General features: G+C 54.9%; 1 protein-coding gene across 30 annotated transcripts; it reads left to right on the top strand.

The window, feature by feature from the left end:
* The first annotated feature begins 965 nt into the window (after positions 1-965).
* Positions 966-56,629, top strand: MAST3 (microtubule associated serine/threonine kinase 3). 30 transcript variants are annotated; one of them, XM_063600012.1, is made up of 29 exons: positions 1,020-1,074; positions 10,866-10,897; positions 13,927-14,016; positions 25,365-25,453; positions 25,530-25,602; positions 25,787-25,807; positions 26,353-26,431; positions 26,897-27,054; positions 27,260-27,335; positions 27,619-27,828; positions 27,945-28,046; positions 28,322-28,454; positions 32,093-32,151; positions 32,559-32,644; positions 34,182-34,390; positions 35,584-35,722; positions 38,240-38,372; positions 38,478-38,643; positions 39,407-39,508; positions 40,890-41,012; positions 42,665-42,774; positions 45,231-45,364; positions 48,696-48,940; positions 49,399-49,626; positions 49,937-50,163; positions 50,676-50,798; positions 51,811-51,974; positions 52,369-52,550; positions 54,122-56,629. In XM_063600012.1, the coding sequence occupies exons 1-29, from the start codon at positions 1,036-1,038 to the stop codon at positions 54,655-54,657; spliced, it is 4,068 nt and encodes a 1,355-aa protein (XP_063456082.1). In that variant the 5' UTR covers positions 1,020-1,035; the 3' UTR covers positions 54,658-56,629. The 30 variants fall into 30 exon arrangements, with proteins under 30 accessions (XP_034802254.3, XP_057156758.1, XP_034802255.3 ...); XM_063600013.1 differs by having other exon boundaries at positions 1,021-1,074; positions 25,533-25,602; XM_034946363.4 differs by lacking the exon at positions 13,927-14,016 and having other exon boundaries at positions 966-1,074.
* Positions 56,630-57,381: the final 752 nt, after the last annotated feature.

Genomic DNA, 57,381 nt, shown 5'->3' on the forward strand with positions numbered 1-57,381 from the left:
CAGGAGGCAGGGGTTGCCGAGATCATGCCACTGCATTCTAGTCTGGGCAACAGAGAGACTCGTCTCATAAATTTAAAAAAAAAAAAAAATTTTGGTGTTTTGGCCATATGCGGTGGCTGACACCTGTAATCCCAACACTTTGGGAGGCCTAGGCAGAAGGATCATTTGAGGCCAGGAGTTCAAGACCAGCCTGGGCAACATAGTGAGATCCCCGTCTCTAAAAATAAAATAAAAAATAAAAGTTTTGATGTTTTGTTCATCATAAATGTTTTCATTAATTTTATGTTTTTAAAATATTATTTCTCTTGATGGCTGAGTTTTTTGAGGCCCCCTTAAATTTTGCACAGGGGTGAGATCCTCACTCGCCTCACCCTAGAAACCGTTCTGCTGTGTGTACTGCGCACATTTTTTGTTGTTGTTTTGTTTTTGTTTTTGAGACAGAGTCTCGCTCTGTCGCCCAGTCTGGAGTGCAGCGGCGCTATCCCAGCTCACTGTAACCTCCGCCTCTTGGATTCAAGCGATTCTCCTGCCTCAGTCTTCTGAGTAGCTGGGATTACAGGCGCGCGTCACCACCCCCAAGTAATTTTTTGTTTGTTTTGTTTTGTTTTGTTTTGTTTGTTTAGTAGAGACAGGGTTTCACCATGTTGGCCAGGGTGATCTCGAACTCCTGACCTCAAGTGATCTGCCCACCTCGGCCTCCCAAAGTGCTGGGATACAGGCGTGAGCCACTGCGCCCGGCCAATGCGCTGGGCACATTGATTAACCTATCTTAGCCTCAGTTTCTTCATCTGCAAAATGGGGCTGAACGATGCTCCCTTACTTCTGAGAGGATTCCTGCAAAATATTTACTTCTGCGCTCCGCTGGAGGGGCGGGGCCAGCTCGCCCAGTGGGGGCGGGGTCCTGTGGTCGGGCTCCCCGGGAGGGGCGGGGCCAGGCCTTGTCAGCTGACCGGCCTGGCCAATGGCACCTGGCGGCGGGGCCTGGCAGGCCGGGGCGGGGCCGGGGGCGGGCCTGGCGGCGCGGACTCCCGGGCCATGGACGAGTCGAGCCTCCTGCGGCGCCGCGGGCTCCAGGTGAGGCCCCTGCGCGGGCGGGCGGGAGGCAGAGGGCGCGGCCAAGTGGACGCGGCCTGAAAGGTGCCGGGGGGGGGGGCGGGGCCTTCACGGGCTGTAGGGAAACTGAGGCAGAGGGTGGGGAACGCTCAGATCGCTTCTTTTTGACCACCCGCTTCTCAAAGTGCTTTTTCTCATGGTGGGAAGGGGGAAGGTGCCCCCTTGGACATCTAGGGAAACTGAGGCTCCAAGCGATGGCGTGGGAGGAAGAGGCTGAGGGCTCTGCCCCTCCCCACCAGCTGTTCTAATAATAATGCTAGCAACAGCAGCCAGAGAGCTCACCATATGTTCATGGTTGTTTTAGTCCTATTACTAGCGATGTATTAATATTAGTTCATATGTATTAATACCTCCTTGGGTCGTCGCTGCACCACTGTACACCCTCAGCTCAGCCCTACGACGACCTGGGGAGGTTGGGGCTGTCAGGCGCCCATTTGTCAGAATAAGGAAACTGAGGCTCTAGTCCCGGAAAGCCACTCTCCAGAGGTCGCCTAGCTGGGATTCGATCCTGCGCCCTCAACCAGCTCTCTTACGGCACAAGGCGCTGCCAACCAGCAGTGTGACCTGGGGGGAGGGCACCCTTGCTTCTCTGGGCCTCAGTTTTCCAATGAGCCATAGGGTCCTCCTTTTACCGAGTTTATGTTTAGGAGGCTGTGTCATCAGGAGGTAGGGACACAGGCGTCGGGGACAGCAGAAGCCTAAGTTTGAAGCCACACAGGGGCTACATGACCCCGGGCAGCCACCCTTTGACTTCTCTGGGCCTCAGTTTCCCCATTATAAGAAAAGAAAAACAGGAATTAAGGTTTGGCCATTTTCCTCTGGGACTTAGACCACACCCTTAAGAAGCCACCAAGTTTTCAGGTAGGGAACCTGGGATTCAGCACTTACCCAACGAACATTTATGGAGCGCCTGCTGTGTGCCTGGCTCTGGAGAGGCAGCAGAGTGTTCTGCAACCTCTGGAGCTGCCCTCCTAGAAACCCCAAGCTGTTGGGGGAGGTAGACGCCAGAGCAGCGGTGACCCCACGGAGTGATCAGTTGTGATAAGGGACTCACAGCAAGTGAAGGAGGCGCCTGACCCAGGCATTGCTGGGAGCCCTGGGGTAGAGGAGGCAGCCAAGGGTGGCGAGGCATTGCAGCGGGGGGCGGTATTTAGGGAAATGAAAGAGGTTGACAGAAGCTGGAACCTAGGGAGGACTGAGCAGGTGGGGTGGGGGTCGGGGACTGAGGTTAGCTCCGGGTGGGTTGAGGGGGTGAGAGGAATGGGGCCGGCGGGTCTCCAACCTGGAGCCGCACCGGTAGCTGCGGGACTGCGAACTCAGCAGGTGATGGGAAGCCAGGTCGGGAGTGGTCAGGGAAGGCACGGGCTGAGCTGCAGATCAGAGACACCCGGTCTCTGGCCGCGCGGGGGTGGGGCAGAACTGGAAGCGCTGAGGCCAGAGGCAAGAGTGGGGGACTTGGGCGGAAAGGAGGGGGCGGGGCGGGATTGGCGAGCAGCGTGGTGTTGGTGGGGGGGCAGCCCCGCCTCCAGCCCCAGTTAGATGCCAACCCGCCCGCAGCCTCTTAAAATAGAGAAACCGCCTCCGGGTAGGCGAATGGGGGTGCTGCTGACGTCAAGAAGTGGGGCCTGTTCCATGGTGGGGGGGTCAAACATTTCCTGATGGTAAGTTCTATGTTACAAAAGGGGAAACTGAGGTTCAGAGAAGCATAGCCACTGTCGGGGTTTCACAAAGTATAGGTGACAGAGTCAGACAGGATTTGAACCCAAGCAGTTCCGGCTTCCTCTCCAAACCAACCCAGCACAGGCGTCCCTCCACGAAGGTGGAGGGATGAGCACGGATTCCCCGACTGAATGAGGGCATTCCGGGCAGAGGCCACAGCACGTGCAAAGGCCCAGAGGCATGTAGCCTTTCTTACCTGTTTATCTGGGGAAACAAGAACTTGAACCTATTTCTTAGTACTAGAGGCTGATGGCCAGGACTTAATGCTTCCAGGGCCTTCAGTGCTGATTTTGAAGAGGTTAGACTTTCCCCCTAGGGTGATGGGGAGCTATGGAAGGTGCTGGAGCAGGAGAGGACATGCCCATATTGAGGGGCAGGGAAGACTCCTCTGGAGGGCTAGGAGCAGGAGTGGGGGAATCAAAAAGGGCAGGAAGCCAGGAAGGAGCATGGAATGAAAGTCTAAGTGTATCAGGTGTGGTGGCTCATGACTGTAGTCCCAGCTACTCAAGGAGGCTGAGGCAGAAAGATCTCTTTTTTTTTTTTTTTTTTTTTTTGAGAAAGAATCATGCTCTGTTACCCAGGCTGGAGTCCAGTGGCGCAATCTCGGCTCACTGCAACCTCCACCTCCCGGTTTCAAGTAATTCTCCCTGCCTCAGCCTCCCGAGTAGCTGGGATTACAGGCACATGTCACCACGCCCGGCTAATTTTTGTATTTTTAGTAGAGACGGGGTTTCGCCATGTTGGCCAGGCTGGTATCAAACTCCTGACCTCAGGTGATCCGCCCACCTCGGCCTCCCAAAGTGCTAGAATTACAGGCGTGAGCCACCGCGCCCAGCCAAGAAGGATCTCTTGAGCCCAGGAGTTTGAGGCTATAGTGAGCCATGATCACGAGACCCTATCTCAAAAATAAAAATAAAGGTCCAAGTGGAAGAAGATTAAAATAATAATAAAATAATAGTAAAGTGGGAATAACCGTTCATATTAACAGCCTAAGCCCTCTCATGCATTCAATTCTCCCAACAGCCCGAGTGGTCAGTGCTATTATTAGTTCCACTTTTCAAAGGAAGAAACTGAGGCCCAAAGAGGGAAGTACCCACCAGGAAGCCAGAGAAATTCTAACCAATCTGGCACCTGAAGGTGTTGTCTTCATCAGCCCCAGTTTGGGGTCTCTTTTGACTGGAAATCTTGTTAATGGTCCAGGAGCACCCCAGCCAATCAGGGGGTAGATCGCTGATGCGAGCCAATCAGATTTCCTGGAGGCCAAAGGCCAAAGAGTCCATTCACAAACGGGTGCTGACCGGCCAATCCAGACGCATAGCCCAGGGCGTCCTCTCCGGTGGTGACAATGTGAGGCGTGCTGTTGGCTGTGTGCAGGAAAGGTCTGAAAAAGGATCCGGCCTGGCCCGCGGGCGGCCAGTTTGCGACAGCCCTGGGTCAAGGGAGGAGGTGGAGACCTTCCCAATTTGGGTTAAACTCAGCCTCACGCATAACGTGTGCAGGCATCAGGTAACGTGAGCTGTTATTACTACTACTACTATTATCTTATTACATTTATCATCTCCTACTTGGACCTTTGCTTTACACATGACCGAATTTCAAAACACCAGGTCCCACAAACAGAGCATCCCCCGGCAGAGAAGGGCTAGAGCCTGTATCTGGACTTTTGTCTCTGCCGCTACTGGGGTGGCTCCTCTAGGTTCAGCCCTCCAAGGTGATCCTGCTTTCTCATGGACAGCTTCCACTTATTTTCCTCCTCCTCCCCCTCCTCCTCCTCCTCCTCCTCCTCCTCCTTCTCCTTCTCCTCCTCCTCCTCCTCCTCCTCCTCCTGGAAGCCCTGGGGCTGGTGCCATGTGGTCCATGCTGACTTCTCTCCCATTTAATTCCAGGGGCATCGAACTTCCAACCGGGCTTGGTGCCCAGCAGGCTGAGTCTCACCTCCCTTTGCACGTGCTGTTTGCTGGGCATGGACTGGTGTTTTCCATGTGCCTGCAGGCTTTGTTTGACACCCCCTACTCCAGGAAGCCCCTTAGCTCTCCTCTCTGTGTGCCTCCAATCCCTCTTCTCCCTTCGAGTCTCTCTTTTTTTAGACAGGATCTTGCCCTGTCGCCCAGGCTGGAGTGCGGTGGCCCAGGCTGGAGTGCAGTGGCGCCATCTTGGCTCACTGCAGGCTCCGTCACCTGGATACAAGCGATTCTCACAGCCTCAGCCTCCTGAGTAGCTGGATTACAGACGAGCGCCACCACACCCGACTAATTTAATTTTTATATTTTTTAGTAGAGATGGTGTTTCACCATGTTGGCCAGAAATGGCCTCAAACTCTTTTTTTTTTTTTTTTTTTTTTTTGAGACAGAGTCTTGCTCTGTCGCCCAGGCTGGAGTGCAGTGGTGTGATCTCCGCTCACTGCAAGCTCCACCTCCCAGGTTCACGCCATTCTCCTGCCTCAGCCTCCCGAGTAGCCGGGACTACAGGCTCCTGCCACCACACCCGGCTAATTTTTTGTATTTTTAGTAGAGACGGGCTTTCACCGTGTTAGCCAGGATGGTCTCCATCTGCTGACTTCGTGATCCTCCCGCCTTGGCCTCCCAAAGTGCTGGGATTACAGGTGTTAGCCACTGCGCCTGGCCTTTTTTTTTTGAAACGGAGTTTCACTCTTTCGCCCTCCTTTCTCCCAGGCTGGAGTGCGATGGCACAATCTCGGCTCACCGCAACCTCTGCCCCCGAGTTCAAGCGATTCTCCTGCCTCAGCCTCCCAAGTAGCTGGGATTACAGGCGTGCGCCACTACATCCTGCTAATTTTGTATTTTTAGTAGAGACGGGGTTTCTCCATGTTGGTCAGGCTGGTCTCCAACTCCTGACCTCAGGTGATCTGCCTGCCTCAGCCTCCCAAAGTCCTGGGATTACAGGCATGAGCCACTGCACCCGGCCACCTTTTTTTTTTTTTTTTTTGAGATGGAGTCTCATTCTGTCACCCAGGCTAGAGTACAATGGTGTGGTCTCGGCTCACTGCAACCTCCGCCTCCCGGGTTCAAGGGATTCTCCTGCCTCAGCCTACCGAGTAGCTGGGACTACAGGAGCCTGCCACCACATCCAGCTAATTTTTGTATTTTTAGTAGAGACGGGGTTTCACTATGTTGGCCAGGCTGATCTTGAACTCCTGACCTCGTGATCCGCCCACCTTGGCCTCCCAGCGTGCTGGGATTACAGGCGTGAGCCACCGCACCTGGCTCAAACTCTTGATCTTAAGTGATCCTCCCGCCTCAGCCTCCCAAAGTGCTGGGATTACAGGCGTGAGCCACAGCACCCAGCTGCTTCGGGTCTCTCTTAATCCCTCCAGTATGGGGGTGCTCCTGCTGTGCTATGTCTTCTCCAAAATGGGATTTCCTCAAGGTGGGGCTAAAGCTTGTGGGGGAGGCAGCATCCCCCAGCCTGGTCAAGCGCAGACGGGTATACCATAAATATTACCTTTAAAGGGCAGTTTCAGGGGGTCGGGGCCTCCCCAACCTCCACTCCTCTGGGTGGGAACCACTCCCAGGGGAACAGCAGGCACAGAGGGAGCTGTGGGTGGAAAGCAGATGGTGCGGGGACCGAAGGGTCCGGGAGTGGTGCCAGGAGAGTTCTGTGTGGTCCAGCTTCCCCGGGAGCCTTTGCAGGGAGCTGCCGATTTTGCCTCACCTCTCTCTGCCACTTTAAAAAAACATCTTCAGGCCAGGCACAGTGGCTCATGCCTGTAATCCAGCGTTTTGGGAGGCCGAGACGGGAGGACCGCTTGAGGTCAGGAGGTCAAGACCAGCCGGACCAACATGGTGAACTCCTGTCTCTACTAAAAATACAAAATCAGCCAAGCGTGGTGGTGGGCGCCTGTAATCCCAGCTACTTGGGAGGCTGAGGCAGAAGAATCGCTTGAACCCAGGAGGTGGAGGTTGCAGTGAGACAAGATCGCACCATTGCCCTCCAGCCTGGGCGACAGAGCAAGACTCCATCTGAAAAAAAACAAACAAATGAAATATTCACATCTTTTTGTCTTTTGGAAGCAGCTTTCAACTGGTGGTTATTATTCACGTCTTGATCATTGTCTTGACTCCCATCCATCCAAGTCTCCCCCAGCACCAGGCCCTGAGCTTGCTACTCATTGATTCCTCCAGGGACCCTATGTCACTGGGCCATTTTCCAAATGAGAAAACTGAGGCACAGAGGGGTTAAGTCACTTGTCGGGTCACACAGTGCAGGAGTGGGGGAGCCAGACTGGGAACCTAGGACTGTCAGAGTTTTGGAAGGAAATGCCTGGATGGGGTGCAAGTGGGACCCCCCACCAGGGTTCAAATCCCTCCCTGTTTCACGTGGGGTAGTGGAGGAAGTGGTATAAGATCCCACAACTGGCTGGGTGCAGTGGCTCATGCCTGTAATCCCAGCACTTTGGGAGGCCAAGGCAGGTGGATCACTTGAGACCAGGAGTTCAAGACCAGCCTGGGCAACATGGTGAAACCTCATCTCTACAAAAAATACAAAAATTAGCCGGGTGTGGTGGCACATGCCCACAATCCCAGCTACTCGGGAGGTGGAGGTTGCAGTGAGCCAAGATTGCACAACTGCATTCCAGTCTGGGCGACATAGCCAGACGCTGTCTCAAAAAAAAAAAAAAAAAAAAAAAATTCCCACAACTATTGGAAGGGGAAGAAGGAGACCCTAATGGCCACGGTGATGGTGGTGATGGTTCCATCACCATGACTGCTTGAACTAAACGCCGTGAGTTGTCTGTCCTCAGACATATTCAAGCAGTCAGGGAGACCTTCGAGGGGTAGATTATTCTCCTCCCATCGTGACAGCTTGGTTTTCTGAGCGCAGAGCAGCTGAAGTCACGCCTGGGGTGACGCCACACCCCCGCGACCCTTCCCCACCTCTCCCGGGAGACCTTGCCCTCCCAGCTGGGTCATCCGGCAGCCCAGCAGCTTCCGGCCCCCTCCAATTGGCTGTAGGGGCCGATGGCGTCACTGGTTGCTATGGCGAACACCCAGATCACGACGTGGGCAGCCTGGAGCCCACCAAAGTAAAAATAGTCGTGTGTCCCCAACGTGGCCGCCCTGATGTGTGTGGAGGGAGGGTGTCCTGAGACCCAGTTTCCTGCCTCTCACTCCACTAAGAGACGTGGGCAGCCGGCTTTCCTCTGCACCTAAGTTTCCCTGCCAGTAAAACAGCCCCTGCCCGCGGTTCGTAGGAGGTGGCTCAGTAAATGCAAGGACATTTACCAGGTATTATGACAGCTTCCATGGTCCCTTGCTGAGCTCAACAATAGTACAACAGCACACAACAGCAGCAATAGTAATGGCTGATCATGATTAACCCAGAACCCTCCTCACGTCATCTCCAGTTACATATGGGGAAACTGAGGCACGGGGCATACAAATAATTTGCATGGCCAGGAAGAAACAGAGAATTGAACTGGACCCAGGTCTGGGTGTCCCCAGATTCTAAACTTGTGCCACATGGCATTTTGAGAATTTAAAAACCCTCGTGATTGACCAGGTGCGAGGGCTTACACTGTAATCCCAGCCCTTTGGGAGGCTAAGGTGGATGGATCACTTGAGGTCAGGAGTTCGAGACCAGCCTGGGCAACATAGTGAAACCTCGTCTCTGCTAAATATACAAAAATTAGCCAGGCATGCTGGCACACACCTGTAACCCCAGTTACTTGGGAGGCTGAGTCAGGAGAATCGCTTGAACCCGAGAGGCAGAGGTTTCAGTGAGCCAAGACTGCACCACTGCACTCCAGCCTGGCGATACAGTGAGACTCCATCTAAACAAACAAACAAACCAAAAACTGTTTTTTTGGCCGGGCATGGTGGCTTATGCCTGTAATCCCAGCATTTTGTAATCCCAGCATTTTGGGAGGCCAAAGTGGGTGGATCATCTGAGGTCAGGAGTTCAAGACTAGCCTGGGCAACATGGCAAAACCCTGTCTCTTCTAAAAAAAAAGAAAAGAAAAGAAAAGAAAAAAAAAGTCCCAGCTACTCGGGAGATTGAGGCAGGAGAATCGCTTGAACCTGGGAGACAGAGGTTGCAGCGAGCCGAGATTGCGTCATTGCACTCCAGCCTGGGCAAGAAGAGCAAAAGTCTGTCTCAAAAAAACAAAAACAACAACAACAAAAAACCCTCTTGGGCAGCCCATGTCTGAGGATGGACTGTGAGGTCACAGTGGAACACAAGCTCAGGGCTTTCTATCCTTCATGCGGTGAGGGCACCCAGAGTTGGTGCAGGTCAGTTTGCTGAGCTCTAAAAGGGTCTTCAAAAGGGAGTCACCCGTCAGCCGTCCTCCCCACGCCCCCACTGGTACCCAGGGCCCAAACTTGCATAGGCTTTTCAGCGAGTGAGGAGAGAATGGCGTTCAGACCTAGACCCAGGAGGAGAGGGACATCTGAGACGGGACAGGGAGAGGACAACTCAGGAATCTCTGTTTTCTCAACAGATTATCAGTTTTTAGCCACTACTGACATACTTCTTCATAAATACAACTAATTTGTAATTTTAAATAAAATTATTATTAATTTTTTTAGACTTAGAGTGTTGCTCTGTCACCCAGACTAGAGTGCAATGGTATTATCATAGTTCACTGCAACCTCCAACTCCTGGGGTCAAGCAATCCTCCCACCTCAGTCTCCTGAGTAGCTGGGATTACAGGCGTGCAACACCACACCTGGCTAATTTTTTTTTTCTTTTTTTGAGACGGAATCTCGCATTGTTGCCAGGCTAGAGTGTAATGGCACCATCTCAGCTCACTGCAAGCTCCGCCTCCCAGGTTCAAGCGATCCTCCCGAGTAGCTGGGACTACAGGTGTGCGATACCACGCCCAGCTGATTTTTGTATTTTTAGTAGAGACAGGGTTTCACCATGTTGGCCAGGATGGTCTCGATCTCTTGACCTCGTGATCTGCCCGCCTTGGCCTCCCAAAGTACTGGGATTACAGGCATGAGCCACCGCACTTGGCCCTTCTTATTTATTTATTTATTTATTTATTTATTTATTTATTTATTTATTTTTGAGATGGAGTTTCACTCTTGTCGCCCAGGCTGGAGTGCAATGGTGCGACCTCGGCTCACTGCAACCTCCGCCTCCCGGGTTCAAGCGATTCTCCTGCCTTAGTCTCCCAAGTAGCTGGAATTACAGGCACCCACCACCACGCCTGGCTAATTTTGTATTTTTAGTAGAGATGGGGTTTCACCATGTTGGCCAGGCTGGTCTTGAACTCCCGACCTCAGGTGATCCGCCCACCTCAGCCTCCCAAAGCTCTGGGATTACAGGTATGAGCCACTGCGCCTGACCGGCCCGGCCCTTTTTTTGAGACAGGGCTCAAGCAATCCTCCCACCTCAGCCCCCCAAGTAGCTAGGAGTACAGGCTTGAGCCGCCATGCCCAGCAATTTTTTTTTCTTTTTTTCTTTTTTTTTTTTTTTGTAGAGACGGGGTTTCACTCTGTTGCCCAGGCTAGTTTCAAACACCTGAACTCAAGTGATCCATCCGCCTTGGCCTCCCAAAGTGCCAGAATTACAGGCGTGAGCCACCGCACCCGGCCTACTCTGGCTAATTTTTTAAAAAAGTTTTGTAGAGATGGAGTCTTGCTATGTTGCCCAGTCTGGCTTAAACTTCTGGGCTCAAACAACCCTCCTGCTTTGGCCTCCCAAAGTACTGAGATCACAGGTGTGAGCCACCGTGCCCAGCCTAAAATATTTTTTAATGCAGGTATGGTAGGAGCCGGGTGGGGAATTAGACTGTGAATCTGGAGGGCCTCCAGGAAGAAAGGATGTTGAGTTCAGACCTGGAGTATGAGCTGTAGTTAATTAGGGCCAGAAGGGAGGGAAGGCTGTTCTGAGAGAGCGCACAGATAGCGCAAAGGCCTTGAGGCAGGGCTGAGCCAGTGTGTAGAGTGAGCGGGAAAGATGCATTGGTTGGGGCAGGGGATTGGGGATTGTGGGGGTGCATCAACGGCCAGGGGTTCTGCGGGCTAGTCTCTCTGAGAATGATCCCCATTTCTGTCTCATTGCAGAAGGAGCTGAGCCTGCCACGCCGAGGACGTGGGTGAGTTCACCTGGGGCTGGCGGGCTGGGTGGGCCCCAGTGGTCTTGGAAGTGGATATTTCAGCAACAGCCACTGAATTGTGAATGTATTTAATAATTACAGCAACACATCTCATGTTCATTCTTGCCCTCGTGTTTGCAAAGTGCTTCACAAGCACCTGGCCTCTCGCCACAAACATGGGAGGCCATGCCAGTTTGCAAATGAGGAAGCTGAGGTGCAAAGGGGTTTCATCACCAGCTAAGGACACTCAGCTGGGAAGGAGAGAAACTTGTCTGGAATCCAGAGTCCAGATGTTGAATTTCAGCTGAAGTGTATTAGAACTGGCTTGAATGCCTCTCATGACGGGGAGCTCACTTCCTTTTGGGGAACACCAGCAGAAAATCATCTCTCATCTAGGCATGGTGGCTCCCGCCTGTAATCCCAGCACTTTGGAAGGCTGAGGCAGGCAGATCACTTGAGGCCAGAAGTTCGAGACCAGCCTGGCCAACATGGTGAAACCCCGTCTCTACTAAAAATACAAAAAAATTAACCAGGCGTGGTGGTGCACGCTTGTAATCCCAGGTACTCAGGAGGCTGAGGCAGGAGATTTGCTTGAAGTGAGGTGAAGGTTGCAGTGAACCAGGCTCCCACCACCAGACTTCAGTCTGGGCAACAGAGCGAGACTCTGTCTAAAAAAAAAAGAAAAGAAAAAATCATCTCTCTCGGGATCACATCAGTGTTCCTGTAGGTTGGGTTTTTTTTTGTTTTGCTTTGTTTTCTTTTTGAGACGGGGTCTCTCTCTCTGTCACCCACATAGTACAGTGCAGTAGTGTCATCTTGGCTCACTGCAACCACTGCCTCCCAGGTTCAAGAGAGTCTCCTGCCTCAGCCTCCAGAGTAGCTGAGACTACAGATGCGAGCCTCCACACCTGACTTGTATGTTTAGTAGAGACAGGGTCTCACTATGTTGCCCAGGCTGGTCTCAAACTCCTGGACTCAAGCGATCTGCCTGCCTCAACCTCCCAAAGTGCTGGGATTACAGGCATGAGCCACCATGCCCAGTCTAGGTTACCATTTTTTATCCCCAAATCTTAGAGAACATTATTGTTCAATGCTTTCATTCATTTACAGATGAAAGAAACCAAAGGCCGGGGTGGGGAGGGGTTTTCCTTGAGCTAGTGGTCTGGAAGTGTGTGACTGTGGACACCCCATCTTTGGGAGCTGCTTTTGCCTGAGTTGGGGGTGGGAATCACTCAATGAACATTTTTTTGAGCACCTGCTGTACACTGGGCCCTGCTGAAGCAGAGGGGATACAGACAATTCAATCTCAGAGCAATGGTTGAAGTTTTGTATGCAGGAGAGAGCTCAACCAGAGAAAGAGACAGAGGTGCTGGGGGTGGCTTTATCCTGAAGATCTGGGGCCTCTTGGAGGAAGTGACCTTTGAGCTTAGATCTGGAAGAAGAGGAGGAGCTGGCAGCGGGGAAGTCTGGGGAGAATGGCATTCCAAGCAGCAGGAACAGCGTGGGCAAAGTTTCTGGGGTGCCAGTATGCTTGGCGTTAGAAGAACAGCATGAAGACAAGGGTAGCTGAGTGGAGTGAGTGGAGATGAGGTGGCAGGACAGGAGAAGGAGGAGGTCCTGGGAATGGGGTCAGAGTGGCCCCCAAGCCCAGGCCATCTGCTTCTGTTCCAGTGGGGATGATACAGTTGGTGGGGAGGTGCTTGAAGGCCCCAGTGGTTGGGGGTTGCTGGGGGACTCGGACATTGCCCCGAGAGCCGGCACTGTTTTCAGCCTTGGCCCAAGCTGTGTGCAGAGTGTTGGACCGTGAATCAGTGAGGACTGCCGAGGGCAAAGTCCTGGACCTTGGGGTAGGACAGAGCCAAAGACTCCACAAGGGATGTCCACTCCCTGCCACCTTCCCTGTGCCCCACTGGGTCCACCGGGGCCTCAAGAGGGCCAGAGTGAGACACAGACACCCCCAGACCGTGGGGTTTGCGCTGAGAGGGAGGAAGGACAGAGCTGGCGGCGCCTGGTGCTGGTGGGGGTGCAGGTACAGCTTGGCGGAGGAGGGGCTGGTGGGGTTGGGATCGTATATGGGTGAGGGGGCGACCTTCCTGGCAGAGGAAACAGCTGGAAGCCAGGGACTGGAGGTGTGGTCAGAGCCTCTAGTGTGCGCGGGGATGCGGAGACCCGAGCGGGTTAGGACCTCAGTGCTGAGCAGCTGGCCGGGATGCGGGGTTGGGGAGTTGGGGCGGACTGCGCTCAGATCCCGGCTCCCAGAGAGCCCCAGGGCCGGGGCGAGGGCAGAGGCCGGGCCGGGGCGGGGAGAGGCGGGGTCAGGCCATGGAGCAATCGCGCGGACCGCGGAGCCAGTGACCGCCCTTCCCTTCCGGGGCGCAGCTCGGGGGCTCCCGAGCCGGCGGCCTCGGCGTCCCTGCGGCAGACAGGGCGGCACCCGCGGCTCCCCTTTCCCGCTGCGCGACCCTCGCTGCCGGGCCGGGCCTGCGCGCAGGTGCGGAGCTGCGATCCCCGCCCCGAGGCGGAGCCAGCCCGGCCCCCAGCGGCCCAGCCCCCGCGTCTAGTCTGCCGCACCAGCCAGGCGTCTGTCCCTGCGTCCGTGTGTCCGTCCGTCGGTCCGATCGCGCCACGATCAGGGCTTCCGGGGGCCAACAAGGGGGCGTCGGTACCCCGCCGCACAGAGGCGGCCTCTGCCTCGGCATGAAGTCCCGCAGGGACAAGCTGCACATCCCGGCGCTGACCCTCGAGTGAGTGTTGGGTAGGGCGGGGGTATGCGGGGTGCAGGGAGGACAGGATGACAACTACCCTCCCCCCACGTCTCTGTTCGTGTCGCCCAGAAACGCACCGCCGCCTCCGGGGAGCCCTCCTGGGCCATCGGTCTGGCCCCGCCCTCACGTCCTGAGCTGAACCCAGAATCCCCGGTCTTGGGCCCCTACTCCCTGAGGGAACCGCAGCCGCCATCCGGAGATCCGGATTCGGCCACACGAAGGGGCGGCCGCCAGGTTCACCGTCCCCGGCCTCTTTCTTTGCAGTCTGTCTCCGAGCAGCCAGAGCCCGTCCCTGCTGGGTCCCAGCAGCCCCTGCAGCCCCTGTAGCCCCTCCTTGGGCCTGCACCCCTGGAGGTAAGTGACAGCGCGTGTGGGCGGGGCGCAGACATCGCCCTGGCACCCCAGAGCCTTGGAAACCCTCCAGACTCATCGGTCTCCTCAAGATACTGTAGGTTGGTGACATCACCTCTCTGGGCCTCAGTTTACCCCTCCACATAATGGCACTGTGATACGTTCTAAGGGCTTAATGGGAAAATTCCATTTTTAGCCAGGCCAGCATCTGACAGGTGGCCAAGGAAAGGGAAGAACTTAAGCTGTTGCCCAAGGACTTCCCCAAGACAGGTGCCGGATTCCCAAGCTGCTCAGGGCACTCTCTGCTGAATTGGCCTGGACTCCTGGGTGGTGACCTCAGGGAGAAAGCTCCTCCCTCTAAACACACACGCACACCCAAGGCTGAGAGGCCACCAACGAGAGCCCTGTGAATTGAGCTTAACCGAAGTGGCACCAGGAGAAAAGAACCAGGGTGACTGAGCGCTCCCTAACCCCTTCCTGATCCCTACTTCCCAGTTAAGAAAACTGAGGCTCAGAGAGGAGATGCCAGTTTTCCTGATTCAGTCCATCCCCTGGGGGCCAAGCATCAGGGACAGCTTTGCTACCAGGTCTGTTGAGGGTTCTACTGGCCAGTTGGTTGACTCTGTGACTGGCCAGGTTTCAGGACAGGAAGGAGTTTTGTGAGCTCCTCTCATGGTTTGGGCAAAAGTTTAGGGAGGGACAGATGTGAGGTCAATGGTGTCTGTTACAGTTACGTGGCCCATCAACCATTTACACTTTAGTATGAATGAGCTGCTTAACTCTTTCCACAGATTTTTTTTTTTTTTTTTTTGAGGCAGAGTCTTGTTCTGTCCCCTAGGCTAGAGTGCAGTGGTGCAATCTCAGCTTACTGCAACCTCCACCTCCTGGGTTCAAGCAATTCTCCTTTTGTAGCCTCCCAAGTAGCAGGGACTTTAGGCACCTACCACCACATCCAGCTAATTTTTGTATTTTAGTAGAGATGGGGTTTCACCATGTTGGCCAGGCTGGTCGCAAACCCCTCTGCCTCAGCCTCCCCAAGTGCTGGGATTACAGGCATAAGCCACATGCCGGGCCATCCACAGACCTTTTAATGGGGAGAAGAGAGAACAATATAGAGCCCACATTTGGGTGCTGGGCAACAGGGAGGTACCTTCCTTCAGACGCCAAGCACTTATGAGACACCTACTGAGATCCAGGTGCTAAAGGCATTGCTATAAAGAAAACATAGTCCCTCCATCAATGGCTTCTCAGTCAGCTTGGGGAATTCAGTGATAAAACGAATGGATAAACAAGATGTATTCAGACAGGGACCTCTTGGGGAGGTGATGTTTGAGCCAAGGCCTGGGCACAGCTAAAGGAAAATTGGCACCAGGCAGTGGGTACTGCATGTGCAAAGGTCCTGTGGCAGGACTGAGGTGGTGGGTTTTTTGTTTTTGTTTTTTGAGACAGTCTCACTTTGTCACCCAGGTTGGACTGCAGTGGCATGATCTCGGCTCACTGCAACCTCTGCCTCCCAGGTTCAAGTGATTCTCCTGTTTCAGGCTCCAAGTAGCGGAGACTACAGGCGTGCCACCACGCCCGGCTAATTTTTTGTTTGTTTGTTTGTTTGTTTGAGAAGGGATCTTGCTCTGTTGCCCAGGCTGGAGTCCAGTGGTACCATCTTGGCTCACTGCAACCTCCGCCTCCTAGGTTCAGGTGATTCTCCTGCCTCAGCCTCCCAAGTAGCTGGGATTACAGGCACACACCAACACTCCCGGCTAATTTTTGTATTTTCAGTAAAGATGGGGTTTCACCATGTTGGCTAGGCTGGTCTCGAACTCCTGACCTCAAGTGATTCTCCCGCCTTGGCCTCTCAAAGTGCTGGGATTACAGGCATGAACCACCGAGCCTGGCCTAATGTTTGTATTTTTAGTAGAGGTGGGGTTTCATTATGTTGGCCAGGCTGGTCTTGAACTCCTGACCTCAGGTGATCCACCCGCCTTGGCTTCCCAAAGTGCTAGGATTATAGGCGTGAGCCACTGTGCCCCGCCTGAGATTTTTTTTAAGCCTCTGTGTCTGCCTTGGGGGGAGAAAGTTCTGCTGGGGCCAGGAATGGAGGTGGCCAGAGAGAAGGAGGTGGCTAGGACAACATCCAGGAACAAGTCGAGGCATCCATTGAGAATCAGAGACTGCCATCACCCCCATTTAGTGAAGAAAACAGGGGCATAGGACCTCAGAATGTGTTATCAGGAGCATCCTAGGAAGGTTTCGGGCCAGATCTGACTCTGTCTAAATCCTTGGCTTCCACCCCAGGTGAGGACATGATGAAGGGAGGGACCCGTGTGTTGGAGGCCGCTGAGCAGATTTGACCAGTTTTAACTGGGAGGGGAGGGAGGAAGTATCTGGGACTGAGAAAGGCCATAAGGCTGCCTCACTCACCACCAGGGGGCAGCAGAGCCACATTGCCTTGGGCCTGGCAGGGGAATGGGTCCCTGCCTGCCATGTTCCAAGCATCCTAGGAATAAGCTCATAAACGTCCCAACAGAGTCCAGCCTCTGCAACTCCCCTGCCTCCTTTTTTTTTTTTTTTTTTGAGACAGTCTCGCTTTGTTGCCCAGGCTGGGGTGCAGTGGTGTGATCTCTGCTTACTGCCACCTCCGCCTCCTGGGTTCAAGCGAGTCTCCTGCCTCAGCCTCCTGAGTAGCTGGGATTACAGGCATGCACCACTACACTCAGCTAACATTTGGGTGGTTTTTTTTGTTTGTTTGAGACGGAGTTTTCCTCTTGTTGCACAGGCTGCAGTGAAGTGGCACGATCTTGGCTCACTGCAACCTCTGCCTCCTGGATTCAAATGATTTTCCTGCCTCAGCCTCGTGAGTAGCTGGGATTACAGGCATCTGCCACCACTCCTGGCTAATTTTTTGTATTTTTAGTAGAGATGGGGTTTCACCATGTTGGCCAGGCTGGTCTCAAACTCCTGATTTCAGGTGATCCACCCGCCATGGCCTCCCACAATGCTGGAATTACAAGCGTGAGCCACTGCGCCCGGCCTGATCTTTATATTTTTAGTAGAGACAGGGTTTCACCATGTTGACCAGGCTGGTCTTGAACTCCTGACCTCAGGTGATCCACCCGCCTTGGCCTCCCACGGTACTGGAATTACTGGCATGAGCCATTGTGCCTGGCCTTGCAACTTCCCTGCTTCCATTCTATCCATCTCCCCATCGCTCACTTGGCTCCAGCCACACGGCTGATCCTCCAGAATGCAGGCTGGTCCAGCCTCAGGGCCTTTGCACTTGCTGTCCCCACTGCCCAGAGCTCTGTTCCCTCCTTTCTTCTTCCGTCACATCCTCATCAAGGCCTCAGCCTCAGATAGGAAGCCTTCCCCAACCCCCCCCTCCTTCCAGGCCCCACAAACATGGGGTATAATATGCATTATACCTGTCCATTTCCACATCCAGACCCCAGGGATTTTCTTTTTCTTTTTTTTTTTTTTAAGACAGTCTTGCTCTGTTACCCAGGCTGGAGTACAGTGGTGCAATATCTCGGCTCACTGCAACCTTTGCCTCCTGGGTTCAAGTGATTCTCCTGCCTCAGCCTCCCGAGTAGCTGGGATTACAGACATGCGCCACCACGCCCGGCTAGTTTTGTATTTTTAGTAGAGACACGGTTTCACCATGTTGGCCAGGCTGGTCTCGAACTCCTGAGTTCAAGCGATCTGCCCATCTCAGCCTCCCAAAATGTTGGGATTACAGGCACGAGCCACGGCACCCAGCCAACCCCAGAGATTTAATTTCCACATTGTCTTGTGTGATTATCCAGTTATTTTTCTCACCCAGAGGTTTGACAGCCTCTCCGAGACCAGACCTTGTCTGTCCTGGTCATATCGTAGACTCAGGGCAGGCCCAGGGTATATACAGCAGGTGCTCAGTTAATGCATGTGGCTTAGATGAATGGGCAGTATCTGGGAGGGCTGTCCTTGTGGTAGTGATAGCATTGGGGGTTGGGGGTGTTGTTGAAGAAGGCCATGAGTTGGGCGCTCATAGGCAAAGTGGCTGTTCCAAGCAGCAACAGCATTGTCAGAGACACTTTCCTTCTGGAGCCTCAAATCCCAAGGGCAGGAAGAATGTGGATTTTCTACCTAGGGCACTAGGAGCCATAGAGTGTGGCGCTGGGAGGGGCACAGATATATGGGCAGGTGGGAAGCGCTGGGGTAGTCCCACTAAAAAGGGACCGTTGAACGGGGGTGTCTGTATATCTACCTGAGACTTTGGCATTTACAGTCACAGCACATGCAGGGAGAGTCAAATGCCAATGTCACAGAGTTTGTCAGGGACAGGGCTAGGATGTGACCCCTGGGAGAGGGATTCACCCAGGAATGCAGTTTTGTTTTGCTGTGAGAGCAATAGGGAGCCATGGAGGGTTTGTGAGCAGGGGAAGGGCATGATCTGGGGAGCAGTGGGCCGACACCAGAGATCAGTGGCTCAGCCAGCCTTTCATGGAAGGCCTTCACCGTGGCAGCAGGCCCTCTGGATTGTCAGCTGCAGCCCTGTTTTGCAGAGGGGGAAACTGAGGACAAATGAGCATGGGAGAAGGTTCTCTCCCTGCTACAGATGTCAGGGCAGTGGGTGTATGTAATAGGGGGTGTGTAGATGTTATTGGGTGTAGCTGTGGCTGGGGATGAGGGGGCAGCGCCTTTACCGAGTGTGTGCAAAGGTGTGTCCCCGTGCATATGGGGTGGCTCAGCACGTAGTGACAGCAAGTGGAGACTGTGGCCCCATCCCCACTTGGGTCCCCAGACTCAAGAGAATCTGCACCCCGCATGAGGCTTGGGCTGCATACCTGGGGGTCATAGGTGACCACTCCCATACTCATCACCATCTCTGGTGGTCTCAAAACCACCATCTCCCCTGGTCTCAAAACAAATCCTAAATCCACCCACTTTTCTCCACAGCTTCAATATTCCCGTCCCAGACACCGTCCCAGACCCTTACTGGCCTCCTGCTACCTTCATTCCTGTCCCCCAACAGTCTGCTCCCCATAGCAGACACAAGGGGGTTTACAAACATAGTCCACATCATACCCTTTCTCTGCTCAAGCACCCTCCATGGCTCCCCATTGCTCCTACAATACAATTGCACTCCTCCCTGCAGCCCACAAGGCTTATGTGGTCAGCCCCGCTGGCATTTTGCCCTCAGTGCTGCCTCAGAGAGTTGTGCCCTTTGCCTGGGACACGCTTTCTGCATAGCCAGCTCCTTCCTCCTCCATTTCTGGCTGGCGGCAGCATTACCTCCTCTGAGAGGCCTCCTGGCTAAAGTCGCCCCTTGCAGTGTTCTCTCCTTTCTTTTCCCTTCTCGGCCTTGGTATTTGAAATTATCTTTTTTTTTTTTTTTTTTTTTTGAGACGGAGTCTCGCTCTGTCACCCAGGCTGGAGTGCATTGGTGTGATCTCGGCCCACTGCAACCTCCACCTCCCAGGTACAAGTGATTCTACCGCCTCAGCCTCCAGAGCAGCTGGGAATACAGGCATGCACCACCATGCCCAGCTATTTCTTTTGTACTTTTATTTCTTTATTTTTATTTATTTTTTTTTATTTTTTTGAGACAGAGTTTCGCTCTTGTTGCCCAGGATGGAGTGCAATGGTGCTATCTCAGTTCACTGCAACCTCCGCCTCCTGGGTTCAAGCGATTCTCCTGCCTCAGCCTCCCAAGTAGTTGGGATTATAGGGACGTGCCACCACGCCCAGCTAATTTTGTATTTTTTTTAGTAGAGACTGGGTTTCACCTTGTTGGCCAGGCTGGTCTCAAACTCCTGACCTCAGGTGATCCGCCCGCTTCGGCCTCCCAAAGTGCTGGGATTACAGGCGTGAGCCACCACGCCCAGCCGAAATTATCTTGCTCATTGAATTGTTTCCTGTTGGCTGGGCACGGTGGCTCACGCCTGTAATCCCGGCACTTTGGGAGGCCAAGGCGGGCGGATCACCTGAGGTCAGGAGTTTGAGACGAGCCTGGCCAACATGGTGAAACTCCGTCTCTACTAAAAATACAAAAAAATTAGCTGGGCGTGGTGGTGCAACACCTGTAATCCCAGCTACTCGGGAGGCTGAGACAGGAGAATCGTTTGAACCCAGGAGGCGGGGGTTGCAGTGAGCCGAGATGGTGCCACTGCACTCCGCCACACTTGGCCTCGCCCAGGCTGGTTTTTTTTTTTTTGTTCGTTTGTTTGTTTGTTTGTTTGTTTGTTTGTTTTGTGATGGAGTCTTGCTCTGTCGCCCAGGCTGGAGTGCAGTGGCGCGATCTCGGCTCACTGCAAGCTCCGCCTCCCAGGTTCACGCCATTCTCCTGCCTCAGCCTCCGGAGTAGCTGGGACTACAGGCGCCCGCCACTACGCCCGGCTGGTTTTAAACCAAGGCTGGGAAAAGCCGGATGGAGTTTGGGTGTGGTGGCTCACGCCTGTAATCCCAGCTACTTGGAGGCTGAGGCAGGAGAATCGCTTGAACCCGGGAGGCGGAGGCTGCAGTAAGCTGAGACTGCGCCATTGCACTCCAGCCTGGGCAACGAGAGCGAAACTCTGTCTTAAAAATAAAAAATTTGTCTCTTTAGCTATGAAGCCTGGGCCCCAGCATTGGGCCTGGACTGGGTCCCAAAGTGTCCTGTGGCCCAGGAAGGGGCATCCCTCATGATGACACTGCCCCTGACTTGCCTGGGCTGTCATGACAGGAGGAAGCATTAATTCAGTCCTTACGGTGGGAGACACTTCTGCTTCCATAGTGAACACATATTGTACCCTCAGCCCTGTTCCAGGCTCTGTGTCTCAGATTTTATTCTGTTTTCAGTATGGGGGATGTTACGCATGGGGAAACAGAGGCCTGGAAGTTAGCCTGATGCTATCGTTTATAGAGATAAATTATATATAGATATGGAACATATACCAGGTGCCCTTGGAAGCACCCCCTTACATCTGATTTGTGTAATTCTCATGTCAGTTCAGTTTTCCTCCAATTTCACAGTTGAGGAGACTGAAGCTGGAGTTCAATCAGGTGGCTGATTCCTAACTGAGGCAGGGCTGATGGCCTTTCCCGCCACACACAGACAGAGCATGTCAGACGCCCCGACTCAATTTGCCAAACACACCCTCTATGCCAGTCCGGTGCTGGGAGCTGCTGGGACCCTAAGGAGCCCCCAACCTGGGGAAGACATAGCCGGACAGACAGGAAAGCGGGTTTTTCAGAGGAGAGGACGCAGTTTTGCCAGGCTAGATTCCAAGCAGTGGGGCCAGGGTGGGCGTGGTAGCATGAGCCGGCCAGGACGCTGGGGTGGGTCTTGGGTGCCGCACTGAGAAGGGGTCAGTGCTCTGGGAGAGAGGAAAAAGAGGGAGGGAGCGATTAGATTTACATTTTAGCAGAAAGGAGCCAAAATGCCTGCCCCTAGCTCGAGGTTAAGGTGCTGCCAACGCCCCGCCCCCGCCGCCCGCGGTCGTAGCAACGCCCGGCCTCAGCCGCCCGCGGCCCTAGCAACGCTCCGCCTCTCCGCCCGCGGCCATGGCAGCGCCCCGCCCACTCGCCGGCACGCGGGTCCGCCGGCCTCGCTTCTGCGTCGCTCGCTCCGCCTCCCGACAGGCCCCGCCCCCAACGGCCCCGCCCCCGCACTCGCCTGGGCGAAGTTCCAGTCGCGCTCGGGGGCGCGCGCTTCCTTCTCGCCGCCCCCCATCCCCGCAGCCCCGTGCGCCCCCCTCCCTGTCCGGCTCCGCGGGGCTCCTGGGGCCGATCCCACCGCCGAGGTTCGCGCCCCGCCGCCGCCGGCTGCGCCCCCGCGCCTTCCCGGCCTCGGGCGGCTGCGGCGGCACAAAGGGAAGCAGCATGTCCGACCCCAGCTACTGGACGGCGGTGGCGGCTCCCGGCCATCGCAGCCGCCTGGCAAAAGGCGCGCTGCTGCAGCGCTCCAAGAGGTAGGGGTCACGGCGCCGGCGAAGGCTCGGCGGCTAGCCGAGCAAACAGGAGTTGCCAGAAGTGTGTCCTGGCCGCGTGGCGCGGACCACGGCGAGCGTCTGTCTGTGGCAGCAGTGGGAAGGGGGGAGGACGCCTGTGGATCGAGGTGTCCCCTGGGGTCCCTGGCACCCTCCTTTCGCCCCTCGTTCCCTGGACTGGGGTGTCTGTCCGCCAGCGTCGCAGCTGGGGTGGTGACAGACAGGAGTGAGTGAGATTGAGCTAGGATTTGAACCCGGGTGTCCAGGGCTGGGCAGAACCAGGGAGGAACTTTTTGGAAAAACTGAGGCTGATCTGCCGCTGGGGGTCCATTCAGCAGAAATGTTGGCTCAGAAGCAAATATTTACTGCACGAGGCTGGCATTTGGGTGGGGTGTCAGGAGTCCAGATAGTTGGGGTTAACCCCCACCAAAGCCTCACCGCTCTTGGAGTCTCAGTTTCCCCTTTTGAAAAGCAGAGAGGATAAGTGAGGGCTGTGGATTCTACCAGACCTGGGTTCAAATTTCGACTCAGCCACTACCAGGCTGTGTGACCTCAAGTAGCTCCTTAACCTCTCTGTGCTTGGGTTTCTCATTGGTGCTGGACTGGGGCAAAGTCTGGGCGGTGGGACCAGCTACCGAAAGACCTTGAATGCTGAGTCCAGGGCTTAAACTTACCTCCAAGATCGTGGGGAGCATTGGAGGGGGAATATGGGTGCCAGAGGGATGAGGTGCAGGAGGCTGGCTTCAGGCCCCTGCTTTCTGCCACATTCTCTCTGTTGTGTCCTGGGTACCAAGAGAGGATGGTTCTCAAATGGCAACTTCTCGAGGTCCTGGATCTCCTCCAGGAAGAGTTGAACAAACAGTCGGCCCTGCATAGATGCTTGGGAAGTGAACAGATGATGCTTAGTTCTCCTTTGAGGCCTCACATTTGGCCGTGTTTTCAAGAAGACCTCGCCCAAGAACAGGAGGGAGGGCAACGAAGTGTTTTTCCCAAATGCTTTTGGAAGCAGCAAGTGATACAGCAGGATCGGGGAGGGAGGGTGCTGGTGGTGCAGTGTGGGGGCGAGGAACCAGGTGAGGGGCTGGGAGAGGATGTGGAGACAGCCAGGTGAGCGTGCATTGAGGGGTTGGCAGGAAGTTTTGCAGAAACCTGTGGGTTTCACTTTTGCTTCTGCAGCTCAGGCTGGGAGACAGTCACTGTGACTGTTGACATCTGTGGCTTCAGTTTCCCAGTCTGGAAAATGGGCTCAGCTGGTCATTCCCAACTCTGGGGCTTGTTGGAATTGGCAGATGTTGGGGATGTAATTCACTCAGGAGGCACTGGCTGCCCTCCCGGCGTGAGCCAGGCCCTGTGAGCATTGTCTAGGCAAAGACAACAGTGTATGTACCCGAGTCCGGCCCAAAGCTGAGCACTGGATGTGGTAGGTTTCATCCTTCAAGGTAGAGATGAGGAAACTGAGGCTCAAGGGGCAGCCACATGTGGAGACGTAGACAGGCTGGGCCTCTTCTCCCTGCCCACCTTGTCACCTGTGTCCTTTGATGATCGTACGCTTGTTCTCCCATGGATTGACCTGCTCCGAGCATTCTGCCTGGGACCCCATTTCTGCACCTCGGAGGCCCCGAGACTTCATCTCTCCCTCCCCGCGAGGTTCTCCCGCCGCTGAGCTGCGTTGGCGGCTTGGGGTGTGTGGGCTGATGCTCTTGTGGAGCAGAGCTGTTGCTGGGCAACTGCTCTGGTGGGGCGGGGGACGGTGTCGCTCCCAACTTCCTTCTGTCAAGGTGTGGGCTGAGGCCAGGGCCCAGGTGGGAGAAGAAGCCAGGCAGGGTGTGAGAGACCTGGGCCAGGGATCTGGTGGCCAGAAGGGAACTGGGATGGAAAGAGGAAAACATGGGCAAAAGTTCAGCAGAAGAGGCAGGACTGTGAAAGAGGTTGCATTTAGGGTTTCTAGTTGGGTCGCATTGGAATTTTAGGGGCATCTTGAGAAGAAGGAGGGTTGTCAAGAGATGGGAGCAGGGGCTTCAAGAGGGGTATATAGAATGGGGTGTCTCAGCCCATATCTGGGCTCCAGGGTGTGTTTGGTTCACCTGATTTGCTGGTGCTGCTGGCAGTAGCCATGGTACAGGGAAAAGTGTGGGGGTGGGACTGTGACACAGAACCCTGAAAAGCTGGTCCAGGGGCTCCTGGCCATATGTAGTGTCCTCCATCAGGCTAGAAGCACTTCATGCCATTGCTGTTAATAACAACACTGCCAATAGTTTGTGTTTGTTTTTGTTATTGTTTTTCAGATGAAGTTTCACTCGTGTCGCCCAGGCTGGAATGCAATGGCACTATCTCAGCCCACTGCAACCTCCGCCTCCTGGGTTCAAGTGATTCTCTGCCCCAGCCTCCTGAGTAGCTGGGATTATAAGCGTGCACTACCACACCTGGCTAATTTTTGGGATTTTGTTTTGTTTTGTTTTGTTTTTTGAGACGGGGTTTCACTCTTGTTGCCCAGGCTGGAGTGTAACGGCACGATCTCACCACAACCTCCACCTCCTGGGTTCAAGCGATTCTCCTGCCTCAGCCTACCAAGTAGCTGGGATTACAGGCATGCATCACCACGCCCAGCTAATTTTGTATTTTTAGTACAGAAAGGGTTCCTCCCTGTTGGTCAGGCTGGTCTTGAACTCCTGATCTCAGGTGATCTACCCACCTTGGCCTCCCAAAGTACTGGGATTACAGGCGTGAGTCACCACGCCCGACCTAATTTTTGTGTTTTTAGTAGAGACGGGTTTCACCATGTTTACCAGGATGGTCTCAAACTCCTGACCTCAGGTGATCCGCATGCCTCGGCCTCCCAAAGTGCTGGGATTACAGGGATGAGCCACTGTGCCCAGCCTTGTTTTTGTTTTTTTTAAGAGAGAGGGCCTTGTGCTGTCACCTAGGCTGGAGTGCTGTGGCACCATCATGGCTCACGGCAGCCTTGACCTCCTGAGGCTAAAGCGATCTTCTTGCCTCAGCCTTCTGAGTAGCTGGGACTACAGGCGTGCACCACCACACCCAGCTAATTTTTAAATTTTGTATAGAGACGGGGTCTTGCTATGTTGCCCAGGCTGGTCTTGAACTCCTGGCTTCAGAGGATCCTCCCACCTTGGCCTCCCAAAGCACTGGGGTTACTGGCGTGAGCCACCATGCCTGGCCAGCAGTAGTGTCAATAATAAGGAATGTTAGTTGAGGGGTGACTCCCTCCTGGGCCTTGAAGACCTGGCTAAGGGCCATGGGGGAACCCAGCTGGGGGCAGAGTGGGAGTGGCCATGTCCAACATCCCATCCTTCTCCAGAACGGGCTGCGAGTGTGATTTAGGCTGGGCAGGTGGCTTAGCGCGGGGCCCTGGGCAGCCACCTACCCTGTCCCCTTTTCCCCCCACAGCTGCCGCAGCGGGAACCGCAAGAGCTTGGTGGTAGGAACGCCCTCCCCGACCCTCTCCCGGCCCCTGTCGCCATTGTCGGTCCCAACGGGTGAGTGTGGGAGCAGCCAGCGGGTGCTATGTCCTGCCTCTGCCCCGCTGACTCAGTTTCCCCGCCTCCTCCTCAGCAGGCAGCAGCCCCTTGGATAGTCCTCGGAATTTCTCGGCTGTCTCTGCCCTAAATTTCCCCTTTGCCCGGAGGTGAGTGATTGCCGGCTTTGGGAGACAGTGCGGGCACCACGGGCAGGGGTTGGGCAGGGGCACGTGCTCGGTGGCTAGACCTGGCTCTTCATTCATTTCATTCACCTTTTCCCCTCCCCTGGCCCGTCTGGTGGTGGTCTCCCCCTCTGGCTCTCATTCCCGGCAAATGCATGCCATCTTGCAGCCACATCCCACGCACGGACAGGTAATTTCAACCAGCCCAGGGGGTGGGGGGTCATGGGGGGATATAGCCCTAAGAATCATTAACTCACTAAAGAAATCATTCATTCATTCACTTAACAAGAGCTGATTGAGCACCTGTCATGTGCCAGACGCTTGCATTTCATTTATTTATTCATACAACAACATTCATTAAGCACCTGCTGTGTGTATGCTCTGTGCTGCAGGCTGAGGGCATGGTCGCAAATGGGCAGCTGGCCCTGAGCCCCTTGGGAGTCCTCCGTTTGGTGGGGGGTGGTCAATGTGTGCCCCAGAAGCTACAGCTCAGAGGTTGAAGCTTTGACAGGGGACACAGTGGCAGCTGGAGTCACGGGGGGGCTTCCTGGAAGAGGTACCTAAAGAGAGAGAGCATGCAGTGGACTTGGTCAGCCTGTGTCTCTGTTCTTGGTTATTTTCAGGAGATCCTTCCTACAACAGGGCCAGAATATGCTGGCCACAGTGTCTGTTCTTAGTCCCCACAAACCACAGGGGCCAGGCCTTCCTTCCATCTGTTCTTGTTCCCCTCTCCAGGGCAGACGGCAGAAGATGGTCCCTCGCGTCTCTCCCATCTTCCGGCTATGGAACCAACACACCCAGCTCCACCCTCTCGGTACCCATAGCCCCACCTTGGCAGGTGGACAGGCAGATGCCGGGTTTGGGGGGGACACATCTTTGTGTGTTTTTTTCAAGGTGTTGGATAGTTGTGCAGTCAGCAAACATACTAGTTACTTCCTCCATGCACGCCCCATTCTGGGAAATGCAGGATCCCCTGAGAAGACCCAGCCTTGGCCCCAAAATAGTCCCCGGTTGGGGAGATACAGATATCCTCAGCCTATGGGGTCAGGGCCTGACCAGAGGGGGACTTGGGGCTGCCCAGGGGTACAGGCAGAGAGGACTTCCTTGAGGAGAGGGCATCAGAGCTAAGGTTTTGAGGGATGCATAGGAGCTAGGCAGGAGAAAGGATGTTACCTTCTGATGGCCAGCAGGCAGCCTGGGCCTTGAGGGGTGGTGCTGGGTTCCTGGCCACAGCACTGACGGTGAACTCATGGCTCTAATCCCCACCACTCTCTACCAGTCAAGCTCATCCTCCCGGGAACGTCTCCACCAGCTTCCCTTCCAGCCGACGCCGGACGAGCTGCACTTCCTGTCCAAGCACTTCCGCAGCTCAGAGAATGTGCTTGATGAGGAAGGCGGCCGGTCACCCCGCCTCCGACCCCGCTCTCGCAGTCTCAGGTGGGCCGGGACCTCTGGCCCCAGCCCCGGCCCTTCCCTGGGCTGGTGTGGAGGCCCAAGTTGTGGCTCCTCCTTCACCCCAGCCCTGACCCTGCCTGAGCCTAGCCTCTGATTCTTGTCCCTCAACCCTGGCTCAGATCCCCCAACATCCTCCCCTGGGGTTGGTCTCAGGTCCCACATCACAAGCCAGCTGTCTTCCTTTCAGCCCGGGCCGTGCAACGGGGACCTTCGACAATGAGATTGTCATGATGAATCATGTGTACCGGGAGAGGTTCCCCAAGGTGGGCAGCGCCTGGCGGCTGGACCAGCCCCTGCACTTCTTTCCACATTGCTGTCCCTCCATGGAACTCTGTCTTCCTGCCTATGTCCCCTTTGCCAGTCTGCTCATTTCTGTCTTTTCTTCCCCTTCCGTTGAAAGATGTCGTTCCTCCTGCGCCAGCCCTCCCACCCGATCGCCCCATTGCCCCATCTCCTCTCTCCCCAACCATGCCTCTCCTGCCCCATTCTGCGTGTGTCACTCCAGCCCCGCCCTCTGACCAGGTCGCCCCGTCTCACCCCACCCAGGCCACAGCACAGATGGAGGGCCGTCTGCAGGAGTTCCTGACGGCCTACGCGCCCGGCGCCCGGCTGGCGCTGGCTGATGGCGTCTTGGGCTTCATCCACCACCAGATCGTCGAGCTGGCCCGAGACTGCTTGGCCAAGTCTGGCGAGAACCTCGTCACCTCCCGCTACTTCCTAGAGATGCAGGAGAAGCTGGAGCGGCTTCTGCAGGATGTGCGTGGTTTTTCGCATGTTGAGGTTTTGCATGCAGTGGGACGTGGAGTGAGGGGGGTCCCCAGGCCAGACGGTGCTGAGGACCTGTGGGTGATGCCACGACCCACCTCCCCCAGGCCCATGAGCGTTCGGACAGTGAGGAGGTCAGCTTCATCGTCCAGCTTGTCCGGAAACTGCTGATCATCATCTCACGGCCAGCTCGGCTGCTGGAGTGTCTGGTAAGTTTCTCTTTCTACGGCCAGCTTGGGGTCCGGGCAGAACGGAGATTGGGACCACAACAGTCCTGCCAAGATACAGGTGACAGTTCCCATCGTGTAGGGCTTTGAGAGGAACACAGGGTGCTGTTGGGCTAGCGTGGGCTTCCCTAAGGAGGCAGCGGGAGTGGAGACCCAGGGGGTGAGCTGGGAAGGGTGCTCCAGGCAGAGGGAACAGCATGTGCAGAGGCCTGCAGGTGGAACCAAGCCCCGGGTGACCAGCCCTCCTGTGCCCCTAGGAGTTTGACCCTGAGGAATTTTACCACCTGCTGGAGGCGGCTGAGGGCCATGCGCGGGAGGGCCAAGGCATTAAGACTGACCTTCCACAGTACATCATTGGGCAGCTGGGCCTGGCCAAGGACCCCCTGGAGGGTAAGCCGGGATGGGAAGAGGAAACCAAGGCTGGGAAAGGCCGGATGGAGGCCAGGCACGGTGGCTCACACCTTTAATACCAGCACTTTGGGGAGCTGAGGCGGGCAGATCGCTTGAGGCCAGGAGTTCGAGACCAGCCTGGCCAACATGGTGAAACCACCCCCCTCTACTAAAAATACAAAAATTAGCTAAGTGTGGTGGCGCATGCCTGTAATCCCAGCTACTCAGGAGGCTGAGGCACAAGAATTGCTTGAACTCAGGAGATGGAGGTTGCAGTGAGCTGAGATCGCGCCACTGCACTCCAACCTGGGCGACAGAGCGAGACCCTGTCTCAAAAAAACAAAAAAAGAAAGAAAGGGCAGATGAAGCCAGGATTCAAACCCAGGCCTATCCGATTCCAGAACCACCACACTGTTCTTTGTCTCTCTGTGGCCTTGCTCTTAGGTCACCTGTGGGAATTATGCTGAGACCCTCTGATCTTTTGGGGCCCAGGGGCCTCAGTGTCCTCAAATGCCACGTTAAGATGGCCAGGAAGCCTGGGGACCAGTGTTAGCAGTGGCCTTCCCTTTGTCCTGCAAATTCACAAATGACTTTACCAATTTCTGTGGCCTTTACTGTGGCCCAGAAAGTGGACTTGGAGTCAAACAGGACAACCCTTAGGTAAGAAGACGGTCAAAAACTCCCACAGTTGGCCGGGTGCGGTGGCTCACGCCTGTAATCCCAGCACTTTTGGGAGGCCGAGGTGGGTGGATCACAAGGTCAGGAGTTCAAGACCAGCCAGGACAACATGGTGAAACCCCATCTCTACTAAAGATACAAAAATTAGCCGGGTGTGGTGGCGTGTGCCTGTAATCCCAGCTACTCGGGAGGCTGAGGCAGGAGAATCATTTGAACCCTGGAGGCGGAGGTTGCAGTGAGCCGAGATCACACCACTTCATTCCAGCCTGGGCAACAGGGCGGGACTCTGTCTCAAAAAAAAACAAACAACTCCAACAGCCAGCCAGGTGCAGTGGCTCACGCCTGTAATCCCATAATCCCAGCACTTTGTGAGACTGAGGCGGGTGGATCACTTGAGGTCAGGAATTCAAGACTAGCCTGGCCAATATGTGGAAACTCCGTCTCTACTAAAAACAAATATTAGCTGGGTGTGGTGGCATGTGCCTGTAGATCCCAGCTACTTGGGAGGCTGAGGCAGGAGAATCGCTTGAACTCAGGAGGCAGAGGTTGCAGTGAGCCGAGATCACGCCACTGTGCTCTAGCCTGGGCGAAAGAGTGAGCCTACATTTCAAAAAAAAAAAAAAAAAAAAAAAAGATGTAGCTGGGTGTAGTAGTGCGCGCCTGTAGTCCCAGCTACTCAGGAGGCTAAGGTGGGAAGATCGCTTGAGCTTGGCAGGTTGAGACTGCAGTGAGCTATGATCACACCACTGTCCTCCAGCCTGGGTGACAAAGCCAGACCCTGTCTCAAAAAGAGAAAAAAAAAAAATTTCCACAAATAGCCAGGATAAGAGGAACTGAAAGCTGGAGCATTGAACTTGGACCTAGCCTGGTCCAGCAGTAGCCAGGGGGAGGCTCTAGGAGGAGGCAGTGTTCAAACTGAGGCCTGGAGGGCAGGAGGTGACCAGGTTGCAGATCCAAAGGAAAGAGTGAAACAGGCAGCATAGGCATAGACCCTAAGGTTGGACCATACCTGGAGTGGGACTGACCTGCCACTGTCCCCATTGAAAGCTGGGGAGGCCCGGCATGGTAGCTTACACTTGTAATCCCAGCACTGTGGGAGGCCAAGGCAGGAGGATCACTTGAAGCCAGGAGTTTGAGACCAGCTTGGGCAACATAGTGAGATCTCGTCTCTATTAAAAAAACAATTAGCCAGGCATGATGGCACATGCCTATAGTCCTAGCTACTTGCGGGGCTGAAGTGGGAAGACTGCTTGAGCCCAGGGGTTTGAGGCTGCAGTGAGCTATGGTCGCACAACTGCACTCCAGCCTGGGCGACATAGCAAGACCCCATCTCTACAAAAAGTAATTTTTTTTTTTTTTTGAGACGGAGTCTCGCTCTGTCGCCCAGGCTGGAGTGCAGTGGCGCGATCTCGGCTCACTGCAAGCTCCGCCTCCCGGGTTCACGCCATTCTCCTGCCTCAGCCTCCTGAGTAGCTGGGACTACAGGCGCCCGCCACCACGCCCGGCTAATTTTTTGTATTTTTAGTAGAGGCGGGGTTTCACTGTGTTAGCCAGGATGGTCTCGATCTCCTGACCTCATGATCCGCCCGCCTCTGCCTCCCAAAGTGCTGGGATTACAGGCGTGAGCCACCGCGCCCGGCCTACAAAAAGTATTTTTAAAAATTAGCCAGGCGTGGCGGTGAATGCCTGTAGTCCCACCTACTTGAGAGGCTGAGGTGGGAGGATCGCTTGAGTTTAGGAGACTGAAGCTGCAGTGAGCCATGATGGCACCACTGCACTCCAGCCTGGGTGACAGAGCAAGAGCCTGTCTCTGAAATAATCATACTTGGCCAGGTGCGGTGGCTCACGCCTGTAATCCCAGCACTTTGGGAGGCCAAGGCGGGCAGATCACCTGAGGTCAGGAGTTTGAGACGAGCCTGGCCAACATGGTGAAACCCTGTCTCTACTAAAAATACAAAAATTAGGCTGGGCGTAGTGGCTTATACCTGTAATCCCAGCACTTTGGGAGGCCGAGGCAGGCAGATTACCTGAGGTCAGGAGTTCAAGACCAGCCTGGCCAATGTGGTGAAACCCCATCTCTACTAAAAATACAAAAGTTAGCCAGGTGTGGTGGCAGGCGCCTGTAATCCCAGCCACTCGGGAGGCTGAGGCAGGAGAATCTCTTCAACTCAGGCGGTGGAGGTTGCAGTGAGCTGAGATCGCGCCACTGCACTCCAGCCTGGGTGACAGAGTGAGACTGCGTCTCAAAAAATAAAAATACAAATACAAAAATTAGCTGGGCATGGTGGCACACGCCTGTAATCCCATCTACTTGGGAGGCTGAGACAGGAGAAGCACTTGAACCCAAGAGGTGGAGGTTGCAGTGAGCTGAGATCACACCACTGCACTCTAGCCTGGGTGACAGAGCGAGACTCCATGTCAAATAAATAAATTAAATAATCATACTAATATAAAATAAAGCTGGGGAAACTGAGGCTCCAGGCAGATAAGGCTGAGCAGGGAATCAAACCCAGGTGTACCTAAGGCCAGATCACATGTGGTCTGTGGCTGGACCATGTTTGCCAGGCATTCGCTAGGGGCTGCCCCTCTGCCAAGGCCTGGGGCAAGAACATATTGGACCCTCCACCTGGGCTGCACCCTGAGCTGAGGAAGATGTTAGGAGCTGACGCCCAGGGGCCTCTGTCTCATCCCGTCTTCACAGGCTCAAGGCTCAGAGCCTGAGTTTGATCATGACTGAGCACTTCAGAGCCAGGGCAGCCCACTGGCCCTTCTAGAAGGTTCCTAAGTCATTGCTTCATCCAACCTCCTGGGTGTGGCTTCATGACAGTGTCATGAGAGCTGGTCAAGGGAGGCACTGCATCCCCAGCCTGGGGTGAGAACTCTAGAGGCCTCAGGAAATTGCTGGGTGATGCAGGGTGAGGCAGGGAGGCTCCAGCTGAGCCTCCTCCCTCATCTTGCAGAGATGGTGCCACTGAGTCACCTCGAAGAAGAACAGCCCCCAGCACCTGAGTCCCCGGAGGTGAGTTGCAGAGGCTGGGGGACCCCCACTCATCTTGTTCTTTCCAGAGTGGACCAGGCACCCGCAGAAAGGGCTGGGTTTGCCGAGGTCTTGCATGTAGCTTAATTAGCATCGGTGACTTTGGAGGCAAGGTGACGGCACGTGGGACTGCCCTGCCTTGGAAGTCGGGTGGGGGCAGTGCTGGAGGGGCACTGGAAAGGTGAGTTTTGCAGGACGTGTAAGAATTTCCCAGGAGGAGGGCACAGCTGTGAGCAAAAAAGTACAGAAAGTCAGAAGCTGAGTTGGAGAAGTTTGGACAGGGGAGGAGGTAGCATCGGGCACCAGGACCAGTGGTTTGGGCTTGGGGGCAGGAGAAGCCTTCCCAGCTCTGCAGCGGGGCAGGACCCTAAGCCCTTCCCATCCCCTAGAGCCGCGCCCTGGTCGGCCAGTCACGGAGGAAGCCATGCGAAAGCGACTTTGAGACCATCAAACTCATTAGCAACGGAGCCTATGGGTGAGTCCCTGAGTCCTGCATAGAACCATTTCACAGATGCCTGAGGGGATGGTTGAGGCCCAGGCAGCTCCTGCATCCCCCTCCTACCCCAGCAGGGCTCACACATTCATCCTTGAATGGGCAGAGAGGGCACCTGAGGACTGGAGGGGGAAGTGGAGACACGCCATAGCGAGGTTACAGCCTCATGTGTGCTCTGTACACGAGCCAGGCCTTTACCTGCCCCAAGTGTAGGGCGTTCTAGGGGCTTGGGGGCTGATCAAGGAAATAGATGCCCACCCAGTGGGAGTAGCACGCAGTGAGCTTTATTTAGGTGCTGCTTTGAATGGCAGGCTTGCATACAAGGGAAGTCCCTCATAGCATAAGCCCTTAGGAGGCTGAGGTTCCAGGAGTCACCATCAAGAGGGAGAGGCCAGCAAGGGAACTCCCCGGGCAGAGGGGGATCAGAGAGGGGGCTTACGTGTCTAGGTGATGTTGTTCAACAGCATGGGCACTCAATCTCTGGGTCAGAGACTCCCTGCAGGGCGGTAGCAGCTTAGGGTCTTGAAATCCACAAAGTTCATCTTATCCATGGCTCAGAGATGGTGCAGTTTCACGAGTCTGCAAAGCAAACAGGCTCTCAGTGGCTAAAATTTTGCTTACTTGGTCTGTGTGTAAAACAAATGGATGTGTAAAACTTTGAGCTTGGTGCTAGCGGTCTTTTAAAAGAGCTAGACCAGGTGCGGAGGCACTTTGGGAGGCCAAGGTAGGAGGATCGCTTGAGGCCAGGAGTTCGAGACCAGCCTGGGCAACATGGCAAAACTCCATCAATACTAAAAATAGAATAATTAACTGGGCGTAATGGCACATGCCTGTAATTCCAGCTACTTGGGAGGCTGAAGTTGGAGGATCACCTGAACCCAGGAGGCAGAGGTTGTAGTGAGCCGAGATCACCCCACTGCACTCTAGCCTGGGTGACACAGTGAGACCATCTCAAAAAAAAAAGAAAGAAAGAAAGAAATACACAAGCAGCCAGGTGCAGTGGCTCTCGCCTATAATCCCAGCACTTTGGGAGCCCGAGGTGGGAGGGTCACTTGAGGCCAGGAGTTTGAGACTAGCCTCCGCAACATAGCGAGACCCCATCTCTACAAAAAATTTAAACATTAGCCAGGTTCTGTTGTGGGAGGATCATTTGAGCTGGGGGGGTGGTCAAGACTATAGTGAGCCATGATCTCATGACTGTGCTCCAGCCTGGGCAACAGAGTGAGGCGCTATCTCAAAAAACATAAAATAAGATAAAATAAAAACAAAAGAAACATACAACCTAGAAGCCAATATACAAGGGCCATGTGCAGCCCATTTATATGGCCCCCAGCCATGGTGGCTTAAACCCAAAGGTGGCTGCTCTGGGAGGGGGACCAGGTAAGGAGAAAGGGTGGCCCAGGTGGAGGGCACAGCACAGGCAAAGGCCAGGCAGGTTGGGATCTGGGCTCAAGTTGAGCTGTAGTGCCTGCTGGGGCCTCAATCTCCGGTCCCAGCAAGCCTGGCCCTCTGTCCCCAGGGCCGTCTACCTGGTGCGGCACCGTGACACACGGCAGCGCTTTGCCATCAAGAAGATCAACAAACAGAACTTGATCCTGCGTAACCAGATCCAGCAGGTATTTGTGGAGCGTGACATTCTCACCTTTGCCGAGAACCCCTTTGTGGTCAGCATGTTCTGCTCCTTTGAGACCCGGCGCCACCTATGTATGGTCATGGAATACGTGGAAGGTACGCTCACTGGGACTTGCATGCCTCCAGCGATGGGGAGCTCACCCCTCCACGCCTGGGAGAAAATTTTTAGACCAAGTTGAGGTCTGTTCTGTCCTCCATGAGGTCTCACCCTGCTTTGGGGAAACCTCAGGAACCCCAGTCTGGGGTAGGGAGCCCAGCCATGGGGGTTTAGGGCTGGAGGAGCCCAGACAGGAGTGTGTGAGGATGGGACCCTGGAGGCAAGAGGAGGGTGGCCATCCTAGGTAGGGGGAACTGATGGGCAGAGGCCTGGAGACCAGAAGTGAAGGCAGGGAGATGTATGGTTCAGGCAGGTAAAGTACTATTACCAAAGTACTCCCAGGCGAGAGAGCGAACATGCACTTAGGAGACACCAGCTGTATACAGCACTAATTGCTGCCCTGTTGGGGAGAATCAGAAGGCAGGGTCTCAGCTTGGCGCGCTGGCTCACGCCTGTAGTCCCAGCACTTTGGGAGGCCGAAGTGGGCTGATCGCTGGAGGTCAGGACTTCAAGACCAGCCTAAGCAACATGGCGAAACCCCCATTCACGCCTATAGTCCCAGCTACTCGGGAGGCTGAAGCAGGAGATTCGCTTGAACTCTGGAGGCGGAGCTTGCAGTGAGCCGAGACTGCGCCACTGCACTCTAGCCTGGGCAACAGAGTGAGACTGTCTCAAAAAAATAAATAAAAATTTAGAAAATAGGCCAGGCGCGGTGGCCAACGCCTGTAATCTCAGCACTTTGGGAGGCCAAGGCTGGTGGATCACGAGGTCAAGAGATCGAGACCATCCTGGCCAACATAGTGAAGCCCCATCTCTACTAAGAATACAAAAATTAGCTGGGTGTGGTGGTGTGCGCCTGTAATCCCAGCTACTCTGGAGGCTGGGGCAGGAGACTCGCTTGAACCCGGGAGGCGGAGGTTGCAGTGAGCCGAGATCGCGCCACTGCACTCCAGCCTGGCGACAGAGCGAGACTCTCTCTCAAAAAGAAAAAAAAAATTAAAAAATTAAAAATAAATGAAGGTAGGGTCCGCCCCTTCCCTCTCCCCCGACCCTCCCCGCTGAGACAGAACAAACTGGGGACCTTTTGCAGGAGGTAAAGCGAGGAGGATGCGTAGGCATTGGGCATAACCTAAGGGGCGGGCGGGGGGTGGGGGTGCCCCGGGCCTCATGACTACATCCGCCCTTCTCCCAGGCGGCGACTGCGCCACGCTCCTGAAGAACATGGGCCCGCTGCCCGTGGACATGGCCCGCCTGTACTTCGCCGAGACGGTGTTGGCGCTGGAGTACCTGCATAACTATGGCATCGTGCACCGTGACCTCAAACCAGACAAGTGAGCTGAGCTAGCATGCGCGGGGCCTCGCGGAGGGCGGGGCCAGAGCGGCTGGGGCGGGGCCAAAGAGGATCAGGGCAGAGCCTCTGAGGTGCATCCCGGGACCCTTCAGGAGCCCCATCTGTCTGAGCTCTGTTGGTACCTCCTGACAGGAAGGCAGGGAATGAGCGCATGGTGAACATCTTGTGTGTACAGAGGAGAGGAGAGCAGACACTTAATAGGCGTCTGCTGTATGCAGGGGAAGGCCGGTGCACTTATGGAGGTGCTGCCAATCAAGGAGAGAGGATGTGCACTTAGGATGCACACACTGTATACAGGAGAAGGGGCTGCGCACCCAGAGCTGCTGCTGCACAAGGGGAGAGAACATGCACTTATAAGACACCAGCTACATACACAGAACAGGATTATGCAATTTGCGAGACCTTACATGTAAAGACAGTGACCGTGCATGTCTTGAGCACCTGCTGTATATTAGTGAAGGAAAGCAAGGAAGAGAACGTGTTTACTGACAGCCTTAGGATGTTTATTTTATTCTAGTATGTGGTAAGCACCTACTGCATGCCAGACCCTCTGTGGGCAACTGGGAGACACAGGGCCACCTGCTTTGAAACCCCTGTATTATTTTCTCCTCTGCATTTGTTGAGTGCCTGCTGTGTACAGGGAAAAAGGAATGCCTGTTTATCAAGTGTCCTCGAGATACGAGGCAAGAACTGACATTTCTCACATACATGTGTGGAAATGTGAAAATGAGTGTTAAGAGCCTTGCATGTAGGCCAGGCTTGGTGGCTCACACCTGTAATCCCAGCACTTTGGGAGACCAAGGCGGGCGGATCACCTGAGGTCAGGAGTTCAAGCCCAGCCTGGCCAACATAGTTAAACCTTGTCTCTACTAAAAATACAAAAATCAGCTGGGAGTGGTAGTGCACACCTGTAGTCCCAGCTACTCAGGAGGCTGAGGCAGGAGAATCGCTTGAACCCGGCGGAGGTTGCAATGAGCCAAGATCGTGCCACTGCACCCAAGCCTGGGCGACAGAGCAAGACTCCATCTTAAAAAAAAAAAAAGCACCTTGCATGTTTTCAGGGCATTTTGCAGTTGGCAAGTGGCTTAGAAAACAGACAGGTATTTGGCACCTGCTGTATACCTGGGCTTGTGCTCCATGCTCTAAGGAACTCAGAAGTATGAATAACTCCTTACACACTAACGTTGGGTTTCTATATCACATTTTCTTGGTTGGCATGTACTTGTTAGGCACCAGGTGTATACAAAATAGGCAGAAGAACAGTTATTAGGCAATGACTGTGTACCTGGCCCAGAACACTTTATCTTTATTTATTTATTTATTTTTTGAGACAGGGACAGTCTTTGTCGCCCGGGCTGGAGTACAGTGGCGCAGTCTTGGCTCACTGCAACCTCTGCCTACTGGGTTCAAGCAATATTCCTGCCTCAGCTTCCCGAGTAGCTGGGATTACAGGCATGCGCCACTACGCCCAGCTAATTTTTTTTTTTTTTTTTTTTTGAGACGGAGTCTCGCTCTGTCGCCAGGCTGGAGTGCAGTGGTGCAATCTCGGCTCACTGCAACCTCAGACTCCCTGGTTCAAGCGATTCTCCTGCCTCAGCCTTCCAATTAGCTGGGATTACAGGCATGCGCCACCACGCCCAGATAATTTTTGTATTTTTAGTAGAGACGGGGTTTCACCATGTTGGTCAGGCTGGTTTTGAACTCCCGACCTCAGGTGATCCGCCGGCCTCGGCCTCCCAAAGTGCTGGGATTACAGTTGTGAGCCACTGCGCCCAGCAAATGAACTCATTTTTAAAACTCTCACGCAGGTACAGTATATACTGCTGTTTAGGTTTTCCTATGGACTTAAATATATAAATGTTTTGCTACATCATAGTGTCTTATGCACCAGCTGTTTGAAGTCGCATTTCCGTGCACCTTCTGGGTGCATCTGCCACTTAAAAATACATTCCAGAGAATTCACTGTGTATAACCATCATTTAATGAACTATGTAGTCAGTACCTCCTGTTTGCTCCAGCTCTGTAAAGAAACAATTCTGTGCCGGCACTTTGGGAGGCCGAGGCGGGTGAATTACCTGAGATCAGGAGTTCAAGACCAGCCTGACCAACACGGCAAAACCCCGTCTCTACTAAAAGTACACTAAAAAATATATATATGTACACACACACATATACACACACACAGTAGAGACCAGGCATGCTGGCTCACACCTGTCATGCCAGCACTTTCAAAGGTGGGAGGATTGCTTGAGGCCAGCAATTCAAGACCAGCCTGGGCAACATAGCAAGACCTTATGTCTACAAAAAAAACCTTAGCTGGGTATGGTGGTGTGCACCTGTAGTTCCAGCTACTTGGGAGGCTGAGCAGGAGGATCGCTAGGGCCCAGGAGTTGGAGGCAGAGCTCCGCCCATCTCAGGCAGAGCCAAGGTCTAGGGCAGAAGGAGAGGCCAGGCACCCAGCCCCCCACCTCTGAGCACACCCCTAACCTGCCCACAGTCTGCTCATCACCTCGCTTGGCCACATCAAGCTCACGGACTTCGGCCTGTCCAAGATCGGCCTCATGAGCATGGCCACCAACCTCTACGAGGGCCACATCGAGAAGGACGCCCGAGAGTTCATCGACAAGCAGGTGGGCGGGCAGGTGGGTGGGCAGCCCCGGGATGCCTCCTCCTCTCTCCTGGGACCTCTCTTGGGCTGGGGGCTGGCCTCAGTTTCCCCGTTCTGCCTGGCCCAGGTGTGTGGGACGCCGGAGTACATAGCCCCCGAGGTGATCTTCCGCCAGGGCTATGGGAAGCCAGTGGACTGGTGGGCCATGGGCGTCGTCCTCTATGAGTTTCTGGTGGGCTGCGTGCCTTTCTTTGGAGATACCCCCGAGGAACTCTTCGGTCAGGTGGTCAGCGGTGCGTTTCCTCATGGGCCCGGGTTTGAGCTGCAGCCCCACCAGAGCTCTGGGCAGCGGTCCTCCATCCTCCACCCGCATGTCAGGGAGAGAAGCAGGAAGAGGGGAGGGAGTTGGATGCCAGGTGGGGAGGCGGCAGGGTGCTGAGTGAGGCGGGTGGCTGGATTAATTACAGGGTCACGGAGGCTTCACTGAAGTGACATGTGAGGCTGGGCACAGTGGCTCACACCTGTAATTCCAGCACTTTGGGAGGCTGAGGCGGGAGGATCATATAAGGTCAGGAGTTTAAGACCAGCCTGGACAACATGGTGAAACCCCATCTCTACTAAAAATACAAAAATTAGCCAAGCATGGTGGCGGGCACCTGTAATCCCACCTACTTGGGAGGCTGAGGCAAGAGAATCACTTGAACCCAGGAGGCAGAGGTTGCAGTGAGCTGAGATTGTGCCACTGCACTCCAGCCTGGGCGACAGAGCGAGACTCCATCTCAAAAAATAAAAAAAAGAAGTGACATGTGAGCAGAGACCTGCAAGAACCTGAGAATGAGAGGAAGCCATAGAGACAGAAAAGAGAAAGGTGGCTCTGAGCATAGGGCACAGCCGCAGCAAAGGCTGTCAGTGGGTACCAAGCCTGCCACGTTGCAGGGGCAGAGGAGGCCAGTGGCTTGGAGTACAGTGAAGTGAGGGGAAATGGTGGATGGTACTAGAAAGGGGTACCCTGCCTTCTCCCTCCCTCCCTCATTTTACCTCCCTCCCTCATTTTAGATGAGATCATGTGGCCAGAGGGAGACGAGGCCCTTCCAGCAGACGCCCAGGACCTCATCACCAGGTTGCTCCGGCAGAGCCCGCTGGACCGTCTGGGCACTGGTATGTAGTGTGGGGGAGAACCCAGGTGGGTGGCTCCTTCAGGCCCTGGGACCCAGGAAACGGAGGGATAGCGCCCGGGGTAGACAAGAGTTCTACTTGGGAAGCTGCATGGAGGAGGGGGTTTGCAGCTAGGGTTTTGAAGGATGCACAGGAGTTCTCCAAGAACCATCACAAGACCTTGGAAAGAATAGAAAGTAGCTGGGTCTGGTGCCCATATGGAGCACTGAGCCTGAATAAGTATGTGAGGCTGTGAAGTCACCAGGACCTGTGTCAAAGGCCCAGCCCAGAAGATCCCACTGTCCCAGTTTTCCCAGCCACCTGGTTAATCATTAAGGGACCGTTTGAGACTCATGCAGCCACCCATCACGTGGCCACTATGGCTCCTGTTCATGACTGAGGCTTCACTATGGGAGACGGTTGGGTCCAAGGTCGGGGATCATCACCTGCTCTGTGGAGCAGAAGTGGGAGAAGCCCGGGAAGGAGGCCCTCGTAAGGCTCTGGGCTTTCTCTAGGCCGTGTGGTCCCAGATAGCAGCAGAGAGAAGGGCAGAATCTTTGGAACCTGGGCAGCCTGGGTGCTTTTTTATTTTTTTGAGATTAGATCTCACTCTGTCACTCAGGCTGGAGTGGAGTTGCACAATCTTGGCTCACTGCAACCTCCGCCTCCCAGGCTCAAGCGATCCTCCCACCTCAGCCTCCTGAGTAGCCGGAACCACAGGCATGTGCCATCATGCCCGGCTAATTTTTATACTTTTGGTAGAGACGAAATTTCACCGTGTTGCCCAGGCTGGTCTCAAACTCCTGACCTCAAGTGATCTGCCCGCCTCAGCCTCCCAAAGTGCTGGCATTACAGGCATGAGCCACCATGCCTGGCTGCTGGCCTGGGTTTGAATCCTGGCTTGGTCCCTCTCCAGGCTCCTAAATGACAGCGGATTTTTGTTCCCATTTTTCTGGTTCGTTGTTGTTGTTGTTGTTGTTGTTGTTTTTTGAGACAGAGTCTTGCTTTGTTGCCCAGGTTGGAGTGCAGTGGTGCTATCTCAGCTCACTGCTGCAATCTCCACCTCCCAGGTTCAAGCGATTCTCTTGCCTCAGCCTCCCGAGTAGCTGGGAATACCAGCCACCACACCTGGCTAATTTTTGTGTTTTTAGAAGAGATGGGGTTTTGCCATGCTGGCCAGACTGGTCTCGAACTCCTGACCTCAGGTGATCCTCCCTTCTTGGCCTCCCAAAGTGCTGGGATTACAGGTGTGAGCCACTGCGCCCGGCCCATTTTTCTGGTTCTGTGTTGTCCCTACTCTGTCCAGCATGGGCAGTGGGGGTGGGGGGGCATCCTGTGGCGGGTGAGGTGAGGACCTGCAGGGCTCAGCGGGGCATATCTGCAGGTGGCACCCACGAAGTGAAGCAGCACCCCTTTTTCCTGGCCCTGGACTGGGCAGGGCTTCTCCGACACAAAGCCGAGTTCGTGCCCCAGCTCGAAGCCGAGGATGATACCAGCTACTTTGACAGTAAGGAGGGGTCCCCCTGGCGGGGGGAGGGGGGGGGCTCTGCCATCCCTCAGTCCCTGGGGGCAGAGGGCTGTGTGCCAGGCATTCCACCCGAGCTTGGCACCTCACCTTAGGCCTGGAGCTTCCGACTTCCTGAGCCTTCCAGGAATCTAGGGCGTGTGTCGGCCGCCCCCTGGCTGGATGTCCTGTGTGTCTGGGCTCAGGAGGCCACAGCATCCCTCAGGCTTCAGAAGGAGAAACCAAGGCACCAAGTGTGGCAGACCCTTGTCTGGGGTTCCCCAGCAAGTTGGGTCTCCTGGGTGTCCGTCCCTGACCAGGCATGGGGCCCCATCTGTTACCCAGGAGGGTAGGGCGCCTCGTGCAGCTTTTTTGGAGGCGTCCCTGCAGGGGCACTGTAGGTGAGCTCTGAGGAATGACTCTCTCTCTCCCCACTTGGGGTTCCTGCCCTTCAGTGTCCAGCACCTCCTTCAGAACTTGCTTCATGTCAGAGGTCTTCTCTGAGCTTCTGTTTCCTCTTCTGTAAAATGAGGAACATCCTTTATGTTTGAGATGCACAATTTTGGTCAGGCACAGTGGCTCAAGCCTTTAATCCCAGAACTTTGGGAGGCCGAGGTGGGCAGATCACCTGAGGTCAGGAGTTCGAGACCAGGCTGCCTGACCAACATGGAGAAACCCCATCTCTACTAAAAATACAAAAAATTAGGCAGGCATGGTGGTACATGCCTGTAATCCCAGCTATTTGGGAGGCTGAGGCAAGAGAATTTCTTGAACCCGGGAGGTGGAGGTTGCGGTGAGCTGAGATGGCACCATTGCACTCCAGCTTGCGCAACAAGAGCAAAACTGCCTGAAAAAAAAAAAAAAAAAAAGATGCGCAATTTTACCTAATTCTGTGTGACCCATTTCAAGGAATCACTGAAGCTCAGAAATAGGAATTCCCGCCCCTGGTCCCACAACCTGTTTTTTTTTTTTTTTGAGACGGAGTCTCACTCTGTCGCCCAGGCTGGAGTGCAGTGGCACGATCTCAGCTTACTGGAACTTCTACCTCCCGGTTTCAAGCAATTATCTGCCTCAGCCTCCCGAGTAGTCGGGATTACAGGTGCCTGCCACCATGCTTGGCTAATTGGTCCCACAACTTTTTAATTATTTATTTTTTGAGATGGAGTCTCGCTCTGTCACCCAGGCTGGAGTGCAGTGGTGCGATTTCGACTCACCACAACCTCTGCCTCCCAGGCTCAAGCGATTCTCCTGCCTCAGCCTCCCAAGTAGCTGGGATTACAGGCCCGTACCACTACTGCCCAGCTAATATTTGTATTTGTAGTAGAGATGGGGTTTCACCATGTTGGCCAGGCTGGTCTCAAACTCCTGACCTCAAGTGATCCACCCACCTTGGCCTCTCAAAGTGCTGGGATTACAGGCGTGAGCCGCCGCACCCGGCCCCACAACTTTTTAGGGACACAGCTGGTTTTGATCCCCAGATATCTGCTCTGCTGCCCAAGCCTCCTGTGGTCCTTAAACACACCAGGCACTGTCCCACCTCAGAGCCTTTGCCCTGGCAGTGACCCTATCCTGAGATGCCCTCCCCGTATTGCCACACCGCCCTTGAGATCATCTCTGGGCATCAGGCGTGCTGCATGTGCCTCTCCCTCCCACAGCACGTTCGGAACGTTACCGCCATCTGGGCTCCGAGGACGACGAGACCAATGATGAAGAATCGTCCACAGAGATCCCCCAGTTCTCCTCCTGCTCCCACCGGTTCAGCAAGGTGGGCCCGGGTCCCGAGGGGAGCCACTGCTCAGAAAACATTGCATGATGTCTGTTTGCTTTCGTATCTGTTTTTTGATTTTGCTTTGTTTTGTTCTGTAGAGATGAGGTCTTGCTATGCTGCCCAGGCTGGTCTCCAACTCCTGAACTCAAGTGATCCTCCCACCTCGGCCTCCCAAAGTGCTAGGAATTGTATTGGCTTTTTGTTTTGTTTTGTTTGAGATGGAGTCTCGCTCTGTTGCCCAGGCTGGAGTGCAATGGCTCAGTCTCGGCTCACCGCAACCTCTGCCTTCTGGGTTCAAGCGATTCTCCTGCCTCAGCCTGCCGAGTAGCTGGGATTACAGGCGCCTGCCACCACACCCAGCTAATTTTTTGTATTTTTAGTAGAGATGGGGTTTCACCATGTTGGCCAGGCTGGTCTCAAACTCCTGACCTCAGGCTATCCTCCTGCCTCAGCCTCCCAAAGTGCTGGGATTACAGGCATGAGCCACCACACCTGGTCAAATTTTTTTGTATTTTCGGTAGAGATGCTGTTTCACCATGTTGGCCAGGCTGGTCTCAAACTCTTGACCTCATGATCTGCCCGCCTCGGCCTCCTAAAGCGCTGGGATTACAGGCATGAGCCACCACACCCGGCCTTGTTTTTTTTAATTTTGTTTTGTTGTTTTAATTTGCTTTTGTTTTAACCATTTTAAGGCAATTTCCGAGGCAGATGGATCACTTGAGGTCAGGAGTTCAAGACCAGCCTGATTAACATGGTGAAGCCCTGTCTCTAATAAAAATACAAAAATTAGCCAGGCGTGGTGGTGGGTGCCTGTAACCCCAGCTACTCGGGAGGCTGAGGCAAGAGTATTGCCTGAACCCCAGAGGTGGAGGCTGCAGTAAGCTGAGATCACACCGCTGCACTCCAGCCTGGGCGACAGAGCGAGACTCTGTCTCAAAAAATAATGATAATAATAAAATAAAGTGTACAATTTCATGGCATTCAGCACATTCATAATGTTGTGCAACCATCACCTCTATCTAGCTCTCAAATGTTTGATTCCCCCAAAAATTTGTACCCATTAGCAACCACTCCCCATTTGTCCTCCTTCAGCTTCCATCTTTATGGATTTGCCTGTTCTGGGCATTTCATATCAATGAAATTCACACTATGTGGCCTTTTGGGTCTGGCTTCTCTTACTCAGCGTCATGTACTCAAGGCTCATCCCTACTGCAGTGTGGACCAGTGCTTGCTTCCTTTTTATGGCTGAGTAATATTCCATCATATGGATGGAACACATTGTTTATCCACCCATCTTTGATGCACATTTGGGTCTATTCCACCTTGTGAATACAGGTACCATTTTAGTTTATTTACTTATTTATTTATTTATTGAGATGGAGTCTTGCTCTGTTGCCCAGGCTGGAGTGCAATGGTGCAATCTCAGCTCACTGCAACCTCCACCTTCTGGGTTCAAGCGATTCTCCTGCCTCAGCCTCCCGAGTAGCTGGGATTACAGGTGCGCGCCACCACACCCGGCTAATTTTTGTATTTTTAGTAGCGACCGGGTTTCACCATGTTGCCCAGGCTGGTCTCAAACTCCTGTCCTCAAGCGATCCGCCTGCCTCAGCCTCCCAAAGTCCTGGGATTAAAGGCATGAACCACCGCACCTGGCCCTGGATGTTATTTTATGACCTCACGAGCTTAACTTACATTCCCTATTTTTTTCATGATCTGATCAAAAAATGCTCCACTCTGCTTTAGGCCTGGGCCCCAGGCAGGACTTTCTAGTCAACAGCAAAAACGCAGCTTGGTAGCCTGGCCCCTGAGCCTCAGTTTTTCCATCTGTACAATGGGCTAAAGTCTATGCTCTTTTAGGGATGTAGGGAGTGAGGATTTAGAGAAGTGACTCATACTGAAGCACCTGGTACATAGGAATCACTGGACTAAGCCAGCTTTCTTTTTTTTTTTTTTTTTTTTTTTGAAACAGAGTCTCGCTCTGTCTCCTAGGCTGGAGTGCAGTGGCACGATCTTGGCTCACTGCAACCTCCGCCTTCCGGGTTCAAGCCATTCTCCTGCCTCAGCCTTCCAAGTAGCTGGGACTACAGGCATGTGCCACCACACCCAGCTAATTTTTGTATTTTTAGTAGAGACGGGTTTTCACCATGTTGACCAGGCTGGTCTTGAACGCCTGACCTCAAGTGATCCGCCCACCTCAGCCTCCCAAAGTGGTGGGATTACAGGCATAAGTCACCAGGCCTGGTCTAAGCCAGCTTTCTTGCCATCTTTGCTACTGGTTTTTTTGTTTGGGTTTCTTTTTTTTTCTTTTTTTGAGACAGGGTTTTGCTATGTTGCCCAGGCTGGTCTCAAACTCCTGGGCTCAAGTGATCCTCCCAGCTGGGCCTCTGAAAGTGCTGGGATTACAGGCATGAGCCACCGCACCCGGCTTACCATTCTTTTGTCTTGCCTCCCAGGTCTACAGCAGCTCTGAGTTCCTGGCCGTCCAGCCCACTCCTACCTTCGCTGAAAGGAGCTTCAGTGAAGACCGGGAGGAGGGGTGGGAGCGCAGCGAAGTGGACTATGGCCGCCGGCTGAGTGCTGACATCCGGTAGGTGGCCTGGGGAAGTGTAGGCAGATCCAGCTTCCAAGCCTGCTGGGAGGTAGAGAGACAAAATCTGATGCAAAGGGAGTTTCCTAGTGGCCAAGTAGAAAAGGGTCAAACATATTGACCAGCCTATCAGGTCCCTGGCAACCTTGCTCCCTTTGGCTCTGTGTTCCTCACCATGCAAACATAAAACACCTGTGTACCATCATGCTACTAGGTACACTTTTCCTTCTGTCCAGAATGCCTTTTGCTTACTAACTCCTGTTCATCCTTCAAAGCTCAGACCCAACAGAAACAGTCAATGTCTGCTAGAGGATGGGTGTTGGAAGCTGGCCTTTTTTGTTTTTGTTTTTTTTTACGGAGTCTTCCTCTGTTGCACAGGCTGGAGTGCAGTGGCGCAATCTCGGCTCACTGCAAGCTCCGCCTCCCGGGTTCACGCCATTCTCCTGCCTCAGCCTCCCGAGTAGCTGGGACTACACGCACCTGCCACCACACCCGGCTAATTTTTATATTTTTAGTAGAGACGGGGTTTTGCCGTGTTAGCCAGGATGGTCTCGATCTCCTGACCTCGTGATCCGCCCTCCTCAGCCTCCCAAAGTGCTAGGATTACAGGTGTGAGCCAATGTGCCTGGCCTTTTTTTTTTTTTTTTTGCCTAGTTTTATTTATTTATTTATTTATTTATTTATTTATTTATTTAATTGATCATTCTTGGGTGTTTCTCGCAGAGGGGGATTTGGCAGGGTCATAGGACAATAGTGGAGGGAAGGTCAGCAGATAAACAAGTGAACAAAGGTCTCTGGTTTTCCTAGGCAGAGGACCCTGCGGCCTTCCGCAGTGTTTGTGTCCCTGGGTACTTGAGATTAGGGAGCGGCAATGACTCTTAACGAGCATGCTGCCTTCAAGCATCTGTTTAACAAAGCACATCTTGCACCGCCCTTAATCCATTTAACCCTGAGTGGACACAGCACATGTTTCAGAGAGCACAGGGTTGGGGGTAAGGTCACAGATCAACAGGATCCCAAGGCAGAAGAATTATTCTTAGTACAGAACAAAATGAAAAGTCTCCCACGTATACTTCTTTCTACACAGACATGGCAACCATCCGATTTCTCAATCTTTTCCCCTCCTTTCCCCCCTTTCTATTCCACAAAACCACCATTGTCATCATGGCCCGTTCTCAATGAGCTGTTGGGTACACCTCCCAGACGGGGTGGTGGCCTGGCAGAGGGGCTCCTCACTTCCCAGTAGGGGCGGCCGGGCAGAGGCGCCCCTCACCTCCCGGACGGGGCGGCTGGCCGGGCGGGGGGCTGACCCCCCCACCTCCCTCCCGGACGGGGTGGCTGCCGGGCGGAGATGCTCCTCACTTCCCAGACGGGGCGGTGGCCGGGCGGAAGGGCTCCTCACTTCTCAGACGGGGCAGTTGCCAGGCAGAGGGTCTCCTCACTTCTCAGACGGGGCGGCCAGGCAGAGACGCTCCTCACCTCCCAGACGGGGTCGTGGCCGGGCAGAGGCGCTCCTCACATCCCAGATGGGGCGGCGGGGCAGAGGCGCTCCCCACATCCCAGAGGATGGGCGGCCGGGCGGAGATGCTCCTCACTTCCTAGATGTGATGGCTGCCGGGAAGAGGCGCTCCTCACTTCCTAGATGGGATGGCGGCCGGGCAGAGACGCTCCTCACTTTCCGGACTGGGCAGCCAGGCAGAGGGGCTCCTCACATCCCAGACGATGGGCGGCCAGGCAGAGACGCTCCTCACTTCCCAGACGGGGTGGCGGCCAGGCAGAGGCTGCAATCTCGGCATTTTGGGAGGCCAAGGCAGGCGGCTGGGAGGTGGAGGTTGTAGCGAGCCGAGATCACGCCACTGCATTCCAGCCTGGGCACCATTGAGCACCGAGTGAACGAGACTCCGTCTGCAATCCCGGCACCTCGGGAGGCCGAGGCTGGCGGATCACTCGCGGTTAGGAGCTGGAGACCGGCCTGGCCAACACAGCGAAACCCCGTCTCCACCAAAAAAATACGAAAACCAGTCAGGCGTGGCGGCGCACGCCTGCAATCGCAGGCACTCGGCAGCCTGAGGCAGGAGAATCAGGCAGGGAGGTTGCGGTGAGCCGAGATGGCAGCAGTACAGTCCAGCTTCGGCTCCGCATCAGAGGGAGACCGTGGAAAGAGAGGGAGAGCGAGACCGTGGGGAGAGGGAGACGGGAGACGGGAGATGGGAGAGGGAGAGGGAGAGGGAGCTTTTTTCTTTTTTTAAGAGACTGGTTCTCACTCTGTCTCCCAGACTGGAGTGCAGTGGCACGATCATAGTTCACTTCAGCCTCAGCCTCCCGGGCTCAAGAGATCCTCTCAAGTAGCTGGGACTACAGGCATGCACCACGGCACCCAGCTAATTTTTTAAACAATTTTTTGTAGGCCAGGTGCAGTGACTTACACCTGTAATCCCAACACTTTGGGAAGCCGAGTCAGGTGGATTACCTGAGGTCAGGAGTTCAAGACCAGCCTGGTCAACATGGCGAAACCCCGTCTCTACTAAAACTCCAAAAATTTAGCCGGGCATAGTGGTGCACGCCTGTAATCCCAGCTACTTGGGAGGCTTAGGCACGAGAATTGCTTGACCCTGGGAGGCGGAGGTTACAGTGAGCCAAGATCGTGCCACTGCACTCTGGCCGGGGTGACAGAGCGAGACTCTGTCTCAAAAAAAAAAACAAAACAAAAAACAAAAAATTGTAGAGATGGGGTCTCCTTATGTTGCCCACCCTGGTCTCGAACTCCTGGCCTCAAACAATCCTCCTGTCTCAGCCTCCCAAAGTGCTGGAATTATAGGTGTCAGCCACTGCACCCAGCCTGGAAGCTGGGTTTTAATAGTTGAATAGGAAGCCGGGTGCGGTGGCTCACGCCTGTAATCCCAGCACTTTGGGACCCCAAGGCAGGCAGGTCACTTGAGCTCAGGAATTCAAGACCAGTCTGGCCAACATGGTGTAACCCCGTCTCTACTAAAAATACAAAAATTAGCCCAGTGTGGCGGCAGGCACCCGTAATCCCAGCTACTTGGGAGGCTGAGGCAGGAGACTCACTTGAGCCCTGGAGGCAGTGGTTGTAGTGAGCTGAGATTGCACCACTGCACTTCAGCCTGGGTGACAGAGTGAGACCCTGTCTTTAAAAAAAAAGTGAATAAGCGGTCTCCAGGTGGACAGAGAGGACAGTGCAGACAGAAGGAACTCGTCCTGTCTATGCAAATTACCCTTGACTGCAGACTGAGAGTTAAGATGTGGCCATGAAAGGTGGCTGAGTATCCTGGGGCCTGGCAGGGGTGATGCAGGCTCTTCCTCCCTGCAGGCTGAGGTCCTGGACATCCTCTGGATCCTCCTGTCAGTCATCTTCGTCCCAGCCCGAGCGGGGTCCCAGCCCATCTCTCCTGAATACCATCAGCCTAGACACAATGCCCAAGTTTGCCTTCTCATCAGAGGATGAGGGGGCAGGCCCAGGCCCTGCAGGCCCCAAGAGGCCCGTCTTCATTCTAGGGGAGCCTGACCCCCCACCAGCGGCCACCCCAGTGATGCCCAAGCCCTCGAGCCTTTCTGGTAAGTGGGGCCCTGAGTAAGAGGGATGATGTCATGGAAGTTTCCCAGAGGAGGGGCTATTTGAGATGGGTTTTCAAGGATGAGTAGGAGTTCTCCAGAGCCAACAAAGGCTTTAAGAGAGGAGAAGCCAGGGTCCCAGAGAGACCTCCAGCCCCCAAGGAACCCCAGTCTAGGGTAAATGCCCCCAGCTTCATAGAGTCAGGATGGGACCCCTAGCTCCCAAGATGGGGGAACTAAGGGTCTAAATGGGTGTAGAGGAAGGCTTCCTGGAGGAGGGGACTTGAAGACTTTTGCATAGAGAATAATTTGGGAAGGGAGTGCAGGAAGAGGGAACTGCATGAGCAAAGACCAGGAGGCTGGACTGTGTAAATAGTGACCAGGGAGGAAGGGCCTTAAGGTCCCTTTAGGACCACATGGTGAGTTTGAGGGGCACCCGGCTGACCCTGCTGACCCTCTAGCCGACACAGCTGCTCTCAGCCACGCCCGCCTACGGAGCAATAGCATCGGCGCCCGACACTCCACACCAAGGCCTCTGGATGCCGGCCGGGGCCGCCGCCTTGGGGGCCCAAGAGACCCAGCCCCTGAGAAGTCCAGAGCCTCCTCCAGCGGTGGCAGTGGTGGCGGCGGTGGGGGCCGCGTGCCCAAGTCAGCCTCTGTCTCTGCCCTGTCCCTCATCATCACGGCAGGTAATGCCCAAGGCCCCCTCTCACCTTTGTCTGTCTGCACCCATTTTAACCAACAGGGTGGGGGCCCTTCCTGAGTTGGGGAGGCTGGGGATGAGCCCCAGAAGAGGGGAGGAGGAGTAGGACACATGGAGAGCTGGGGAGATGGTGTTCCCAGTAGAGGGCACTGCACGTGCAAAGGCCTGGTGGGGTGACCATGCTTGGGACATTGAAGCAACAGCAAAGTGGCCAGGGTGGTCGTTGTGGTGGGAAAGAGGGGGCCCCAGGGGAGACCTGTGAGGGAGTGAGTGACCCCCTCCCTAACCCCCTGCAGATGATGGCAGCGGCGGCCCCCTCATGAGCCCCCTTTCCCCGCGCTCTCTGTCCTCGAACCCGTCGTCCCGTGACTCTTCGCCGAGCCGAGACCCGTCCCCTGTGTGTGGCAGCCTGCGGCCCCCCATCGTTATCCACAGCTCTGGCAAGAAGTACGGCTTCAGCCTGCGGGCGATCCGCGTCTACATGGGTGATAGCGACGTCTACACTGTGCACCACGTCGTCTGGGTGAGTGCCGAGTGGGAATGGCAGGGACCCGGGTTCTAGTCTGACTCTGCCCGGTCATGTCCCTTCTCAGAGCTGCATTTTGGAGCCTGGCAGGGTTAGGTAGACAGAGCTGGTGCCACCGAGTTCATCTCGGTCCCTGTCATTTGGCAGGGAGGAGGTCAGATGAGAGAGACAAGGATGGATGGATGGAGGCTCACAGATCCCAAGTGGCATTAACCTCCCAGCTCCATATGGGGACGCACTGGGCATGTTATCCTTCCTCTCCCAGCCCAAGGGCGTCGAGGCATGCCCTCCCTATTGGTTGCTCCCTGAACAGACACAGAAGGCTTTCTGGAGAAGGGGGCGTAGGAGCTGGGGCTTTGATGGGTGAGTAGGAGTTCCCCAGAATCAGGGAAACGGAGGCAGCACAAGAGGCAGCAGCTTGCTGGGGTCCCACAGCAGACCCAGCCTGGGCTGGGGTCTCCAGATGTGGGGCCCAGGCCATTGACCCCACCGTTCTCGTCTGCCCCCAGAGTGTGGAGGACGGAAGCCCCGCCCAGGAGGCGGGCCTGCGGGCTGGGGACCTCATCACCCACATCAACGGGGAGTCAGTGCTGGGGCTGGTGCACATGGACGTCGTGGAGCTGCTGCTGAAGGTGCGGCACCCCCACTGCCCACCCTCAGGGCTCCCCGGCACCCCTTGGCCGCAGCTCCCGGTTCCCTGTGGTTCTCCGCGTCCAGACACACAACCCCACATTCAATGTCAACTCCAGACCTGGCACATCCACTTCCTTCGGCCCAGAATACATGTCCTTCTTCAGCCCCCAACATCACCCCTTAGAGCTGCTCCTCCAGGAAGCCCTCCCTTCTCCCTGGGCACCCTCACGTCTGTTCCTCCCTCTGGCCTGAGGCCTGGAGGTAGGAGATGGGCTCAAGACAGGAGGAAGGGCCGGGCGTGGTGGCACACTCCTGTAATCCCAGCACTTTGGGAGGCCGAGGCGGGATGATCACCTGAGCTCAGGACTTTGAGACCAGCCTGGGCAACAGAGCGAGACCCCCATCTCTGCAAAAAATTTAAAAAAAACATTAGCTAGGCATGGTGGCATGCGCCTATAGTCCTAGGTACTTAGGAGTCTGAGGTGAGAGGATCGCTTGGGCCCAGGAGGTTGAGGCCATAGTGAGCCGTGATCGTGCCATACTGCACTCCAGCCTGGGACACAGAGTGAGACCCTCCCTGGTTCTAAAAAAATAGAGGGCTGTCATGTGGGCAGCTGCATGGGTGGTTCATTGAATAGCTGGACACTGGGTAGGTGTCTTTGGCCAAATGACTCATGGGCCATTAGGTGAGTGATTGGGGGATGGGGAGATGTTGGGGTGATTGGGTGGATACCAGATAGGTGGGTGACAGACCCCGGGAGGGTGGAGAGTGAAGAGGGCAGGCCTCGATGGGCGTTGACCGCAGAGGGAAGGATCTTAGCAGGAGGGGTGGTGCTCCCTGGGCTATTGTTTGACCGGATATATTGGGTAGGTGACTGGTTGTGTGGATGAATGGATGCTGGGGTGGTGGGTCCCAGCTGGTGCCCGGAGTGAAGGGGACATAGCAGCTGCCTGGCAAGTGCTGGGCCCTGTGAGAGGCACAGAGGCAACCCCTCACCATCCCTCCCACAGAGCGGCAACAAGATATCCCTGCGGACCACGGCCCTGGAGAACACCTCCATCAAGGTGGGCCCCGCCCGGAAGAATGTGGCCAAGGGCCGCATGGCACGCAGGAGCAAGCGGAGCCGTCGGCGGGAGACCCAGGATCGGTGCGCGGCAGTGACCACCAGGGAGCGGTACACAGGGGGCGGGCCACGGGGACTGGGGTTCTTTTTTTCTTTTCTTTTTCTTTTCTTTTTTTTTTTTTTTGAGACAGAGTCTTGCTCTGTTGCCCAGGCTGGAGTGCAGTGGCTCAATCTCGGCTCACTGCAACCTCCACCTCCCGGGTTCAAGCGACTGTCCTGCCTCAGCCCCCTAAGTAACTGGGACTACAGCGTGCACCATCATGCCCAGCTAATTTTTATATTTTCAGTAGAGACAGGGTTTCGCCATGTTGGCCAGGCTGGTTTCGAACTCCTGACCTTAAATGATCCATCTGCCTCGGCCTCTGAAAGTGCTGGGATTACAGGTGTGAGCCACCATGCCTGGCCAGGAGCAGGGGTTCTGAAGCCTCCGGTTTTCTTACCCCAGGCGGAAGTCACTTTTCAAGAAGATCTCCAAGCAGACCTCCGTGCTGCACACCAGCCGCAGCTTCTCCTCCGGACTCCATCACTCACTGTCATCCAGTGAGAGCCTCCCCGGCTCGCCCACCCACAGCCTCTCCCCCAGCCCCACCACTCCCTGCCGAAGCCCAGCCCCTGATGTCCCAGCAGGTGGGTGCACCCCGACCCCCCGCCGCCCTGGCTACCCTGGGAGCAAGGGCTGGTGGGCCCCAGGAGGGAGGAAGGAGTTCAGGGGATGGAATGACACGATGTAGGGAAAAAGATGACCAGGATCCTGGTGTCTAGCAGGGAACCTGGGAGTACTTAGAGACGAGTGCAGGTGCCAGGGAAGGATGCACCCAGCAGAGGAAACATCATGGACAAATGGGGCTAGACAGGAGGGTGGGAAAACTGAGAAGAGGCCAGGCGCGGAGGCTCACGCCTGTAATCCCAACACTTTGCGAGCCCGAGGCAGGAGGATCACTGAGCCCAGGAGTTTGAGACCAGCCTGGGCAACACAGGGAGACCCCATCTGTACAAAACATAAAAAAATTAGGTGGGTGTGAGGCCAGGCATGGAGGCTCACACCTGTAATCCCAGCACTTTGGGAGGCCGAGGCAGGTGGATCACCTGAGGTCGGGAGTTCAAGACCAGCCTGGCCAACATGGAGAAACCCTGTCTGTACTAAAAATACAAAATCAGCCAGGTGTGGTGGCACATGCCTGTAGTCCCAGCTACTAGGGAGGCTGAGGCAGGAGAATCGCTTGAACCCGGGAGGTGGAGGTTGCGGTGAGCCGAGATTGAGCCATTGCACTCCAGCCTGGGCAACAAGAGCAAAACTCTGTCTCAAAAAAAAAAAATTAGGTGGTTGTGGTAGTGCACACATGTGGTCCCAGCTACTCTGGAGGCTGAGATGGGAGGATCATTTGAGCCCAGGAGGTCAAGGCTGCAGTGAGCCATGATTGCACCACTGCACTCCAGCCTAGGCAACAGAGTGAGACCCCATCTCAAAAAACAAAAGGAAAGAAAAAAAAAAAACACAGAAGTGATACAGAGAAGGCTTTCTGGAGGAGGGGGAGTAGGAGTTGGGGCTTTGATGGGTGAGTGGGAGTTCACCAGAGCTAGGCCAAGGAAACAACCCTGAGCAGGAGGCAGAAAAGTCTGGCATGAACCAGGCATGATGGCTCATGCCTGTAATCCCAGCACTTTGGGAGGCCAAATCAGGCGGATCACTTGAGGTCAGGAGTTTGAGACTAGCCTGGCCAACATGGTGAAACCCCAACTCTACTAAAAATACAAAAATTAGCCAGGTGTGGTGGCACATGCCTGTAGTCCCAGTTACTTAGGGGGCCGAGGCACGAGAATCATTTCAACCTGGGAGGTGAAGGTTGCAGTGAGCCAAGATCATGCCACTGCACTCCAGCCTGGGTGAGAGAGCGAGACTCTATTGAAAAAAAAAAAAAAATTAGCCAGCCATGGTGACGTGCACCTGTTGTCCCAGCTACTCAGGAGGCTGAGTTGTGAGGATCGCTTCAGCCCAGGAGGTTGAGGCTATGATTGAGCCAGTGCACTACAGTCTGGGCAACAGAGCAAGACTCTGTCTCAAAAACAAAAACAACCAGGCATGATGGGTGGCCACATGGAAGGATGTGGGCTTTAGCAGTTTTTGTCAGTCCCACAGCTCCACTTCCGGGCTGGGGACATTGAGGCCAGCAGCCCTGACCTATGCTTATCACCCACAGATACCACTGCATCCCCACCCAGCGCATCCCCGAGCTCCAGCAGCCCCGCCTCCCCAGCTGCTGCTGGCCACACCCGCCCCAGCTCCCTGCACGGCCTGGCTGCCAAGCTTGGGCCACCCCGCCCCAAGACTGGCCGCCGCAAGTCCACCAGCAGCATCCCGCCCTCCCCGCTGGCCTGCCCACCCATCTCCGCGCCCCCACCCCGCTCGCCCTCGCCCCTGCCCGGGCACCCGCCCGCACCTGCCCGATCCCCGCGGCTGCGCCGGGGCCAGTCGGCTGACAAGCTGGGCACAGGGGAGCGGCTGGATGGGGAGGCGGGGCGGCGCACTCGTGGGCCAGAGGCCGAGCTCGTGATCATGCGGCGGCTGCACCTGTCCGAGCGCCGAGACTCCTTCAAGAAGCAGGAGGCTGTGCAGGAGGTTAGCTTCGATGAGCCGCAGGAGGAGGCCACTGGGCTGCCCACCTCAGTGCCACAGATCGCCGTGGAGGGCGAGGAAGCCGTGCCAGTAGCTCTCGGGCCCACCGGGAGAGACTGATCCCCTGCCAGGTCTCTCCCTGGCATCAAAGTTACGCGTTTTCTTGTGCAATGTTTTTTCCGTAAAGTCACGCCTGGATGGGGACTGAGCCACCAGCCTGACACCCAGAAGGCGAGAAGCCATCTCGGTCCTTGCTGGAAGGTGGAGACATCGCTTGTGTTCTGGTGTCAATCGGGGCTGGATGGGGCAAGAATGGGGGACAAGGGTGGCTTTGTAAATAGCAGCAAATCCCTGCAACTAATTTATTACTTTTTTTTCTTTTTCTTTTTTTTTTTTTTTTTTTTTTTTGAGACAGAGTCTCACTCTGTTGCCCAGGCTGGAGTGCAGCGGCATGATCTCAGCTTACTGCAACCTCCGCCTCCCAAGTTCAAGCGATTGTCCTGCCTCAGCTTCCCAAGTAGCTGGGATTACAGGTGCCCACCACTATGCCCAGCTAATTTTTTGTATTTTTACTACAGACGGGGTTTCACCATGTTGGTCAGGCTGGTCTCGAACTCCTGACCTCATGATTCGCCTGCCTTGGCCTCCCAAAGTGCTGGGATTACAGGCGTGAGCCACTGGGCCCGGCCTAATTTATTACTTTTTATAAGCGATAGCCGTACTGAGCCGCCCCCTGAAGGCGGCTGCCAGGTCTTGCCCCAGGCACCTGGGACTCTGTTTGCAGGCTCTGCCCTCTGGGCTGAGAAGGATGCACTTTGGACAAGTCATCTGTGTTTGTGTTTTCCAGTTTTTCTGTACTTTTTAAGTGTTTTGTGTTACCTGGTCTCATTCCCCTCCCCACACCTACCCATTTGAGGGGATGGAGTTGAAGTCACCTGGTCACCTGTACCGGCCCAGTTCGGCTACAACCTGGAGTGTCCGTAAACAATTCCTCTCACCCACAAAACAATGTAATCCCAGCGATGGACTGGATTCTGAAGGCCACTTCCCACCATCATAGCTGCCATCCCCAGGCAGTGCCTGCTCTATATATAGAGTCTGCCTCCAATCCTGCTGGCTTCAGCCTGGAGAAGGGATATGGGAGCTGGAGCTTTGATGGATGAATAGGTGTTCACCGGATCTGGGCAGAGGGGTCATCCGCTCCCCAGGTGGGCACTGATAAAGGAAGGTACAGGCCTCACCTGGAACTGCCAAGGCAGCCTCCAGAAATGCTCGGCTGTCTCGGGGCACGCTCCAGTATGCCAGTCCTGTGGGATTATGTCCAGCTACTTCCAGAAACACTCAGTGTCCCCTCCCCTCAGGCTCTGCCTCGGCCTGGCCTTGTCCAGTCTACCCTGGACAAGATGCCGTGTGTTTGAGGCCCAGCAGAGTAAGCCCTTGGCCGTGATGTGTCTGAAACACCTGTTAGGGGTTCCCTCCATATGTCAGAGCCTCTCTGGGATGAAGTTCAAACCAGAAAACCCAGTCGAGGCTCAAGTTTGAATTTCAGCTTCACTGTGTGGCTCTGGGAAAATGGCTTTCCCACTCTGTGCCTCAGTTTCCTTGTGTTTACAAGACTAATCCCATTGACTGTTTATTAAGCACCTACTGTGTGCCAAGCGCTTTTACGTGGCTTCTCCCTCAGCCAGCCTTGAGAAGGCTGGAGGTGGTGTCATCACCTCCATTTTACAGACAAAGCAGCTGAGACCCCAGCGAGGGGCAGAGACCTGTCCCACGATCACCCAGCAGGAGTCGTGGCAGAACGGAGCATCAGCCAGACCCTGTTGTGGGCGTTTGTCATCAAGGGAGCTTGAATGGAGGGTCTGGTGTCAGATACAGCCGACTCCAGCCCCAGCTCATCCCCCATGTTGCTGTGTGACCCACTGGGCACTCTGGTGAGGGAGCTTTCCAGACATCAACAGCCCACTCTGCTTCCCTTTCTGAGTCCCCTGTCCAGCACTGCCTAGTGTTGGAGGGTAGACCAAGGCTGTGCATGATTCACCCCCTCCTTCCATCCTGGAGCTGGCAGTGAATAAAAGCCCGTATTTACAAAGATGAGCTCCAACGTCTGGATTTGTGAGGGGCTGAGAAAGGAGGAAGGGAAGAGTGGGGAGGGGAGCGGAGTGAAATAGACCCATGGCTCAAAGTCATTGCAAGTGGGTTTTGAGGACTGCATAGCAGTTCGCTGTTGAGATTCTTCCTGATGCCATCGCTGGTACCAGCCTCCTGCTACCCTCTCCCTGCGAGTACTCCATCATAGCCCTGCCTTTAAAAGCTTCCTCCAGACATCTGGGTCCTGAGCTATGTTTTTTATTTTTATGTTTTTGAGACAAGGTCTCGCTCTGTAACCCAGGTTGGAGTACAGTGGCGCAATCACGGCACATTGCAGCCTCGACCTCCTGGGCGCCCTGGGCTATGTTAATAAAATAAATAAGCGGCGGGGCGCGGTGGCTCACGCCTGTAATCCCAGCACTTTGGAAGGCCAAGGCGGGCGATCTCCTGAGGTCGGGAGTTCCAAACCAGCCTGACCAACATGGAGAAACCCCGTCTCTACTAAAAATACAAAATTAGCCGGGCGTGGTGGCGCATGCCTGTAATCCCAGCTACTCGGGAGGCTGAGGCAGGAGAATCGCTTGAACTCGGGAGGTGGAGGTTGCGGCGAGCCGAGATAGCGCCATTGCACTCCAGCCTGGGCAACAAGAGCGAAACTCCGTCTCAAAAAATAATAATAAAATAAGCAATCGTCGCGTCCTTTCTATCCTGGTCTTAGCTTGCGCTCTGCCATAAAACTCCCTCTAGCCGAAC

This window comes from Pan paniscus, chromosome 20 (genome assembly GCF_029289425.2).
Source record: "Pan paniscus chromosome 20, NHGRI_mPanPan1-v2.0_pri, whole genome shotgun sequence".
Lineage (NCBI taxonomy): Eukaryota > Metazoa > Chordata > Mammalia > Primates > Hominidae > Pan > Pan paniscus.

Coding starts and splice junctions, on each gene's coding strand:
- MAST3 (XM_034946361.3), top strand. CDS start 12,574: ATGATACAGTTGGTGGGGAGGTGCTTGAAGGCCCCAGTGGTTGGGGGT. Junction 32,645..34,181: donor ATTAGCAACGGAGCCTATGG/GTGAGTCCCTGA, acceptor CTCTGTCCCCAG/GGCCGTCTACCTGGTGCGGC. Junction 35,723..38,239: donor CGTGACCTCAAACCAGACAA/GTGAGCTGAGCT, acceptor ACCTGCCCACAG/TCTGCTCATCACCTCGCTTG.